This window comes from Squalius cephalus, assembly GCF_949319135.1.
Source record: "Squalius cephalus genome assembly, chromosome: 20".
Lineage (NCBI taxonomy): Eukaryota > Metazoa > Chordata > Actinopteri > Cypriniformes > Leuciscidae > Squalius > Squalius cephalus.
The window spans coordinates 30,211,587-30,283,675 of record NC_137141.1 but is presented as its reverse complement, the minus strand read 5'-3'; the positions used below and the strand labels follow the sequence as shown (position 1 = coordinate 30,283,675).

General features: G+C 38.3%; 2 protein-coding genes across 9 annotated transcripts in view; both read left to right on the top strand.

Annotated features, from left to right (window-relative positions):
* The window catches only part of ktn1 (kinectin 1), a 40,873-nt gene extending 33,047 nt beyond the window's left edge, over window positions 1-7,826 (top strand). For 4 of the 8 annotated variants that reach the window (XM_079853855.1, XM_079853851.1, XM_079853854.1 and 1 more), the window contains 7 exons: window positions 537-605; window positions 739-822; window positions 2,843-2,926; window positions 5,234-5,317; window positions 5,397-5,486; window positions 6,709-6,819; window positions 7,750-7,826. In XM_079853855.1, coding sequence (XP_079709981.1) covers window positions 537-605; window positions 739-822; window positions 2,843-2,926; window positions 5,234-5,317; window positions 5,397-5,486; window positions 6,709-6,819; window positions 7,750-7,791 — 564 coding nt within the window. In that variant the 3' untranslated portion in view covers window positions 7,792-7,826. The remainder of the gene's footprint in view (window positions 1-536; window positions 606-738; window positions 823-2,842; window positions 2,927-5,233; window positions 5,318-5,396; window positions 5,487-6,708; window positions 6,820-7,749) is intronic. The other 4 variants (XM_079853857.1, XM_079853853.1, XM_079853856.1 and 1 more) reach the window with 1 other exon arrangement.
* Window positions 7,827-41,249: 33,423 nt separating this feature from the next.
* peli2 (pellino E3 ubiquitin protein ligase family member 2) lies at window positions 41,250-67,721 on the top strand. Its single transcript, XM_079853435.1, has 6 exons — window positions 41,250-41,599; window positions 53,854-53,983; window positions 61,059-61,160; window positions 62,298-62,495; window positions 62,766-62,954; window positions 65,040-67,721. The coding sequence occupies exons 1-6, from the start codon at window positions 41,523-41,525 to the stop codon at window positions 65,628-65,630; spliced, it is 1,287 nt and encodes a 428-aa protein (XP_079709561.1). The 5' UTR covers window positions 41,250-41,522; the 3' UTR covers window positions 65,631-67,721.
* Window positions 67,722-72,089: the final 4,368 nt, after the last annotated feature.

The window sequence follows — 72,089 nt, the reverse complement described above, 5'->3', positions numbered from 1 at the left end:
TCTTCTTCTTCTTCTTCTTCTTCTTCTTCTTCTTCTTCTTCTTCTTATTATTATTATCATCATCAATGGGAAAAACAGTTGTGCATTTTTTTTTAATCTAAATCTTTTGTAACATTGTCTTTTCTGTCACTTTTGATCAATTTTTAATGCATACTTGCTGAATAAATGTATTAATTTCTTTCTTAATCTTACTGACCCCAAACTTTTGAATGGTAGCATATTATATTTACATTTTAAAATGTATTATGTATTATTGTTATTATATTAATATTTTAGTTTAGTAGTACAGTAAAAGAAAACCTCTGTATTATAAAGTAAATAAGCACTTAAAATATGATTTACCAAACAAAACAAACAATTATCCAAACACATAGTAGTCATGGTAATTAGGAGTGAAAATGTGCTTAATTATCATGAAAATAATAGTCAAAATACATATTTATTTGTGTGTGTGCTTCTGGAGCCTGTTACCTAGTGTTGTTGTGAGATTGACCTAGTTCGACTGCAAAACAAAAATGTTATTCTGTCGTGTTTAGATGACTCAGAGGGTAGTTGCACTGGAACAGGAAGTGGACAGACTGAGCTCAGATGGAGATGTGGAGAGTGTGAGTTTGCTTTCAGTTTGATCCTGCTCTTTATCAGCTCTGCAATACAGTTTACACACAAATTTGAGAAACAAAATAGGTCTGAACTGAAGAATATGCATTTGAATACTGCTTTGCTATGTACATATCGTAGCTAAAGAGAGCCAAACAGCAGCTCGAGGCTGAAGTGGAGAGAGCGGCACGTGAGAGCGCCACCTACGTGTCAGAGGTCAGAGAGGTAAGACCAATCCAAAGCTTTATGGATGCTTATACTTCTGTCTCTCATTCTTTTTCTGTTGTAGTTTGTTGCTTGTGGTTGTCGTTAAATGTCTAACATGTTGGGTTTTGGCAGCTTAACTAAAAATCTGTTTATAGCTTTCAAGGTTGGCGTCTACTTATCTATCCTCTGTTCAAACTGTAGCAGCTATCAGCGATAAATGAATTTATGACGTACTTCACATGATCTTCCCAGTACTCTTTGTAGAAAGCTTTTATTGTTTGGACTGAGGATAGAACTGTCTTAGAGGAATGTTCTGGGTTCAATAGAAATGAAGCTTTATGCATTTATGGCACGTTGCTGATTACCAGAGAAGGACATTTCGACTTGTTCCTTCTTTTGAAGTAGAGGGTTTTAACATTGCCACATTTACTTCCATTGTAAGGGATTTCAAATTCTTTTCTCTGGTAATCAATTCATAGTTTTCAGTCACATGACTGCCGTGGAGCCCTGGAGGGTAAAACATCCATTGAACTGCAGCACAGACCTGTCAATTTTCCATCCGTTTCAAGCTAGAAATATTTATTTGTAAATAAAAGTTTAAAAGTATAAAAGTTTTTAGCATTAGCGATCCATATTCAGCACCCGATTAATTTATTTTTAATAGATCAAATTCAATATACGCCTTACTCATGATGCACACCATATACAAGCTAGCAAAACGAACTCTGGTGTGATTGCTCTGTTAATTTAAAGGGACAGTCCACCCAAAAATAAACATTCTGTCATCATTTACTCGCCCTCATGTGGTTCCACAACTGTTGAACACAAAAGAAGATATTTTGAAGAATGTTGGTAATCAAACAGCTGATGGCAGCCATTGACTTCCATAGTTTTTTTTTCTTTTCCTACTATGGAAGTCAATGGCTGCCGTCAGCTGTTTGATTACCAACATTCTTCAAAATATCTTCTTTTGTGTTCAATAGAAGAATGAAAAAGAATGAAGTTTTGGAACAACTTGCTGGTGAGTAAGTGATGACAATTTAAATTTTTGGGTGAACGATCCCTTTAAGTGTGAACATGCCATCCGAAACCTTGGTGTGCACCAAACAAGCTGACCAAGACCCCTGAAATGTTGGGTCTCGGTCCGCTTCCATGTGAAGGACGTGATGTCACAAGATTCAATTATAAAAAGGACGGAACGCTTAAGCATACCTGGTTCTTACATGTTGGCCATTACAGTTCGGTATAGGGGTCCGAACCGCGTCTTCTTGCAGCAGATCTTCGTTTGTGCTCAACGAAGGAATTTCTGCTGCTGTTTTTACTCCTTTACAAATTTAATACTCTTTGTGAGCCAAATATACGTCATAAAATCTGTTTTTTTTGTTTGGTATCTCTACGTTCGGTGAACTTAAGTGAACTTAGGACTAAATGTTTAGTTTTATTTATTTGGTCAGGACCAAAACAACCAAGAGAACTGAACTACAAGTGTGAACGCTCTAAGACAGGGTTGTCCAATCCTGCTCCTGGAGGGCCACTGTCCTGCCGAGTTCAGCTCCAACCCCAATTACACACACCTGAACTAGCTGATCAAGCTCTTACTAGGGATACCAGACACTTCCAGACAGGTGTGTTGAGGCAAGCTGGAGCGAAACTCTGCAGGACGGTGGCCCTCCAGGAGCCGGTTTGGACACCCCGTCCCTAATGAGTAATACTGAGTTTGGTCTTTAAATATCACTGTCTTGTACATTGCTAGTAAAATAACTGACAGGCAAAGGAGGAAAACCTGGTATGGCCCTCCAGGTGTGACGTCTCGTTAAACTCACCTGGATGTTTCTCCAGGAACATGTCCTACATGTGTCGATCTCGTAAATCCGTAGGATCTGGTTCACCAAACCCAGCTTTTCAATTGTTCAGTAGAACGTTAGATGTTGGAAATGGCATAGAAAGTCCTACATTTCTTGTATCAAATCCAAATCCGAATCCCCCTCCCAGCTTTTCAGCCCCGCTCATTCCTCAAATATCTCAAACTTCATTGCAGCTCAAAGATCTCTTGACCGAGTTGCAAAGCAAATTCGACGGCTCGTACACAGAGGCCGTCAGGCAGAATGAGGAGTTGAATTTGGTAAGCTGTCCTCATGGTTAAACTGAAGTAGCTTTCCCTTTCTGCTCTTGAGCTCACATGGGTGGGGGCACTTGATTCAAGAGACTGGAGTTTTACGGCAAGGGGTTGCTATCTGTTATCTCTAATTTCTCAATTTCTTCTGCTGTAAATTAGAACTCTTAAAGGATCCCAACAATGACTCTGTCATGCTTCAGTAATGAAAAAATGGCTTCATAAATTATTTAACAATGAATGCCATTCTTGAAAAAAAGATATCATATGAAAAGTTAGAGATGACGGATACACCTTGCCAAGATTATGATGTGTTAATCTGTCATCTAAAACCTTACTCTTCTGTCAGTTTGACTTACTGCCACCTTTGCTTAAAACTTGGTCCTGCAGGCACAAACACACATTCCTAACGGCTCAGCTCTTGTCTGTTACGTACACTACTGTTCAAAAGTTTGGGGTCAGCAAGATTATTTTAATACTTTTATTCAGCAATGATATGCATTAAATTGATCAAAAGTGACAGTAAAGACAATTACATTTACAGAATTATATTTTTAACATAAGCGCTGTTCTTTTGAACTTTCTCTTCAAAGAAACCTGATAAAATGTATCACAGTTTCCACAAAATATTAATCAGCACAACTGTCTTCAACATTTATCATAAGAAATGTTTCTTGAGCAGTAAATCAGCATGTTGAAATGATTTCTGAAAAATCATGTGACAGACACTGAAGACTGCAGTAATGAAGACTGCTGAAAATTCAATTTTAGAATATATTAAAATAGAGTAGACATTTTAAATATAGCAATGTTTCACAATATTATTGTTTTACTGTATTTTTAATCAAATAAATGCAGCTTTGGTGATGTGTAAAAATCATATCGACCGTAAACTTTGGAACGGTAGTTTGGTGTTTTTTTTTTTTGTGTGTGTAGTGTATAATGTTTGTCCATTGTCTGTTCTTATTTTAACCTTCTATTCTCTGAGCTAGTGTCAAATCCTCAGTGTTTGTGTGTTTTGACATTTTGACATCACCTGTTTCACCCATTTGTAAAGGAAACTTACATTTACACAATTTAAATGTCCATTTCTTTGTCAGCCGACACTTGAATAAGCTTTTAGAGAGTTGTAATCAAAACTTAAATACAAACATTCATGTGTTAGAGAAAAATTAGTTTCCTCACGCTTTCTACACAGTTGACAGTATTTCTTAAATGGATAGTTCTCTTCAAATTCTGTCACCATTTACCCATGTCATTCCAGACCTGTATAATTGTCCTCCTTCTGTGGAACACCAAAGGAGAGGTTTAGCAGAATGTCTGAGCTGCTCTCTTCCATACAGTGAAAGGGAATGAGGACTTTCAAGTGGATGTTTGGTCTTTTGGGCTTTCCAGCTCAAAAAGGCCTCGTAAAGCATCATAAAGTATCATTAAAATAGTCTGTTATATTCATGCACTATATGTCTTCTGAAGCCGTACGATAACTTTGTATTAGGAACAAACTGAAGTTTTAGACGTTATTCTCTGAAAATCTTCCCTGACCGCTGTGCTCTACTTTTATTTTATGGAAAAGAGCAGCTTGGACATTCTGCTCTAAGGCCGTGTGTCCACCAAAGCGCTTTTTCACGCGGCTGGCGTATTTTTTCCAATTGTTTTCAATGGGAGTGCCACGTTTTTAAAACGGCATGAGCGTAGTAACAAGGCACTGAGTGGTTTTTTTTTTTTTTTTTACGCTGAAGCGCTCTGCATTTTTTACAGGTCGCCGAGTGTTGAAGAATGTTCAACTTTGGGTAAAATGCAGCGCTCATCACTGTCCCTTTTTACCCAACCGTCCAATCACAGTGGAGGAGGGGCGGGACTAATACCACACCAACCAACCGCCATATTCTGCTTGTACGACGTCAACAGAGGACAACAACAAGCATAATAACGTAACGAAATCATTTAAAACAAAAGCCAGAGAAAATACGTTACATTGTATCGACATTTTAATATAGAATCAACACAGCAACAAAATATGTGTCAAATGAGATGCTAGTAACACTTTCTCGGATATTCCATATCCTAACAAGCAAAGCGTCTCAACTCGCTGTGCCAAAATGCATCAAGCGCACATAGCTAGGCGTTTTCAGTTAGCTATAAATGCTTTGGTGGACACGCGGCCTGAAGATCTCTTTTTGTGTTCCACAGAAAAAGTAATTTATACAGGTTTTAAAAGAGTTGGTGAATAATTGATTTTTAGGTGAACTATCCCTTTACGAGCTCCATCTTTGACTTGTGTCAGTAAGGTGATTCTTGACTTGGGTTTTTATTCAGCTTAAGACTCAGCTGACCGAGACGTTGTGTAGGCTCGAGAAGGAGGAGGCTGAGCGTCAGAAAGTGGCTGGAGACCTTTATAAGGTAAAGCTTGATGCTGGAGGATCTTTCTGTTAATTAAATGGTTAAGAAGCTTGTTTGCCACCAAGTTATTTCCTTTCAGGCCCAGCTGTCTCTGGAACGGATTCAGGCAGAGATTGTTAAAGAAGCAGACCAAGCTGACCTGATAGAGACCAGCAGCCTCACGCAAACGGTAAGAACTGTGTTAGGTTTTAAATGATAAAACAGTGATTACAAAACCATATACTGTTTAAAGCAGGGTTCACCAATCTCGGTCCTGGAGGGCCGCTGTCCTGCAGAGTTTAGCTCCAACCAGCTCCAACACACCTGTTTGAAAGTTTCTAGTATGCCTAGTGAGACCTTGATTAGCTGGTTCAGGTGTGTTTAATTGGGGTTGGAGCTAAACTCTGCAGGACAGCGGCCCTCCAGGACCAAGATTGGTGAACCCTGGTTTAAAGGCACACTATGCAGTTTCAGTTTTTCTCAAACAGCGACCCCTAGAGTCTCTGTGGAGTACTTGTATTTAACGTTACTGTCGTAAATACCACTCGCGCAGAGCCGTCTCTGCACTCTTCCGACCGCGCTTTCTTCGTCGACTCATGTCATGATTCACGTCTGAAATGCGTGCTAGTGTCTTCCATAGAGGCTGCTTCATATGTTGTTGATGTATGTGACGTCGTGCCGTAAAGCAAGTCGTGATTCTCGCGAGATTTGTCGGGGCGCCAACTCTCAAACTTGCATTGCTGTTTTTGCCAGCGGCGTCCCCCCCCCCCCCCCCCTGCTTTGCTATCGGGATGATTCGCCCTACTACGAGTTTGTTTACCATCAAAACTATTTCGAAGCTGTTACATTAAGGTACAAATTTTGCATAGTGTGCCTTTAACATAAAGAGCACAGATATCTGGACACTTTCTGGTTGTCTGATGTTAGTGGATTAGGGAAAGGGTTACCCTCACTATGTCAGTGTGGTTACTCTACCAGGACACCTGTGTGAAGAGTTGAGGAGAACAGACGTCATAGAGTTCATTTTAAGAATAATAATATAATAGCTGAATAAAATTAAAAAGTATTTGTATAAAAAATAAATTGTAAAGTTTATTTAAACCTGGGAAACGACAGGTATTTAAACCTGAAATTCAGTTAAATTGAGAGAAATGTATTATATATATATATATATATATATATATATATATATATATATATATATATATATATATATATATATAGCAAATTACTGTTGCCTCCTTTGAGTATCAGTGAACACAGCAGAACTGTACATTGGTTAGTTTATTGCAAAATGGCTGAGAAAAGTGAAGTTAGATCTGAAAAAAAACCCAGATTTGATCTTCTGTATTTTGAAAGCGTGGGCATTGTGAAATTTAAAAAATGTCTGCCTTTTTTTGACATGTTCTTAGGAGGAGCTTGACCGTAAGGAGAAGATGACTGCAGGGTTGAATCAGACAGTACAGGAACTACAGGAACTACTTCAGTCTGTCAACAGACAGCTTACCAAGGGACATGAAAGGGTAGGGTTTTTTTTTTTTTAAATTATTATTATTACATATGTAAATGACTGACCATAAACCGGTGGTTTTCATTAATGAGCACTCAAAAAAACATAAACGCTCACTGGACTTAAAGGTACACTGTGACTTTTGGCCCTCTAGCTGTTAAACAAAACTGCATGCATTTTTCAGAAGAACATTGCTTTGGTTGTGCTTCGGCTCTGCGTGACTTTGCAGATGAAAAAGGTTCTTTCTCATAACTAAAAAAAGAGAGAGATTATCTCTACTGCTCATAAAACATTCACTGCTAGGCTTAAGAGATATAACCAGTTTAGATGGAGAGGATCTCAAGCTGACTAGCTGAAGACATTACTGTAGCTTTACCCATTTATAAACACTTGAAAATAAATTCCAGCACAGCGCTACAACCATAATGAAATGACCCTTCACAATAGATAATGATTTACAATGATCTCTTTATCTGTTCAATAAAACACCTCACTCATCTGTTGAGTAATAAAAACACCATCATCTCTGCGTCGCTTTTATGACATTTCAAATCCCTCAGTTCTCACCATCTCTGAAAAGCCAAGTTAATGTTGATTCTTGTTTTATTACGAGCTCTGTCACGTTCTCTTTTTCCACATAGTTAAATTAAACCATTCAAAATAATAATAATAATAATCATAATAATTTGAACTGTATTCTAGTCTTGTGCCTCTTCACTGTAGTAAAATAACATAAAAATTACAACATTCCAATATTACACATTTTAAAACATTTTACACTTGGCTTTTTCTGGGTTATTACATGCTATATAAATACTTTCTTTTATTTTGTGGCATACAACATTAAATAAACATTTACAGAAATGAATTTATCATCTGACTACTGTAAATTCTGTTTCTCACAATTATAGTAAACAAGTGTCTTATTCTCTTTTTCTTTCAGGATGATCAGGTGGATAAATTATACTCTAATTATAAACTGTAATGAAATGGAGGAAGGCTTCAGCGTGCTCTCATAAAGCCACATGACATCAAACCAGAGTAACCCACCGTCAGATTCCAGCCCTGTTTACTACACCTGATCTACTGCGCCATCTCCAGTTAAAGCAACCCACGATCCTTACACACTCCAAGCTGGGGTCCCGTTCTCCCAGAAGGGGCTGACGGACCCTGACGACGTGCACTCAGTGAACCGGATCCTTTCTCATGCTGTGTCGACTCCTCCACCATGGCATTCCTCATATTCAGTAGACTTAAAGAGTAAAAGCATCCGATAGACGAGACTGTTAGACTCGTTGATGTTTCATTTGACCCTTTTCCAGTCCGAATACTTTGAATACTACTTTTTGTTAGCTCTCTTTGACCAGAGAGGTTTTTTTTATCCTCTCGTATAAAGAACATTGAGGATGTTTGTGTTGTTTTAAATATAAAAAAAATAACTGTTAGGATCTACTGACTTTCACTATGTGTTTTCAGCTCTTGTTTTGAAACCCTAAACTCAGAGGCACATGCAAGAGATCCGTTTAAGCCAATAAATGCTTTTCCTGACTAATTGTGCTGAATTTAGTATTTGTTTTCCTGGCGGGCTGTTGTGATGAGGGGCATATAATGGTATCATTGGTAAAAGACGGGTTAATTCAGTTGCAAGCAATTCTTTACGTGCTGCTCAGACAGAAGCATCCTCCTCATCTGTTTTCATCACACTCTATATTGTTGCTAATTTCATTAACACTGATATTTCCTTTTTTGTAAAACAGGTGACCAGTAATAAAAGGGATGCTTGTTTTAAAAATGCAGTGTGTGTTTTTATTGTGATGACAGAGTCTTATCTTGGAAAGCAACAAAGAAACTAAAATGTTTATTTTAAACCAGACTAACATCACTTACACATTTGGGTGCATTTTAATATAGATAGTTTGGATGTATTTTTGCTCCTATGGTATATAGTTTTAAAACAAAATATTATTAAACACTAGTGTTCAAAAGTTTGGGATTGAAGTCTCTTCTGCCCACTAAGGCTGCGTTTATTTGATCAAAAATACATAATATTGTGAATATCTTTTTCTATTTTAATATGATTTAATATAATTTTAAAGCTGAATTTTCAGCATCATTACTCCAGTCTTCAGTGTCACATGATCCTTCAGAAATAATTTTAATATGCTGATTTGAAACATTTATTATAAATGTTGAAAACAGTTCAAATTCACCAGAAAAGCATTTATTTAAATTATAATTTTCTAACCATGCAAAAGTCTTTATTGTCACTTTTGATCAATTTAATGCATTCTTGTGGATTTTTATTTATTTAAAAAAAAACATCTTGCTGACAAACCTTTGAACACTAGTGTATATATTTAAAATATAGTTTTGAAGATGTTTAGTTTTGAGAAAATGAACATGTAATGACTCGTACACTACAGAAGGGGGCGGTAATCTTTTAATAAATGCCTTACTAGTAATCTATCATTTGGACGGGATATTGTACAAGAACACACGATTTCATAATAGGTCTGATTGCAAGAGTGTTTATCATGATGAACATTTGCTCATTCTCTGTGAAATACGAAAACAGAGCTATAGTGATTAAATCAGACTATTGCAACAAAGGAATGCAGTTATTTTAATTAGCAATTATTTATATGCAATTATTGCAATTATTCAGTCACCCTCATAACACACACCAATAGATTTATGATTGTTCTTCCTTCCAGGAAAGAAACTGGCGACCGATAGAATCACGAGAGGGCGATTAGATGTATTTTTTTAGTTTTTTTTTTAGGGGTACTGTCCCTTTAAATGAATCACGTGTGCTTAATGTTCACACAACTCTTCCGATTCAAAGTACATCACACATTTTCACTTTCCATAGTTTTTCTTCGATCCCACATGGATATAATGATTTAGACTTTACTGTAGAGTAAATAACAAGTTAAAGGATAACAACAAGACTTTTGTGTGGCACTGATGTAGTCTCAGCACATTCCAGCCATTCCCCCCGGTATCACACTGCTATCAGCTGATCCCAGACCTGCATCTGTCCGTGACATTATACTTTTCTTCCCTATTGTGACATACAAAAACAAAAAATGTAGGGCGGGGCTTGATTTTGTCTATTGGGAATTGATCGGATGGTTGTGGTTCGCTATTGCTGTGATGTGAGTGACAGGTTGTCCAACACTCCTCAGAGAAGAGAAGGGGTGTTTCTGCGGGGGGGGGGGGGGGGGAAGTTATTCTGATTAAAGGTGCAGTAAGCGATTTTTGAAAAACGCTATTGAAAAGTGGATCAGACCAAGCGCCAAAACACACTTGTGGCCAATCAGCAAGGGCCGTACAGACTCATGATGGGGGAGGAGAGAGAGCAACTATATAGAAAGAGAGAGATATGGCAGAGAAAATGCCAGGGGAATATAACTTTAAAAATAAGGGTTACGACGATCAGGCAAGACCTGCGTTAATACTGGAGAAGCTTTCCAGCGCTGGGACCGAAAACGGACGCAGAGGTAGGTTGCTTCATTGCTTCTCGATACACGAGTAACGTTGGTTTTGCTGTTTTACAAAACTAAGATATGCTGTATTTCGCTTGAATATACTTGCGTGTCATCTTCGCTTGTTTGTTCATTTGCATTATTATTATTATTATTATTATAAGCCTGGAACGTTTAAACCACCCCCACCGCCCGTTTCAAGCACCGGCTCCCAAAGTGTGTCCGAAAAGTGACACAACATACTCCTAATATATGGTTTTTCTTTTGGTTCCCGTTTTAGTGATCACAACATAACCCCTTAATCTGGTCACATTTGTATATATAACAAGTTTGTTGGCATAACTTGTATTGACATATTTCTGACATGATACACCACAAGAAGTGTTTCCTGGCACTCCTAGCTCTGCACATAAAAACAAATATCCTGTATATGAAGGAAGTGAATAGTGAATCACCATCATATCAAGTTTGTCCATTAGCGTTTATTTATTTTAATTTTACTGTTAATTTTTGTTATTTAGTTTTGATCATTACTGTAATTAGGGCCCGAGCACCGATGGTGAGAGGACCCTATTGTTTTTGCTCCGTTTATTATTAGGGCCCGAGCACCGATGGTGAGAGGACCCTATTGTTTTTGCTCCGTTTATTATTATTCTTCTTCTCCAAAGTGAATCGCTTTTTAGAGGGCCTAAACATGCTCGAAAACTCATGAAACTTTGCACACGCTTCAGAAGTGGTGAAAATTTACGTGTGATATGGTTTTCAGAATTGGGGGGGGCAAATTCGTAAATTATTGCCCCCACATTTTGCCCCGGCTCCTGGTTTCACGTACAGGTATGAAATTTGGTACATACATGTAATGACCCAATACCTACAGAAAAGTCTCTTGGAGCATAGCCCTAAACACAACAGGAAGTGAGCTATTTTGAACTTCCTCCTGGATTTTGGGCATTTTTCGTAATTTCCTGATGTTGTACTTTAACGAACTCCTCCTACAGATTTGATCCGATACTCTTCAAATTTGGTGAGTGTAATCTTAAGGCCTTTGTGACGTTAAATTGCGAAGATCTAGAGTTTTCGTCGAAGGGTGTGCCCTCGGCGGCCTGACAAACATCTATCTATAAATTACAGGAACGTCTGTCTGTCTGTCTGTCTGTGTGTGTGTGTGTCTGTTCCTCGCATATCTCTCGAACCGTTAGTCCGATTGATTTCAAACTCGACAGGTGTCTCGCCACGGGCACGAGTAAGTGCAGTGCCAAGTTTGACATTGTTTGGATGAGAAATGCAAAAGATATCGTTAAATATATCATTTTTAGAAGGTTGTGGTTTAAAAATAAACATTCTGACATTAGAGAGTTGTATCGGTCAAAGAAGCCCCAAGAAGGCTGTGGTTTAAAAATAAACATTCTGACATAAACACTCAGTCAGCTACACTGTTTACTTCTGAATATTATAGTTTGGTTCCCGAACGTGATAAATCCATCTATCTATAAATTACAGAAACGTCCGTCTGTCTGTCTGTGTGTTATTCGCATATCTCTCGAATGTGAGATAACCACTAAATGTGTGAAAACCACTATTTTCTGTTTCAAACTTTCACATAGAATCTTTAGGTTATAACAACATTGAAAATCAAAATCTGGATTTGAATTTTTTAAGATTTATTATAAAAACGGATTATTTTTTCCCAAAAATGCAATAAATTCATGACTTTTTTTTTTTTTTTCAAAATGCTATTAATCCATTGAATCAATATAAAGTTATTTTTGATCATATTGCCATCGCAAGAAATATCTCCTGAACTTTTTTGACGGCGATCAGCTCACAAAAACTGATTTTGCACGGGCACTTTGCACTGCTCCCTGAATCGAGGTGCTTATTCATTTGTGGATGTAAACTGAATCTGTATGTCAGCTATGCTGTTAGTGTTTACTTCTGAATATTATATTTCATTCTGGTGCGCTTAACGTTGTCGCTACTGTGTAATAATAGCCTATGCTATTCACCAACTAAACATATCCTATTCAATGCGTTCACAGTCTCTTTCACGGGCATCATTTGTAGTTGCCTATTCACAAACTGTTTGCTCAAGCATAGCGTTTTCTCGGAGTTCACTGTGTGCTTTTTACCATGCACAAATAAAAATGTCACTGAACTTTTGCTGTGTAATTGTAACAATGAGCACACACCAAACCAACAATTACTAAAAACACACACAAAAACTGATTTTGCACGGGCATTTTTTGCACTAGTTCACCCAATTTCGGCCTTTTGGTGATATATGCATGATCAGATAAGTTCAATATTAATGTTGCTTGCAGTTCTGATGTTGCTAGGCAACCACAGACAGCCTGCAGTAACTCAGGCATACAATTTTCAATCTGCCACAAACTTCACATGTTTGATAAGACTCCTGTCCTGAACACATGCCAATGCTCATTATGATTATAGCAATAGCACCACCTGCTGGTAGCAGGAAGTGTGGCAAATACAAAACGTGCTCGAAAAATCATGAAACTTTGCACACGCTTCAGAAGTGGTGACAATTTACGTGTGATGTGGTTTTAAAAATTGGGTGGGGCAAAATGGCTTACTTATTGCCCCTACATTTTGCCCCGGCTCGACGTTTCACGTACAGGTATGAAATTTGGTACACACATGTAAAGACCCAATACCTACAAAAAAGTCTCTTGGAGCATAGCCCTAAACACAACAGGAAGTCAGTTATTTTGAACTTCCTGTCAGATTTTGGGCAGTTTTTGCCATTTCCTGATGTTGTACTTTAACAAACTCCTCCTACAGTTTTGATCTGATCCTCTTCAAATTTGGTGAGTGTAATCTTAAGGCCTTTCCTAAAGGTGCCGGGTGGCGGTGGCAGGGGTGCGATAATAATAATAATAATAATTAGGGCCCGAGCACCGATGGTGAGAGGACCCTATTGTTTTTGCTCCGTTTATTATTAGGGCCCGAGCACCGATGGTGTGAGGACCCTCTTGGAATTGCTCTGTTTATTATTAGGGCCCGAGCACCGATGGTGAGAGGACCCTATTGTTTTTGCTCCGTTTATTATTATTCTTCTTCTCCAAAGTGAATCGCTTTTTAGAGGGCCTAAACATGCTCGAAAACTCATGAAACTTTGCACACGCTTCAGAAGTGGTGAAAATTTACGTGTGATATGGTTTTCAGAATTGGGGGGGGCAAATTCGGTAAATTATTGCCCCCACATTTTGCCCCGGCTCCTGGTTTCACGTACAGGTATGAAATTTGGTACATACATGTAATGACCCAATACCTACAGAAAAGTCTCTTGGAGCATAGCCCTAAACACAACAGGAAGTGAGCTATTTTGAACTTCCTCCTGGATTTTGGGCATTTTTCGTAATTTCCTGATGTTGTACTTTAACGAACTCCTCCTACAGATTTGATCTGATACTCTTCAAATTTGGTGAGTGTAATCTTAAGGCCTTTGTGACGTTAAATTGCGAAGATCTAGAGTTTTCGTCGAAGGGTGTGCCCTCGGCGGCCTGACAAACATCTATCTATAAATTACAGGAACGTCTGTCTGTCTGTCTGTCTGTGTGTGTGTGTGTCTGTTCCTCGCATATCTCTCGAACCGTTAGTCCGATTGATTTCAAACTCGACAGGTGTCTTGCCACGGGCACGAGTAAGTGCAGTGCCAAGTTTGACATTGTTTGGATGAGAAATGCAAAAGATATCGTTAAATATATCATTTTTAGAAGGTTGTGGTTTAAAAATAAACATTCTGACATTAGAGAGTTGTATCGGTCAAAGAAGCCCCAAGAAGGCTGTGGTTTAAAAATAAACATTCTGACATAAACACTCAGTCAGCTACACTGTTTACTTCTGAATATTATAGTTTGGTTCCCGAACGTGATAAATCCATCTATCTATAAATTACAGAAACGTCCGTCTGTCTGTCTGTGTGTTATTCGCATATCTCTCGAATGTGAGATAACCACTAAATGTGTGAAAACCACTATTTTCTGTTTCAAACTTTCACATAGCATCTTTAGGTTATAACAACATTGAAAATCAAAATCTGGATTTGAATTTTTTAAGATTTATTATAAAAACGGATTATTTTTTCACAAAAATGCAATAAATTCATGACTTTTTTTTTTTTTTTTTAAATGCTATTAATCCATTGAATCAATATAAAGTTATTTTTGATCATATTGCCATCGCAAGAAATATCTCCTGAACTTTTTTGACGGCGATCAGCTCACAAAAACTGATTTTGCACGGGCACTTTGCACTGCTCCCTGAATCGAGGTGCTTATTCATTTGTGGATGTAAACTGAATCTGTAAGTCAGCTATGCTGTTAGTGTTTACTTCTGAATATTATATTTCATTCTGGTGCGCTTAACGTTGTCGCTACTGTGTAATAGTAGCCTATGCTATTCACCAACTAAACATATCCTATTCAATGCGTTCACAGTCTCTTTCACGGGCATCATTTGTAGTTGCCTATTCACAAACTGTTTGCTCAAGCATAGCGTTTTCTCGGAGTTCACTGTGTGCTTTTTACCATGCACAAATAAAAATGTCACTGAACTTTTGCTGTGTAATTGTAACAATGAGCACACACCAAACCAACAATTACTAAAAACACACACAAAAACTGATTTTGCACGGGCATTTTTTGCACTAGTTCACCCAATTTCGGCCTTTTGGTGATATATGCATGATCAGATAAGTTCAATATTAATGTTGCTTGCAGTTCTGATGTTGCTAGGCAACCACAGACAGCCTGCAGTAACTCAGGCATACAATTTTCAATCTGCCACAAACTTCACATGTTTGATAAGAGTCCTGTCCTGAACACATGCCAATGCTCATTATGATTATAGCAATAGCACCACCTGCTGGTAGCAGGAAGTGTGGCAAATACAAAACGTGCTCGAAAAATCATGAAACTTTGCACACGCTTCAGAAGTGGTGACAATTTACGTGTGATGTGGTTTTAAAAATTGGGTGGGGCAAAATGGCTTACTTATTGCCCCTACATTTTGCCCCGGCTCGACGTTTCACGTACAGGTATGAAATTTGGTACACACATGTAAAGACCCAATACCTACAAAAAAGTCTCTTGGAGCATAGCCCTAAACACAACAGGAAGTCAGTTATTTTGAACTTCCTGTCAGATTTTGGGCAGTTTTTGCCATTTCCTGATGTTGTACTTTAACAAACTCCTACAGTTTTGATCTGATCCTCTTCAAATTTGGTGAGTGTAATCTTAAGGCCTTTCCTAAAGGTGCCGGGTGGCGGTGGCAGGGGTGCGAGGGCCCTTTTCATCGCTGCTTGCAGCTTTAATTATTAGGGCCCAAGCCCTGAAAGGGCGAAGGCCCTATTGTTTTCGGTAGGATTATTTATTATTATTATTATTATTATTATTTTTCTGTCAACCTTTCGGGCACTTTTGAGACCCTTAACGTGCTCGAAAACTCTTGAAACTTTGCACACGGGTCAGAACCCGTGGCCATCAGGGCTGGGCTGAAGCTGGTACCCGGGCGTGGCAGGGTGGCTCGACAGCGCCCCCTTGAACGGGGTCCGAAAACTTGGTCCATAAATCAGACACGCTTGCATGTAATAATATGAAACTCGGTACACATATAGATCTCATCGGGCCGAACAACTTTCGTACTTTTACTTTTTACGCCAGCCCAACAGGAAGTCGGCTATTATGGGTTGTTTTGAAACGCATGCTGTGGAATTTAATGTACTCCTCCTAGAGAATTCATCCAATCGCCTCCAAACTCGGTCAGCATGAAGTCAAGACATTGAGGATGCTAAATTGCGGACGGATTTTTGATATCTCGAACGGTTTGGCCGTGGCAAGGAAACGAATTTATGGCGAATAAGGGACACAGGAAGTGTGTTATAACTTCAGCATACATTATCTGATCTTGATGAAACTTCAGCAGTGTGTTCGTTTTCAGAGGCCGAACACAAGGATGTGATTATTGTGAGTCAAAGTTATAGCGCCACCAACTGGCAGCAGGAAGTGTGTCACTTTCAAAATGCTTTGAAATCACTCTCTTATTTTTACCTGATTTGCTTCAAACTTTATGTGTATGATGTAGACACACGGCAGATGTAGACCTGTGAAAGGATTATTGATATCTTAGATACTGTTGCCATGGCAACGCATCAAACTTTAATATTCTTTTTTGATGCTTTTGAGACTCTTAACATACTTGAAATTGCATGAAACTCGACAGACACATCACACTTATTATCCAGTAGACATGGGCAAAGTTTCAGAAACGGGCGTGGTGAGGGGCTCAGTAGCGCCACCTTTAGTCAAAAATGGGGGCTTAGTTTTACCTAGAATCACAAAACTTGGTATGTATATTGTTCTTATCGAGCCGGACAACTTTCTAATTTACACTTATTAGCTCAAAGCAACAGAAAGTCAGATATTTTGGTTTGAATGTGATTTTTTGGAGAAATTTCTCTCTCTCTCTGTCTCTGAGTGTGTGAGGGGTGGGGGTGATTTGTCAGTTGAGTGAGATTTACTTTTTCATTTGTTTTTCAAGGTTTCTGGGGCTTTTGGGTCACTAAACGTGCTCGAAAACTCTTGAAACTTTGCACACAGGTCAGAACCCGCGGCCATCAGGGCGGGGCTGAATCTGGTAGCCGGGCGTGGCAGGGGGGCTCAACAGCGCCCCCTTGAACGGGGTTCTAAAACTTGGTCCATATATCAAACACGCTTGCATGAATTAATTTGAAACTCGGTACACATATAGATCTCATCGGGCCGAACAACTTTCGTGCTCTAAGTTTTACGCCAGCCCAACAGGAAGTCGGCTATTTAGGGTTGTTTGGAAACGCTTGCTGTGGAATTTAATGTACTCCTCCTAGGAAATACATCGATTCGCCTCCAAACTCGGTCAGCGTGAAGTCAAGACATTGATGATGCTAAATTGCGGACGGATTTTTGATATCTCGAACGGTTTGGCTGTGGCGAGGAAACGAATTAATGGCGAGAAAAGAGAAAAACGAAGTGTTATAACTAATGCATACATTAACTGATCTTGATGAAACTTCAGCAGTTTGTTCATGGTAAGAGGCCGATCAGATGGATGTAACTATTGTGTGTCAAAGTTATAGCGCCACCAACTGGCAGCAGGAAATGTGTCACTTTCAAAATGCTTTTGACAAAAGTTGGGGGGGTTGTTTTACCTACAGTAGCACAACTCAGTACGTATGTTGATCTCATCGACCCGGACAACTTTCTAATTTAAAGTCATTAGCTCCGACCATCAGGAAGTCAGATATTTTGGTTTGAATGTGGATTTTTTGCAAAATCAGCCTCCAAAAGGCACTAAAAGCCTCAAATCTTCTAAAAATGTAATTTTATACCATTTATTTCTATATAAAAGTATACAAATATCACAACTAAACCCATTTTATTCTGTTTTTTAAAATAATTTTATTCTAATTTTATTCTAAATTTTAAAACAGTAAAGTAAAAAAAAAATTCAAGTCATACATAGGGCTATACTGCCCTCTTGTGTCCAAAAGGACATCAAAATAATATATAAAACTATTTACCAGCTAGGCCAATAATGTATTTAAATATACATTTATTAGGTATGTGTCTGAGGATATTTTCCCACCGGTTAATCGACGTGTGTGACACGAGCGGGTGCTTTTGTATCGCTAATATAAAAGTGAAAGAAAAATACGGACGTCCGCACGGACATTTATAATGGTGCACACACAAATCACACACACGTTGGAAAGAATTATGCTTTTAAACAACACTAAACCGCCATTAGATGTCGCCAAGTGACCGTCTTAATGAGCGAGTCATTGATTCATTCGTTCAAATGATTCGTAATCCATAACATACAGATCCATAAACATGGATCCATAAACATCCAATCCATAAACATAAACAGATGTTTATGGATTGATCATTCAATCTTTGAGTCAACCAATTCGTTCAAAATGCTGAATCATTCAGTTATGAGAAAACACGTTCCTGTGAGATGCGTTCTTCTGTGATCTTTGTTTAACTATTTCCGCTGCTGAAACAGAACAAAAACAGTCAATATTGCATCTAAAATGTAAATGACTTCATTTTAACTGTTAATAACCTGTTGTATGAAATCAATGTCACAGTTTCAATAGTGATTGTATTCAGGAAAAGTTAGGTACGGAGAGCGAGCGATTTCAACGAAATCAGAACTAAACCCATTTTATTCTTTTATTATTATTATTATTCAATTTAAGAATTATATTTGAGTTTAAAAAAAGCCAGAATGTTTTAGTCCAAAAAATAAATAAATCATGCCATGGATTGCTTGAAATTAATTTTTTTTTTATTATATTTATTTTTTCGTTTTGGCTTTGTTTATAGTTTATTTTTAATTTTTTATTCTTGTTCCGTTCTGAATATCATTACATTTAAAGGATTTGTTGTGGAATATTTTGAGTGTATCATAAAATCAGAATAATTCTCTCGATTTAGTGATCCCCTACTTATTATTTTATTTTATTTTTTTCTTTGTTCTAATTAGGTCAGGCAAGTAATATTATCTGTGTCTTGTCCCTTAAATTTATATATATATATATATATATATTAGTGGTGGGCCGTTATCGGCGTTAACGCGCTGCGTTAACGCGAGACTCTTATCGCGCGATAAAAAAAATATCGCCGTTAATCTATTCTCCAAGTTGGGTTGGGAGCTGGCTCAAGCTACACAAGCTATGATGACGCAATCTACCCGCGGCCGCGAGGAACACCCGGCTGCAACGCATCATATTCGTCGTCATCTTAAGTAAACACGGCTGAAAGTGAAAGCTGGTGTAAAAGATCCGTGCAACATCCATTATGTGGACTTGGTTTGTATTTAAGCCGTCCGACGTAGACTGTGTGGTGTAACAGTTCGGTAAGTAAACACACGACTAATCCGTTCTACCACCTCAAATTCAAAACGAAACATATCACTGAATACCAGCGCGCGCGTATTATTCCCAACATATCTTAGTGAGTGGTGTAGCACATAATCTCTTTTTATTAAAAGCGCCCGATTTTAAGAATCGTTGTTGTGTTTCTTTTTAACTGAAAAGACATCAGTTAGACAATATTCTCATTTTAAATTTGGGGTTTCATAAGCTCCAAGCCATAATAAACATTAGACCTACTTAAGTCTCTGCAGCTAGTGTACTTAAATTTTATTTATCTGCAAAATTATGTTGTATACTTACAGTTTTGCACAATATATGTTCTCAAAACTACATACACCCTTTCAAAAAAAATAAAAAAAAATAAAAATAAAAAAAATAATAAAACATTTAGCAGTTGTTTAGCAGGGTCTGTGTAACCTGTTCTGAAATGGTTTTATAATATCGTTATCGCAAGAGGCTGCAATGTATATCACAATATGGATTTTAGGCCATATCGCCCATCCCTAATTGATAGCCTATAGTACTAGTTGATAATAACATAGGCCTACCTAATGTTGCCTACGTACGGTAACAGTACAGTAGTAACCTTTTACAGTCTATGAGTAGAACAGCTTTCTCAAGCAGTTTGTGATGCACTTTGGAAACAGGAGATGAGCCCCTGGTCTAATGCGCCACCTGTCTTGAGAAACCCGTTCTCAAAGACTTACTTTTATAGTCATTATTTGGGTAGCACACATATTCTGAATGCCTTCGGCAGAATTCAAATGAGCCATTTTAATCTAGATTAATCTAGATTAATTTCAAAATTAATCTAGATTAATCTAGATTAAAAAAATTAATCTATGCCCACCTCTAATATATATATATATATATATATGTATGTATGTGTGTGTGTGTGTGTATATATATATATATATATATATATATATATATATATAAATATAAATATAGCTGCGAGCAGCGATGGAGGGCCAAAGCCGCCGGCACCGCCACCCTGGCACCAGGATTGCGGTGCCACCGGCTTGGGCCCGTAATCGCTGCTCGCAGCTATATTTATTATTATTCTTCTCCGCATTGAATTGCATTTTTGAGGGCCTAAACATGCGCGAAAACTCACGAAACTTTGCACACGCGTCAGAACTGGCGAAAATTTACATCTGATATAGGTTTCAGAATTGGACGGGGCAAAATGGCTCGATAGCGCCACCTATAAAAGTTCAACGGAGTGCGCCTCCTGCAACGTTCCACGTACGTGCACGAAATTCGGTACATACGTGTAATGACCTAATACCTACAAAAAAGTCTCTTGGAGCATAGCCCTAAACACAACAGGAAGTCAGCCATTTTGAACTTCCTCTCAGATTTTTGTGCAGTTTTTGCCATTTTCAGGCCTCGTACTTTAACGAACTCCTCCTACAGTTTTAATCTGATCATCTTCAAATTTGGTGAGTGTAATCTTAAGGCCTTTGCGACGTTAAATTGCGAAGATCTTGAGTTTTCGTCGAAGGGCGGGTCCTCGGCGGCCTTACAAATTTCGATGTTTCGCCATGAAACAGGAAGTTGCTGTAACTCAGGCATGGAATGTCCAATCTCCCCCAAACTTCACACGTTTGATAAAAGTTCTGTCCTGAACACATGGCCATGCTCATATTCAGTTATAGTCATAGCGCCACCTGCTGGCAACAGGAAGTGACATGTTTAACACTGTTATGGACTCCTAATAACATATAAAAAAGTGCCAGCAAGTGCGAAACATGCTAACAACATACTAGAAGCATGCTAAAACATGCTAGCAAACTCTTAGCTAAGTGCTAAAGCATGCTATTATTGCAATTAAATAGGAATTTGCTGTAACTCAGGCATGGAATGTCCAATCTGCCCCAAACTTCACACTTTTGATAAGCGTTCTGTCCTGAACACATCTACATGATAATATTCAGTTATAGTAATAGCGCCACCTACTGGCAACAGGAAGTGTCATGTTTAACACGTTGATGCCATTCTAGCAACATGTTAAAAATGCCATTGAGGTCTAAACATGCTAGAAACATGTTAAAACATGCTAGCAATACTTAGCTAAGTGCTAAAGCATGCTAATTCAATGAAACAGGATGTTGTTGTTACTCAAGAAGGCAATGTCCAATATGCGCCAAACTTCACACTTTTAATAAACGTTCTGTCCTGAACACATGACCATGCTCATATTCAGTTACAGTCATAGTGCCACCTGCTGGCAACAGGAAGTGACATGTTAAACACTGTTGTGGACATATAAAAACATATAAAAAAAGTGCCAGCAAGTGCTAAACATGCTAACAACATACTAGAAACATGCTAAAACATGCTAGCAAACACTTAGCTAAGTGCTAAAGCATGCTATTGCTGCAATTAAATAGGAATTTGCTGTAACACAGGCATGGAATGTCCAATCTGCCCCAAACTTCACACGTTTGATAAGAGTCATGGCCTGAACACATCTACATGAGAATATTCAGTTATAGTAATAGCGCCACCTGCTGTCAACAGGAAGTGACATGTTTAACACTGTTGTGGTCTCCTAATAACATATATAAAAGAGCCAGCAAGTGCTAAACAGGTTAGCAACATACTAGAAACATGCTAGCAAACACTTAGCTAAGTGATAAAGCATGCTATTACTGCAATTAAATAGGAATTTGCTGTAACTCAGGCATGGAACGTCCAATCTGCCCCAAACTTCACATGTTTGATAAGAATCATGGCCTGAACGCATGCCTATGCTCAAATTCAGTTATAGTAATAGCGCCACCTACTGGCAACAGGAAGTGACATGTTTAACACGTTGATGCCGTTCTAGCAACATGTTAAAAATGCCATTGAGTTCTAAACATGCTAGAAACATATTAAAACATGCTAGCAATACTTAGCTAAGTGCTAAAGCATGCTAATTCAATGAAACAGGACTTTGTTGTTACTCAAGAAGGCAATGTACAATCTACCCCAAACGTCACACGTTTGATAAGAGTTATCTCTTGAACACATGTCCATGCTCATATTTAGTTATAGTCATAGCGCCACCTGCTGGCAACAGGAAGTGACGTTTAACACTGTTCTTGACTCCTAATAACATATAAAAAAATGCCAGTAGGTGCTAAACATCCTACCAACATACTAGAGACATGCTAAAACATAATAGCAAACACTTAGCTAAGTGCTAAAGAATGATATTACTGCAATTAAATATGAATTTGCTGTAACTCAGGCATGGAATGTCCAATCTGCCCCAAACTTCACACTTTTGATAAGCGTTCTGTCCTGAACACATGACCATGCTTATATTCAGTTACAGTCATAGCGCCACCTGCTGGCAACAGGAAGTGACATGTTTAACACTGTTGTGGACTCCTAATAACATATAAAAAAGTGCCAGCAAGTGTTAAACATGCTAACAACATACTAGAAACATGCTAAAACATGCTAGCAAACTCTTAGCCAAGTGCTAAAGCATGCTATTATTGCAATTAAATAGGAATTTGCTGTAACTCAGGCATGGAATGTCCAATCTGCCCCAAACTTCACACTTTTGATAAGAGTCATGGCCTGAACACATCTACATGAGAATGTTCAGTTATAGTAATAGCGCCACCAACTGGTAACAGGAAGTGACATGTTTAACACGTTGATGCCGTTCTAGCAACATGTTAAAACATGCTAACAATGCTTAGCTAAGTTCTAAAGAATGCTAATTCAATGAAACATGACTTTGTTGTTACTCAAGAAGGCAATGTCCAATTTGCACCAAACTTCACATGTTTGATAAGAGTTCTGTCCTGAACACACATCCATGCTCATATTCAGTTATAGTCATAACGCCACCTACTGGCAACAGAAACTGACATGGTTAACACAGTAATGCAGTACTAACCACATAATTATTGTGTACTAAGCATGCTAGAAACAGACTGAACATGAAAGCAACACTTAGCTGAGTCATGAAGCATGCTATTATCACCATTATACAAAACATTTTGTAACTGACTTTGACATACTCTTACTATATATACCTCCTTAAATGTACATTTCCCAACCATGCTCTGCCTTCCTAAAGCCACCGAGTGTTGATGGCACGGGTGCGAGGGCCCTTTCATCGCTGCTTGCAGCTTTAATTAGGGCCCGAGCACCGATGGTGAGAGGACCCTATTGTTTTTGCTCCGTTTATTATTATTCTTCTTCTCCAAAGTGAATCGCTTTTTAGAGGGCCTAAACATGCTCGAAAACTCATGAAACTTTGCACACGCTTCAGAAGTGGTGAAAATTTACGTGTGATATGGTTTTCAGAATTGTGGGGGGCAAATTCGGTAAATTATTGCCCCCACATTTTGCCCCGGCTCCTGGTTTCACGTACAGGTATGAAATTTGGTACATACATGTAATGACCCAATACCTACAGAAAAGTCTCTTGGAGCATAGCCCTAAACACAACAGGAAGTGAGCTATTTTGAACTTCCTCCTGGATTTTGGGCATTTTTCGTAATTTCCTGATGTTGTACTTTAACGAACTCCTCCTACAGATTTGATCTGATACTCTTCAAATTTGGTGAGTGTAATCTTAAGGCCTTTGTGACGTTAAATTGCGAAGATCTAGAGTTTTCGTCGAAGGGTGTGCCCTCGGCGGCCTGACAAACATCTATCTATAAATTACAGGAACGTCTGTCTGTCTGTCTGTCTGTGTGTGTGTGTGTCTGTTCCTCGCATATCTCTCGAACCGTTAGTCCGATTGATTTCAAACTCGACAGGTGTCTCGCCACGGGCACGAGTAAGTGCAGTGCCAAGTTTGACATTGTTTGGATGAGAAATGCAAAAGATATCGTTAAATATATCATTTTTAGAAGGTTGTGGTTTAAAAATAAACATTCTGACATTAGAGAGTTGTATCGGTCAAAGAAGCCCCAAGAAGGCTGTGGTTTAAAAATAAACATTCTGACATAAACACTCAGTCAGCTACACTGTTTACTTCTGAATATTATAGTTTGGTTCCCGAACGTGATAAATCCATCTATCTATAAATTACAGAAACGTCCGTCTGTCTGTCTGTGTGTTATTCGCATATCTCTCGAATGTGAGATAACCACTAAATGTGTGAAAACCACTATTTTCTGTTTCAAACTTTCACATAGAATCTTTAGGTTATAACAACATTGAAAATCAAAATCTGGATTTGAATTTTTTAAGATTTATTATAAAAACGGATTATTTTTTCCCAAAAATGCAATAAATTCATGACTTTTTTTTTTTTTTTCAAAATGCTATTAATCCATTGAATCAATATAAAGTTATTTTTGATCATATTGCCATCGCAAGAAATATCTCCTGAACTTTTTTGACGGCGATCAGCTCACAAAAACTGATTTTGCACGGGCACTTTGCACTGCTCCCTGAATCGAGGTGCTTATTCATTTGTGGATGTAAACTGAATCTGTATGTCAGCTATGCTGTTAGTGTTTACTTCTGAATATTATATTTCATTCTGGTGCGCTTAACGTTGTCGCTACTGTGTAATAATAGCCTATGCTATTCACCAACTAAACATATCCTATTCAATGCGTTCACAGTCTCTTTCACGGGCATCATTTGTAGTTGCCTATTCACAAACTGTTTGCTCAAGCATAGCGTTTTCTCGGAGTTCACTGTGTGCTTTTTACCATGCACAAATAAAAATGTCACTGAACTTTTGCTGTGTAATTGTAACAATGAGCACACACCAAACCAACAATTACTAAAAACACACACAAAAACTGATTTTGCACGGGCATTTTTTGCACTAGTTCACCCAATTTCGGCCTTTTGGTGATATATGCATGATCAGATAAGTTCAATATTAATGTTGCTTGCAGTTCTGATGTTGCTAGGCAACCACAGACAGCCTGCAGTAACTCAGGCATACAATTTTCAATCTGCCACAAACTTCACATGTTTGATAAGACTCCTGTCCTGAACACATGCCAATGCTCATTATGATTATAGCAATAGCACCACCTGCTGGTAGCAGGAAGTGTGGCAAATACAAAACGTGCTCGAAAAATCATGAAACTTTGCACACGCTTCAGAAGTGGTGACAATTTACGTGTGATGTGGTTTTAAAAATTGGGTGGGGCAAAATGGCTTACTTATTGCCCCTACATTTTGCCCCGGCTCGACGTTTCACGTACAGGTATGAAATTTGGTACACACATGTAAAGACCCAATACCTACAAAAAAGTCTCTTGGAGCATAGCCCTAAACACAACAGGAAGTCAGTTATTTTGAACTTCCTGTCAGATTTTGGGCAGTTTTTGCCATTTCCTGATGTTGTACTTTAACAAACTCCTCCTACAGTTTTGATCTGATCCTCTTCAAATTTGGTGAGTGTAATCTTAAGGCCTTTCCTAAAGGTGCCGGGTGGCGGTGGCAGGGGTGCGAGGGCCCTTTTCATCGCTGCTTGCAGCTTTAATTAGGGCCCGAGCACCGATGGTGAGAGGACCCTATTGTTTTTGCTCCGTTTATTATTATTCTTCTTCTCCAAAGTGAATCGCTTTTTAGAGGGCCTAAACATGCTCGAAAACTCATGAAACTTTGCACACGCTTCAGAAGTGGTGAAAATTTACGTGTGATATGGTTTTCAGAATTGGGGGGGGCAAATTCGGTAAATTATTGCCCCCACATTTTGCCCCGGCTCCTGGTTTCACGTACAGGTATGAAATTTGGTACATACATGTAATGACCCAATACCTACAGAAAAGTCTCTTGGAGCATAGCCCTAAACACAACAGGAAGTGAGCTATTTTGAACTTCCTCCTGGATTTTGGGCATTTTTCGTAATTTCCTGATGTTGTACTTTAACGAACTCCTCCTACAGATTTGATCTGATACTCTTCAAATTTGGTGAGTGTAATCTTAAGGCCTTTGTGACGTTAAATTGCGAAGATCTAGAGTTTTCGTCGAAGGGTGTGCCCTCGGCGGCCTGACAAACATCTATCTATAAATTACAGGAACGTCTGTCTGTCTGTCTGTCTGTGTGTGTGTGTGTCTGTTCCTCGCATATCTCTCGAACCGTTAGTCCGATTGATTTCAAACTCGACAGGTGTCTCGCCACGGGCACGAGTAAGTGCAGTGCCAAGTTTGACATTGTTTGGATGAGAAATGCAAAAGATATCGTTAAATATATCATTTTTAGAAGGTTGTGGTTTAAAAATAAACATTCTGACATTAGAGAGTTGTATCGGTCAAAGAAGCCCCAAGAAGGCTGTGGTTTAAAAATAAACATTCTGACATAAACACTCAGTCAGCTACACTGTTTACTTCTGAATATTATAGTTTGGTTCCCGAACGTGATAAATCCATCTATCTATAAATTACAGAAACGTCCGTCTGTCTGTCTGTGTGTTATTCGCATATCTCTCGAATGTGAGATAACCACTAAATGTGTGAAAACCACTATTTTCTGTTTCAAACTTTCACATAGAATCTTTAGGTTATAACAACATTGAAAATCAAAATCTGGATTTGAATTTTTTAAGATTTATTATAAAAACGGATTATTTTTTCCCAAAAATGCAATAAATTCATGACTTTTTTTTTTTTTTTCAAAATGCTATTAATCCATTGAATCAATATAAAGTTATTTTTGATCATATTGCCATCGCAAGAAATATCTCCTGAACTTTTTTGACGGCGATCAGCTCACAAAAACTGATTTTGCACGGGCACTTTGCACTGCTCCCTGAATCGAGGTGCTTATTCATTTGTGGATGTAAACTGAATCTGTATGTCAGCTATGCTGTTAGTGTTTACTTCTGAATATTATATTTCATTCTGGTGCGCTTAACGTTGTCGCTACTGTGTAATAATAGCCTATGCTATTCACCAACTAAACATATCCTATTCAATGCGTTCACAGTCTCTTTCACGGGCATCATTTGTAGTTGCCTATTCACAAACTGTTTGCTCAAGCATAGCGTTTTCTCGGAGTTCACTGTGTGCTTTTTACCATGCACAAATAAAAATGTCACTGAACTTTTGCTGTGTAATTGTAACAATGAGCACACACCAAACCAACAATTACTAAAAACACACACAAAAACTGATTTTGCACGGGCATTTTTTGCACTAGTTCACCCAATTTCGGCCTTTTGGTGATATATGCATGATCAGATAAGTTCAATATTAATGTTGCTTGCAGTTCTGATGTTGCTAGGCAACCACAGACAGCCTGCAGTAACTCAGGCATACAATTTTCAATCTGCCACAAACTTCACATGTTTGATAAGACTCCTGTCCTGAACACATGCCAATGCTCATTATGATTATAGCAATAGCACCACCTGCTGGTAGCAGGAAGTGTGGCAAATACAAAACGTGCTCGAAAAATCATGAAACTTTGCACACGCTTCAGAAGTGGTGACAATTTACGTGTGATGTGGTTTTAAAAATTGGGTGGGGCAAAATGGCTTACTTATTGCCCCTACATTTTGCCCCGGCTCGACGTTTCACGTACAGGTATGAAATTTGGTACACACATGTAAAGACCCAATACCTACAAAAAAGTCTCTTGGAGCATAGCCCTAAACACAACAGGAAGTCAGTTATTTTGAACTTCCTGTCAGATTTTGGGCAGTTTTTGCCATTTCCTGATGTTGTACTTTAACAAACTCCTCCTACAGTTTTGATCTGATCCTCTTCAAATTTGGTGAGTGTAATCTTAAGGCCTTTCCTAAAGGTGCCGGGTGGCGGTGGCAGGGGTGCGAGGGCCCTTTTCATCGCTGCTTGCAGCTTTAATTAGGGCCCGAGCACCGATGGTGAGAGGACCCTATTGTTTTTGCTCCGTTTATTATTATTCTTCTTCTCCAAAGTGAATCGCTTTTTAGAGGGCCTAAACATGCTCGAAAACTCATGAAACTTTGCACACGCTTCAGAAGTGGTGAAAATTTACGTGTGATATGGTTTTCAGAATTGGGGGGGGCAAATTCGGTAAATTATTGCCCCCACATTTTGCCCCGGCTCCTGGTTTCACGTACAGGTATGAAATTTGGTACATACATGTAATGACCCAATACCTACAGAAAAGTCTCTTGGAGCATAGCCCTAAACACAACAGGAAGTGAGCTATTTTGAACTTCCTCCTGGATTTTGGGCATTTTTCGTAATTTCCTGATGTTGTACTTTAACGAACTCCTCCTACAGATTTGATCTGATACTCTTCAAATTTGGTGAGTGTAATCTTAAGGCCTTTGTGACGTTAAATTGCGAAGATCTAGAGTTTTCGTCGAAGGGTGTGCCCTCGGCGGCCTGACAAACATCTATCTATAAATTACAGGAACGTCTGTCTGTCTGTCTGTCTGTGTGTGTGTGTGTCTGTTCCTCGCATATCTCTCGAACCGTTAGTCCGATTGATTTCAAACTCGACAGGTGTCTTGCCACGGGCACGAGTAAGTGCAGTGCCAAGTTTGACATTGTTTGGATGAGAAATGCAAAAGATATCGTTAAATATATCATTTTTAGAAGGTTGTGGTTTAAAAATAAACATTCTGACATTAGAGAGTTGTATCGGTCAAAGAAGCCCCAAGAAGGTTGTGGTTTAAAAATAAACATTCTGACATAAACACTCAGTCAGCTACACTGTTTACTTCTGAATATTATAGTTTGGTTCCCGAACGTGATAAATCCATCTATCTATAAATTACAGAAACGTCCGTCTGTCTGTCTGTGTGTTATTCGCATATCTCTCGAATGTGAGATAACCACTAAATGTGTGAAAACCACTATTTTCTGTTTCAAACTTTCACATAGCATCTTTAGGTTATAACAACATTGAAAATCAAAATCTGGATTTGAATTTTTTAAGATTTATTATAAAAACGGATTATTTTTTCCCAAAAATGCAATAAATTCATGACTTTTTTTTTTTTTTTTTTAAATGCTATTAATCCATTGAATCAATATAAAGTTATTTTTGATCATGTTGCCATCGCAAGAAATATCTCCTGAACTTTTTTGACGGCGATCAGCTCACAAAAACTGATTTTGCACGGGCACTTTGCACTGCTCCCTGAATCGAGGTGCTTATTCATTTGTGGATGTAAACTGAATCTGTAAGTCAGCTATGCTGTTAGTGTTTACTTCTGAATATTATATTTCATTCTGGTGCGCTTAACGTTGTCGCTACTGTGTAATAGTAGCCTATGCTATTCACCAACTAAACATATCCTATTCAATGCGTTCACAGTCTCTTTCACGGGCATCATTTGTAGTTGCCTATTCACAAACTGTTTGCTCAAGCATAGCGTTTTCTCGGAGTTCACTGTGTGCTTTTTACCATGCACAAATAAAAATGTCACTGAACTTTTGCTGTGTAATTGTAACAATGAGCACACACCAAACCAACAATTACTAAAAACACACACAAAAACTGATTTTGCACGGGCATTTTTTGCACTAGTTCACCCAATTTCGGCCTTTTGGTGATATATGCATGATCAGATAAGTTCAATATTAATGTTGCTTGCAGTTCTGATGTTGCTAGGCAACCACAGACAGCCTGCAGTAACTCAGGCATACAATTTTCAATCTGCCACAAACTTCACATGTTTGATAAGAGTCCTGTCCTGAACACATGACCATGCTCATTATGATTATAGCAATAGCACCACCTGCTGGTAGCAGGAAGTGTGGCAAATACAAAACGTGCTCGAAAAATCATGAAACTTTGCACACGCTTCAGAAGTGGTGACAATTTACGTGTGATGTGGTTTTAAAAATTGGGTGGGGCAAAATGGCTTACTTATTGCCCCTACATTTTGCCCCGGCTCGACGTTTCACGTACAGGTATGAAATTTGGTACACACATGTAAAGACCCAATACCTACAAAAAAGTCTCTTGGAGCATAGCCCTAAACACAACAGGAAGTCAGTTATTTTGAACTTCCTGTCAGATTTTGGGCAGTTTTTGCCATTTCCTGATGTTGTACTTTAACAAACTCCTACAGTTTTGATCTGATCCTCTTCAAATTTGGTGAGTGTAATCTTAAGGCCTTTCCTAAAGGTGCCGGGTGGCGGTGGCAGGGGTGCGAGGGCCCTTTTCATCGCTGCTTGCAGCTTTAATTAGGGCCCGAGCACCGATGGTGAGAGGACCCTATTGTTTTTGCTCCGTTTATTATTAGGGCCCGAGCACCGATGGTGAGAGGACCCTATTGTTTTTGCTCCGTTTATTATTATTCTTCTTCTCCAAAGTGAATCGCTTTTTAGAGGGCCTAAACATGCTCGAAAACTCATGAAACTTTGCACACGCTTCAGAAGTGGTGAAAATTTACGTGTGATATGGTTTTCAGAATTGTGGGGGGCAAATTCGGTAAATTATTGCCCCCACATTTTGCCCCGGCTCCTGGTTTCACGTACAGGTATGAAATTTGGTACATACATGTAATGACCCAATACCTACAGAAAAGTCTCTTGGAGCATAGCCCTAAACACAACAGGAAGTGAGCTATTTTGAACTTCCTCCTGGATTTTGGGCATTTTTCGTAATTTCCTGATGTTGTACTTTAACGAACTCCTCCTACAGATTTGATCTGATACTCTTCAAATTTGGTGAGTGTAATCTTAAGGCCTTTGTGACGTTAAATTGCGAAGATCTAGAGTTTTCGTCGAAGGGTGTGCCCTCGGCGGCCTGACAAACATCTATCTATAAATTACAGGAACGTCTGTCTGTCTGTCTGTCTGTGTGTGTGTGTGTCTGTTCCTCGCATATCTCTCGAACCGTTAGTCCGATTGATTTCAAACTCGACAGGTGTCTTGCCACGGGCACGAGTAAGTGCAGTGCCAAGTTTGACATTGTTTGGATGAGAAATGCAAAAGATATCGTTAAATATATCATTTTTAGAAGGTTGTGGTTTAAAAATAAACATTCTGACATTAGAGAGTTGTATCGGTCAAAGAAGCCCCAAGAAGGCTGTGGTTTAAAAATAAACATTCTGACATAAACACTCAGTCAGCTACACTGTTTACTTCTGAATATTATAGTTTGGTTCCCGAACGTGATAAATCCATCTATCTATAAATTACAGAAACGTCCGTCTGTCTGTCTGTGTGTTATTCGCATATCTCTCGAATGTGAGATAACCACTAAATGTGTGAAAACCACTATTTTCTGTTTCAAACTTTCACATAGCATCTTTAGGTTATAACAACATTGAAAATCAAAATCTGGATTTGAATTTTTTAAGATTTATTATAAAAACGGATTATTTTTTCACAAAAATGCAATAAATTCATGACTTTTTTTTTTTTTTTTTAAATGCTATTAATCCATTGAATCAATATAAAGTTATTTTTGATCATATTGCCATCGCAAGAAATATCTCCTGAACTTTTTTGACGGCGATCAGCTCACAAAAACTGATTTTGCACGGGCACTTTGCACTGCTCCCTGAATCGAGGTGCTTATTCATTTGTGGATGTAAACTGAATCTGTAAGTCAGCTATGCTGTTAGTGTTTACTTCTGAATATTATATTTCATTCTGGTGCGCTTAACGTTGTCGCTACTGTGTAATAGTAGCCTATGCTATTCACCAACTAAACATATCCTATTCAATGCGTTCACAGTCTCTTTCACGGGCATCATTTGTAGTTGCCTATTCACAAACTGTTTGCTCAAGCATAGCGTTTTCTCGGAGTTCACTGTGTGCTTTTTACCATGCACAAATAAAAATGTCACTGAACTTTTGCTGTGTAATTGTAACAATGAGCACACACCAAACCAACAATTACTAAAAACACACACAAAAACTGATTTTGCACGGGCATTTTTTGCACTAGTTCACCCAATTTCGGCCTTTTGGTGATATATGCATGATCAGATAAGTTCAATATTAATGTTGCTTGCAGTTCTGATGTTGCTAGGCAACCACAGACAGCCTGCAGTAACTCAGGCATACAATTTTCAATCTGCCACAAACTTCACATGTTTGATAAGAGTCCTGTCCTGAACACATGCCAATGCTCATTATGATTATAGCAATAGCACCACCTGCTGGTAGCAGGAAGTGTGGCAAATACAAAACGTGCTCGAAAAATCATGAAACTTTGCACACGCTTCAGAAGTGGTGACAATTTACGTGTGATGTGGTTTTAAAAATTGGGTGGGGCAAAATGGCTTACTTATTGCCCCTACATTTTGCCCCGGCTCGACGTTTCACGTACAGGTATGAAATTTGGTACACACATGTAAAGACCCAATACCTACAAAAAAGTCTCTTGGAGCATAGCCCTAAACACAACAGGAAGTCAGTTATTTTGAACTTCCTGTCAGATTTTGGGCAGTTTTTGCCATTTCCTGATGTTGTACTTTAACAAACTCCTACAGTTTTGATCTGATCCTCTTCAAATTTGGTGAGTGTAATCTTAAGGCCTTTCCTAAAGGTGCCGGGTGGCGGTGGCAGGGGTGCGAGGGCCCTTTTCATCGCTGCTTGCAGCTTTAATTATTCTTCTTCTCCAAAGTGAATCGCTTTTTAGAGGGCCTAAACATGCTCGAAAACTCATGAAACTTTGCACACGCTTCAGAAGTGGTGAAAATTTACGTGTGATATGGTTTTCAGAATTGTGGGGGGCAAATTCGGTAAATTATTGCCCCCACATTTTGCCCCGGCTCCTGGTTTCACGTACAGGTATGAAATTTGGTACATACATGTAATGACCCAATACCTACAGAAAAGTCTCTTGGAGCATAGCCCTAAACACAACAGGAAGTGAGCTATTTTGAACTTCCTCCTGGATTTTGGGCATTTTTCGTAATTTCCTGATGTTGTACTTTAACGAACTCCTCCTACAGATTTGATCTGATACTCTTCAAATTTGGTGAGTGTAATCTTAAGGCCTTTGTGACGTTAAATTGCGAAGATCTAGAGTTTTCGTCGAAGGGTGTGCCCTCGGCGGCCTGACAAACATCTATCTATAAATTACAGGAACGTCTGTCTGTCTGTCTGTCTGTGTGTGTGTGTGTCTGTTCCTCGCATATCTCTCGAACCGTTAGTCCGATTGATTTCAAACTCGACAGGTGTCTTGCCACGGGCACGAGTAAGTGCAGTGCCAAGTTTGACATTGTTTGGATGAGAAATGCAAAAGATATCGTTAAATATATCATTTTTAGAAGGTTGTGGTTTAAAAATAAACATTCTGACATTAGAGAGTTGTATCGGTCAAAGAAGCCCCAAGAAGGTTGTGGTTTAAAAATAAACATTCTGACATAAACACTCAGTCAGCTACACTGTTTACTTCTGAATATTATAGTTTGGTTCCCGAACGTGATAAATCCATCTATCTATAAATTACAGAAACGTCCGTCTGTCTGTCTGTGTGTTATTCGCATATCTCTCGAATGTGAGATAACCACTAAATGTGTGAAAACCACTATTTTCTGTTTCAAACTTTCACATAGCATCTTTAGGTTATAACAACATTGAAAATCAAAATCTGGATTTGAATTTTTTAAGATTTATTATAAAAACGGATTATTTTTTCCCAAAAATGCAATAAATTCATGACTTTTTTTTTTTTTTTTTAAATGCTATTAATCCATTGAATCAATATAAAGTTATTTTTGATCATATTGCCATCGCAAGAAATATCTCCTGAACTTTTTTGACGGCGATCAGCTCACAAAAACTGATTTTGCACGGGCACTTTGCACTGCTCCCTGAATCGAGGTGCTTATTCATTTGTGGATGTAAACTGAATCTGTAAGTCAGCTATGCTGTTAGTGTTTACTTCTGAATATTATATTTCATTCTGGTGCGCTTAACGTTGTCGCTACTGTGTAATAGTAGCCTATGCTATTCACCAACTAAACATATCCTATTCAATGCGTTCACAGTCTCTTTCACGGGCATCATTTGTAGTTGCCTATTCACAAACTGTTTGCTCAAGCATAGCGTTTTCTCGGAGTTCACTGTGTGCTTTTTACCATGCACAAATAAAAATGTCACTGAACTTTTGCTGTGTAATTGTAACAATGAGCACACACCAAACCAACAATTACTAAAAACACACACAAAAACTGATTTTGCACGGGCATTTTTTGCACTAGTTCACCCAATTTCGGCCTTTTGGTGATATATGCATGATCAGATAAGTTCAATATTAATGTTGCTTGCAGTTCTGATGTTGCTAGGCAACCACAGACAGCCTGCAGTAACTCAGGCATACAATTTTCAATCTGCCACAAACTTCACATGTTTGATAAGAGTCCTGTCCTGAACACATGCCAATGCTCATTATGATTATAGCAATAGCACCACCTGCTGGTAGCAGGAAGTGTGGCAAATACAAAACGTGCTCGAAAAATCATGAAACTTTGCACACGCTTCAGAAGTGGTGACAATTTACGTGTGATGTGGTTTTAAAAATTGGGTGGGGCAAAATGGCTTACTTATTGCCCCTACATTTTGCCCCGGCTCGACGTTTCACGTACAGGTATGAAATTTGGTACACACATGTAAAGACCCAATACCTACAAAAAAGTCTCTTGGAGCATAGCCCTAAACACAACAGGAAGTCAGTTATTTTGAACTTCCTGTCAGATTTTGGGCAGTTTTTGCCATTTCCTGATGTTGTACTTTAACAAACTCCTACAGTTTTGATCTGATCCTCTTCAAATTTGGTGAGTGTAATCTTAAGGCCTTTCCTAAAGGTGCCGGGTGGCGGTGGCAGGGGTGCGAGGGCCCTTTTCATCGCTGCTTGCAGCTTTAATTATTATTATTATTCTTCTCCAAAGTGAATCGCTTTTTAGAGGGCCTAAACATGCTCGAAAACTCATGAAACTTTGCACACGCTTCAGAAGTGGTGAAAATTTACGTGTGATATGGTTTTCAAAATTGGGTGGGGTAAATTCGGTAAATTATTGCCCCCACATTTTGCCCCGGCTCCTGGTTTCACTTACAGGTATGAAATTTGGTACATACATGTAATGACCCAATACCTACAAAAAAGTCTCTTGGAGCATAGCCCTAAACACAACAGGAAGTGAGCTATTTTGAACTTCCTCCTAGATTTTGGGCATTTTTCGTAATTTCCTGATGTTGTACTTTAACGAACTCCTCCTACAGTTTTGATCTGATCCTCTTCAAATTTGGTGAGTGTAATCTGAAGGCCTTTGCGACGTTAAATTGCGAAGATCTTGAGTTTTCGTCGAAGGGTGTGCCCTCGGCGGCCTGACAAACGTTCACCCAATTCCGGCCTTTTGGTGATATATGCATGATCAGATAAGTTCAATAATAATGTTGCTTGCAGTTCCGATGTTGCTAGGCAACCACAGACAGCCTGCAGTAACTCAGCCATACATTTTTCAATCTGTCCCAAACTTCACATGTTTGATAAGAGTCCTGTCCTGAACACATGACCAAGCTCATATTAGGTTATAGCAATAGCGCCACCTGCTGGTAGCAGGAAGTGTGGCAAATACAAAACATGCTCGAAAAATCATGAAACTTTGCACACGCCTCAGAAGTGGTGAAAATTTACGTGTGATATGGTTTTCAGAATTGGGGGGGCAAATTCGGTAAATTATTGCCCCCACATTTTACCCTGGCTCCTGGTTTCACGTACAGGTATGAAATTTGGTACATGCATGTATTGACCCAATACCTACAGAAAAGTCTCTTGGAGCATAGCCCTAAACACAACAGGAAGTGATCTATTTTGAACTTCTTCCTAGATTTTGGACATTTTTCGTAATTTCCTGATGTTGTACTTTAACATACTCCTCCTACAGTTTTGATCTGATTCTCTTCAAATTTGGTGAGTGTAATCTTAAGGCATTTCCTAAAGGCGCCGGGTGGCGGTGGCAGGGGTGCGAGGGCCCTTTCATCGCTGCTTGCAGCTTTAATGTGTTTTATTTCTGTATGTATTTTCTTTGTGTATTTTTGATTTTATTCTTATTTTATTTATTTATTATTATTGTAAATCTTTTTATGTAAATCTTTTTCTTTCTTCTCCCTATTGTTGATTGTTATTCTGTTATAATCGAATGAAAATTAAACATTGCAATCTGTAGTTGGTTTTACAGGCCAGAAAGCAACATAGTGTCGGCCTGGATCCGGTCCACATCCGCATGATCTGGGCTGACATTATGTTGCTGTCAGGGAAATGACTCTTAAGAGTCGGTTCTTTTAAAGAATCGTTAAAAAGATTCACAAACTCTGGAGCTACAAACTGTGGACACCGAGTATACGTCTGAGGGGTTGCCGCTTTTGTTGTATATTATTTCCATAAAAGGCCAAAGGTCACTTTTAAATAGTATGCTAAAGTGTACTTCTTTTTCACAAGGGTTTATCGCCTGCAGATAGGATAGTATGGAAATATATTCCATAGCCATTATTATTGTACAGAGGCTGCTAAACAGGGTTTTCCTACTTTAGGCGTCCATTTTGGAAGGGGTGTAACATATCACATGTACGGAGAGCGTGACATTACTCCTGTGACCTGAAGCAATAACTTACATCAGTCAACGTCCTCAAAGATCTTTATGAAGCGCTCACAGTCTCATAGACATTCACAGGTTGAGTAATAAAACATAATTAACTTACTCTGCTGTTGTAGAAACAGTCATTGTGAGTCATACAAATTATTTTAAACTAAATGTAACTGGTAACAATGTGATAGGGATCTTAGTCTTAGGGCACTAAAAACACAGCATAACAACACCCTGACAACCACCCACAAAATAACCTTCCGATCATCCTGAGTTATATTTATGTTTCCTGCGTTCATATGAATTGAAATTATGATTCGGGCCAGATCTAAGTTGCGCAATCATTCTCTCTCTGGTCATGCGTCATGCCTACTAATTTCTCCTTTGTTGGTTACATGCAGTTATATTGTCATAGTACAAAAATCTAAACCAGACATGGCGTTGAGGAGCAGCAGCTCTTTGCATCTGCTATCCATCAAGATGGAATGAGCGACCAAGCCTTTGATCCTTCATCCCGGCACGTGTGTGGAGGGGTGTACGGGTTGACAGTAGGCTGACTCATAAAAAACCTGCCTATACACACATGTGGTCATAGGACGCTGTCAGCAACTGGGAGCAATTGAGAAATATTGAAGTCATTGACATGGCATTGTTATTCATCAACATCAAGCAGAAAGTTTCTTGTTTCTTGTTTACTCAGAAGTGGCGTTAATGTAAGAACTTTAGAAGCACATTTTTGGGCACGACTGTCATGCAACTAACAGATTAAAAGCAGAGTAGTGTTGCAGTAATTAATTATAAGAACTGGAATGTTCTAAATAGATGTTTAATTAAAATTCTCTCAAAATGAATCTGATGTAAATAGCAGGGAGTATTGATATCTGGTTTATAAGTTTGTTTATTAGTGGGAGGTAATTTGGAAAAGTTCTTTAGACAATTGAGAACATTTTAAAATATACACTACTGGTCAACTCATGCTGTTTCTTTCTTTTCATCATTCTCTTTATTGCTTTTTGAGGAGAGAGAAAGAACTGAATTCAAAGCGCTTGTATACAACATTGCAAAAACTTCTTCTCGCTTCACCTTAAATTGTTTAAGAATATCGTAAACTGCCAATTTCCCTCAAAAAACATAACAGGGTGTCATAAGAGCCTTTGTTTCTGATTGACGAAATATTGGATGTAAACAATGCTATACCACTTTTAAAATAATCAATGAAATATCTCCAAGTGTCATAGAACTTATAAAATGTATCCTTCATTGCAAATGCAAACCTATTTTTTTCCCAACTGGAGATATTGCATAACATCTTAACATGCATAACATCTGGAGATATTGCATAACACCAAACAAAATGAGTCAGTGCTTCTTTTTGTTTCCAATTAAGAATGATCAGTCTTCATGCAAGAAGCATAACAAATACAATCACAGAAGGTTGCCTCTTTAATATCGTTAAACTCCAAAGAGAGCCAGGATTGGATCTAAAGGTCTTCCCATAATGCTTGATAATGTTTTACATTTTTTAGTTAAGTATTTATTTTAGGACATTTTTCTTAAACATATGTGCCAATGAGGCTCCTGGTTGTCCACTATCACAGGTTAAGTCCACAGATGAAAACATCTTTGAAACTGATCCTTTACTCATACTGTTTCTAATGGTGCTAAATAAACATTTGACCTGGGGCCTGTACCATGAAGCCGGTTTAGGTGGCTAACCAGGCGTGTTTCAGTTTAGTTTGTGCCAACCCTGGGTTTTAGGCACCATGAAAGTTGTTCATCTCCGTGGCAGGTTATGTTTCAGGTAAGAGATCTCAAACTGAAATTCAGCCAATCAGCTGTGGGCAACGTGTAACATGTCTGACGCAATAAAGTCACTCCCCCTGAATATGAAGTATATGAATTCATTTACGCAGCAAAAAGATAATATCTTGCTATATCAATTAGTTTATGCAGTTTCTCGGTTTCAAGGCATATGATTGGCTTTTTGCTACTGATGTCACACTTACACGTGCACACAGTCCATGACCTCAGGGTCAAAGTCTGAGTTCATGGTACCAACAAAGCCTGATCGGATCGGACTCAAAACTAATCCAGTAACCCTGAGTTTGTTCAACTACTATCATGGTACGGGCCCTAAAAAAACAAACAAATAAATAAAAACATACATACATGCATTCATAAACTATATATTGCAAAATGAAGGCAATTTTTAACCTTCAGTACGTTTTGCTTTGTGACATTATTTTCAAGACATTTAAGCACTTTGCCCCCATTCCCATTATTACTGTAATCATTAATGCAGTTTGACAAATACTGTCATACTGTGTATCTGTTTATATATTACAGTATAAGTAGGCTTCATTCTTTTCCTTTTTTAGTTTTTGTGAAATTCTCCAATATAATGATTTTTTTCTTCTTTTTTTTAAGGACGAGGGAGGTGAAACCCTTGCTAAAAACCCAATTGCTCAGGACAGATTGTGGTGACACTAAGTGTGGGCAGATTACAATACTTTACACACGTGTGGAGGTAACACATTCAGCAGGAACGTGTGAAAGACTGACGAGCCGTCAAAGTACGTGGAGGAGCGCTGATCGGGAGGACTGGCCAAAAGTACTCAAGTGGAGCCTCGCTGTGATCAATAAGAAACTCTTTCAGCCTTCAATTATCCAGAGAAAGTGAACTGACAATATTCACAGTGGAATTTGTCAGTGGAAAAATAGACTTTTATGTAATAAACTTTTAATAAACTTTCTTCCAGTGGGCCTAAATGAAATTAAAGTCACCATGAAATCACAATGGACGATTGATTCTTGTTTTTTATGAAATATTGTAGTATTTATTATAAATGATTTATCCATGCACATCATTATTTTTTGAATTCATGTGCCTTTAATCTGTAATCAAAATAACTTCCTCTTCCTCTTGCAGCAACATCTCTTCTCTTCTCTTCTCTGATGATGTGTTCACTGGCGTGAGGGCAGGATCAACCTGTCAATCACATGAGATCCACCAAACCACAACCATCCAATCAATTCTCGATAGGCAAAATCAAGTCCCGCCCTACATTTTTTCTTATTCAAAAAGTCGTTTCACTAAGATATATGTCTTAATAGGGAAGAAAACCACAACTTCCGTTTCATGCCGACTCCACAAATTATTATTCTGTCATCTTTACTCAACCTCACATCTCATTTGTTGTTCCATGCAAGAAAGTAAGTCATACAAGTTTGCAAAGGACATGAGAGTGAGGAAATGATACCAGAATTTTCCTTTTTGGGTGAACAAATCCTTTAAGCGGAAAAATAAATCAACAATCCTAATTATCAAACTTAAACAGAATCTGAGTGCTGCTGTGGAGGCATGTATAAGAAAAGCAAACTCCTAGCAAATGGCCCATTCATGTGGACTGAGCTGTTAGAACAGCATGATGTCTGTGAGGGAATTGATGGCATTTAACACGCTCATGGTTTACAGCAGAGTAAAAGTCAACAGTTTATATTCTCAGGCCTAGTTTACATAGTTATCGCTGCTAATCATTTGTTCGTTTAAAATTCCATCCAGCATATCTAAAAGAATATAAAAATATTCTTAAAGATCACTGCAAATTGTGTGTAAATGTAAATTAAAGTGTTTTAAAGATAGTCAGATTTTTGTCCCCAAACAATTAAAGTCAAAGGGGTCAAAAGTTGTTAGGACCACAATGTTCTTCAAAATATTTTCTTTTGTGTTCTGAAAGAAAAAAGAAAGTCATACAACTTTAAAGTGACACAAAGGTTTTTAGGTGAACTGTCCCTTTATGATTCACTTCATTCACTGTAAAAAAAAAAGATCAATAAGTTTTGACAACATATGTTTTTACATTGCTTTAACTCATCAAAATAATTTAAGCAATTATTAATTGTTTTCCTAAGTTATACAAGATTCAACTCATTTTTCAAGTCGAATTTAAGTTGAAATAACTTAAACATCCAAGTAGATTTTACTTAAAAATTTAAGGCAGCAACTTTTTTTTTTAAAGTGTTGTGGAGGTTTGTTTTAAATCAGAGCATGGAAACACATTTATTTGATTACTGATATGCAGGTTACTGTTATTAGGAGTGAAATGTAAATTATTTTTTTCAAATTTATATAATTTTTATGGAAAATACACTATTATAATTGTTGTTTTTATTATTATTTACGTAGTGCATAAAACTGGATAAGGTTAAAACGAAAAACTGCTCATAATTTACTATACCACTTTAAATATGTCTAACTTTCAGTCTTTGTTTACATAATTGAAGGTGCCGCCTCAGACCGCCGTTGTGTTGGATTATGCCGTTAGAGGGGGCGCATTTTTTTAGATTGAAAGGTGAAATATCTCAGGATCAAACTTTCCATAACAGTTTATGCAAACGAAATACAGCCCTCAAAAGTATGTAAGCATACACTGATCGACGATGACTCTGTTAGAATATTCGCTTTAATCATTGGAAAGTTTCTTCCCACTCTCACCCGCGTAAAGTCGTTATAAGTGAATGGTACGGTCCACCCCCTACGAGTACTGTTTTTCTTTCAGCGGATGGAAGCATTAAGTTATTCGCTGTTCCCATGATGAAATGTCTCCGAGACTCAAGGCTTTAATTTTAAAATTTCTGTCGGATGTACGATTTCATTGATTATTTTTCCTCAGAAAAGTACAACGCAAGATTGGGAGCAGGTAAATGGGTAATATGGCAGTTAGGACCGTCCTTTGAAGTCTTTTCCCGTTTCGTCGCTGGATTGATCGTGTAATTTAGTGAGGGGCGCTGTGTTGTTTGAAAAAGCCTCATGTTTTCAACGGGTCAAGAGGAGCACTGTGCGCCCACCAAAGAGCCAGTGAAGTACGGCGAACTGGTGGTTTTGGGGTGAGTCCATACGCGCAGCTTTTTTTCCCCTCATAATGTGTCCAATATTGACGAGTTCACCCGACTTTAGCTGTATTATTTGCTGTTTCCAAGTTCCTTACTTTCACTTGCCGTAGATACTCTCACAACAGGGCTCTTCAGAAACTCTCTGGCATATTTTTGAGCCGCTATTTAGTGGATAACCGCGTTTTTAGAGAGTACGGAAATAGTTTGTTTACACACTTGATATTGGTGTGCAGTGCGCGAGACCTCCCAGCTCTTAAAATTCACGCGCTCACGTTACTGCACAAATGAAACACGTGCGGTCCTGTAAGCTTACGGGAGCCAGATAAATAAATACATTTAGGCTATTATTATTTGTATGCACGAAAGCCGCCATCTAAAGTGATCTTGTCGATGATGTAGAAACACAATTATTGACTATGATATGCATTTTACTCCATCGTGGATGGTTTTGGCTGGGAGTTGGTTTGATCCCAGACTCTTATTGGAGCCCCAGTGTTCGGGTCTTGATGGGACTTTCTCATGGTGCTCGTTCATCATCTGTACGGGAAGTCATAACGAGATGAAGGGCGGTGGAGGAATTCGGAAGCAGCCCACTAAAGTTATTGGTCCCCCCCTTCTTGTCAAAGAGCCTGTCTCTGTTTTACAATACCCCCTCCTAGCTCTGCTGGGTTGTAAATCACAAATGTTCAGTGATCTAAAGCTTGGGGTTTCAAACCATTCCTGGAGAACTGCATATGATGGATGTCTGCATCATTAGCTCATTAGAAGATGCTCTGTGTGTTGATCTGGATGTGTCACATATTAAAAGACGTTTAACTTCAAGGATCTCAGATGTACAATAAAATATTTTGTGGTTAGTGTGACTGAAAAAGGATTTTAAACCAATACCTAAAGCCTACTGTATCATTTAATATGCACATTTCTAATTCCTCAATTATCAGCATGATCTCAACTTTGCTGAAAAACCTGTTGTACACAATGGTTGATACTTTTTAGGAAGTAAAACATCTTTTACTATTATTTTAAAACGACCCCCTTTAGGTTGTGGTTCACCTTTTGATTTGAAATCTTTTTTATAAACTAAATGTAAGAATAACTTGTAATATTTCAAGATATGAACACTTACTGGACCGAAGCAACTTAGATTTACTTGATTTATCCAGACTTCACTTTTTTTTTAAACAAATATTTTAAATTTGGATTATTAAATGACATGAAATTTGTGTACATCTCTCAGTCATCATTGCATTGCGTTATATGTTTTCCCCTTCACAATAAAAACAGCAGAGTTTTGATCATAAAACTAAGCATTTAAATTATATTATTGAGAGGTTTAGGCCGTTTCTCAATATAAGCAATCTTGCATCCTTGTTTTCTTGTACTACGTCATCAACTGTTCACTTCCAATACTCAAGAACACAAGTACAGAGGACGCATGAAAGTACCCGGATGTGTTCTTGATATCGAGAATGCATCTAATGCAGACTTGAGAGAATCGAACCGTTAGAAATCCCAGAAGACACTGCGGTTGGAGGCCTGTAAGCTTGCTTACTTAAAGGGTTAGTTCACCCAAAAATAAAATTGTCATCAATTACACACCCTCATGTCATTCCACACCCATAAGACTTTTTCATCTTTCATCAAATGAAGATCTTTTTGATGAAATCTGAGAGCTTTCTGTCTCTCCATTGACAGCTACACAACTACCACTTTGACGCTTCAAAAAGTTCATCAAGAGATCGTAAAACTAATCCATATGAATTGAGCGGTTTAGTCCAAAATCTTCTAGAGACACGATAATTTTTATATGATGAACAGATTGAATTTAGGCTTTTATTCATGGTTTATTCACACAACATGGCTCAAGCATGTTCGCTTGGCATGTGAGAACCAATGAGGTTCATTCTTGTGTTACGCAGCACGTTTGAGCTTCTGTTTATGTGGATTAATGCCTAAATTAAATATGTTCATCATATAAAGCGATCGAGTCTCTTCAGAAAATTTGGACTAAATCGCTCTAGTTTAATGATCTCTTTATGAACTTTTTGAAGCGTCAAAGTGGTAGTTGCGCAATGGAGGGACATAAATCACTCATTTTCAGATCTCCTTCATTTGTGTCTCGAAGATGAACGAAAGTCTTACAGGTTTTGAACGACATGAGGGTGAATAATTTAATGACAGTATTTTCATTCTTTAAGAGATTGTAGCTGCAAGCTAGCAAATACTAGCCTGGGAAAACCCAGACAACTTTCGGCAAATTTAGATTTGGTCTGCAAGTAGTCTGGCAAAGAGCTTATTCAAGCCCATTTCCATGGCCTCGAAATCGCGGCACCAATTAGAAACGTTGAGGCGGGCTTTACAAGATGACGATCGCTCTGATTGGTTTTAGGTCTATCCAATTGCGCCCAGAGGCATTTGAGCGACCGTTGGTGAAGCGCGCCAACTTTTAAATGCATTATTATATTCAAATTGCAAACACATGAGGACAGTCTCCATGAAAGACCCACTGGCAGATGAACGTGCTACTACATTTCTCTCCGAAATGGTAGGAAATTAAATTAGATTTAATAGAGGATTTTAACTGTGACAAGATGATTGACAGGGCAGTTTATGTGACAGGATGCACGCGACAGATCCGTCCGATAAAGATGACGAAGTAGTATGTCCCAAAGCTTGCCTACTTTTTTGCTACACATTCAGGCCATCCTTAAAAATATTCTTGTTTGCCGTAACCCGACCGACCCAGTCAATTTAGGTCCGACCCAATTATTTATTTTTTTTCCCTTTTAGTCCGACCGACTTGCTGATTGTAAACTTGCGTTAAGACCGACCGATTTTTTTTTACTCTTCAAACAACTAATACAAATGCAATAAAATGATATTAATTATATTTTATTGTGAATAAATAGGCCTACATATAGGCTACAAACGTAGGCTACGCTCTTTCTTTTAAATAAAAACCCGTGGCGTCATCTATGATTATAAGGGCTGTGTAGGCTGTAGGTCTATGCGAAATGAAAGCGAAATCGCGACACTCAGATCCACGAAAAATGTTTTAGTAGGCTAATTCTATGAATTACACTGCGCAAACCAAAAGTAGGCTATTATACCCACCGGATGAAGAGGGATTGGCTCTCCACAGAACATAATTTATAGCCTATTCATTTTATTTTATTTTTCATGTTCGCATTTATGAGGAAGAAACAATATTACGGACGTGACCGCTCTGAAAGCGGCAATTAAAACTTCACAGAGATCTCAAACAGGCATTTAAAACACCAAATATTAAGAATGGGCATATCAAGCAAAATAAAATTCGATGATTGATCGAAAATTGTATCTCTCCCCCCACATGCTCACCGGCAACGCTCCGACAGTAAATTTCTCTGTAGGCTACTGTCTAATAGGCCTGTGTTGTAGCCCACAGTCATTAAAAAACGATTTAGTTTCATATTCATGTTTAAATAAAATAATATTTATTTTTTTAATTTCATGTTGATTATATGAAAAGTGAATAGCATGAATAAGATAAGATGATCCCGAAAATATCGGAAGACAAATGGAGTAGGCAGACATGATTTTAACCACTTCATTAAGTTTGTTTTTGTAGAAAGTCTGTCTTTAAAGTGAATTTCGTTTTGTATTAATTGTATCTTAATTTTGATCAATGTTTCATCAACCAATTTCATGTATTTAATAAATAAGAGGTAGGCTAAATAAGGCAATATAATCAGGACACGGAGTCGCCGGCGCGTGAACTGGAGCTGGTCTCTTAAATGAACCGAAACTCAGCGTATAAGCTACTTGCCTCACAGACCTGAGACATATATATAGGCCTATATATAAAAAAGCATGAAATGTACACTTTTAAACAAAACAATTCAAAACGAAAGAAAACAGACTGCTCTCTGCTTATGTAATGAAATGTGCATTTCTCTCTGGCGCGTTCACTAGGCTACTGCGAAGATCGCGTCAGCATCGTCAACTTCATCTTTGACACAGAAAACACTTGTTTATTAATAAACAATTGAAATGTCTCCTTGATATATTTGACATACTAATAATCATCACTTTTCCCAATTCTGACAGCTTAGGTGCGTTATTGGCAGCGCTCCCGTTACATGAATAGGCCTATAATATTACCGCTATAATATTATTCTTTGGTGTTCAGTTTATACAGGTTTTCTAATTATTTAATATATATATATATATATATATATATATATATATATATATATATATATATATATATATATATATATATATATATATATATATATATATATATATATATAGCACGAAGTTCTGGAAAACTGTCAGTGAAGTCCCGATATGCAAATTTGACCAAAATTGTACATTTTTTTTTTTTACATCGAATCTCGGAAAAAAAAAAATAGACCGACCAACCGACCTTTTTTTTTTTTTTTTTTGCTGTTACGGCAAACCAAGATATTTTTAAGGATGGCCTCAGAAGTAAATACCTTTTCTTCACAAAAAGAGTACATACTTTTATGGCGTAGTGTAACTTTGGGACACCGCATATGGCTTTACACGATGACGATCGCTCTGATTGGTTTTAGGAGTTTTAGGTCTATCCAATTGCGCCCAGAGGCATTTGAGTGACGTCCGTTGGTGACGCCCCTTTGGAAATGAGTTATTAAAGGAGCGTTGCCAGACCATAACTCAGTTACTACTGAGAATGGTCTGGTTTTAACCAGGCTAAGCAAATATGTGACTGCTTGTGAAAGTAAACATTTATCTGTTTGTTTTGCTTTTAATAAAGTGACCTGAAGAAAGCCTGCACTATTTATATTGGCATATTTAAAATAATCTTAACATTGACATAAGCATAACATTAAACACATACTGATTTTTACAATTACACAAAGCAAAATAAAATGATATAAAACAAGATATGAAATGCCTGTTATAATGTGAAATAAATGTTTCAATACATTTGTGATTGTGCATTGGATGTTACTCATAATGTGCTGGGAAGGTCAGTTGAGTAACAAGATCACAGCACATCTCAACTCTCACAAAGCTGCGTTCTGTGTCCTCTTGTGCTTCAGAGTTCGTTCTTTCAAGATTACCTGACAAGTTCTCCACGAGAACGCAAGTCCGTCCTTGGAACTGTGAAACAGCCATAAAGTGACAACTTGATATTTAGACCATATGCATTTTATGCAAGAAGTTTGCTATCCTGTTATAATGATCTCCTTGGTTTACATTACAAGCTATCAGATTTTCATCTTCCTTTTTGGCCATAACAGCAACTACTCAAATTGCATATTTTTACTCCGTTTGGGCCTCAAATTGGGTCCATATTCTCACTTTATTATTCTATATGAGCCCTAAAAGCCTGATGTATCAAATGATATTCAACAAAAAAACAAATTATTTTAGAGGTTTCAAAAATGTTGTCTTAAGGTTTAAAATACTGTTCCATTAAAAACATTTTTTTTTACTTATTTTCAGACTTTTACAGGAATAATATAGCAATGAGAGTTGATACGCTAGGGAGCCGTGTGTTCTTGAATCTTGAGGTCCACATGTTTTTGGTGGAGCAGCTTGTTTAAAAGCACCGAAACCTTTCAGTCTCCAATTTGTAGGCCAACCTGTCTGCAGGCATCCTGGGTTCCCTCAGGAATCTCCTGTGTTTTTTTTTTTAGAATAGTGGTTTTTGATTTGAGTAAATTAAGAAGGTCTGTGGTTATTAAGATTACTTGAAGCGAGTTTCATGTTTTGTTTTATAACATGGTTTCACATCCTTATGGTTGTCGGAGCCTTAATTCAGCAACTTTCATTTTTAAAAACACAGCAGCTTTAAAATTCACATTATGCGACTTTTGTAGAACAAAATAAAAAGGGTCTTTTCAAGCATTACATGTTATGAGAGAGCCTAATTCTCAGAGTGCAACTACAGTTTTTATTTCTTTATGAAGAATTTACTTTCATAGTCAAATATGACCCTGACATGACCGCTTTTATGAGAATAATATGCCCTTCAAGTGTAGTCGGAAATATAACTGCGAGTTCTGAGTATGTGAATGACCAGCTGAATAAACTGAATTCTACATGAAACACAAGTTTCCAACATCAGAAGTGGCATGTTGATTTTAAAGATTATATAATATATCAATAGTCTAGGTTATATAGAGATCAGTAAGTGGATAGCTGTAGTAAATAATAATTTTGGAAGTTAATCACTTACAGTTTGCTTTTTAACATTTTACTTTTTAAATCATTTGAAATTATATAAATGAATAATTTTCTTAATGCAATCTGATGTTGTTTTTCGTTCACTGTATAATTTGTTTGTCTTAAGGCTGCTTCCATTTTATGTTTCCAACTTGAATGCATGACATATTGTAATAGCAAATGCCCAACTCAAGGCAGCATAATTTCAGTATCTTATAAAAGGTAACACATCTTATGACTTAAATCGCATATAACTGTTAAGGTTAATCAGTAGACTTTTGTGGTTGAGTGTGTTTTTGTCTTTTATATGTAAAGTGAACAGTTTTATGTTACACAAATGAATCACATGGTATGGTGAAATATTTGCTGTTCTTGGAGTGTTTGATTCATAGAATTTGAAGCCTTCTGTGTATGAACCAAACAGACCTATTGTGACCCTGGATCACAAAACCAGTCACAAGTCGCACGGGTAAATTTGTGGCGATAGCCAACAATACATTGTATGGGTCAAAATTATAGATTTTTCTTTTTTGCCAAAAATCATTAGGATATTAAGTAAAGATCATGTTCCATGAAGATATTTAGTACATTTCGTACTGTAAATATATAAAACATTTATTTTTGTGAGTGAATGCAGCACAGTCGTGAACATAAATGGACAACTTTAAAGGCCATTTTCTCAATGTTTAGATTTTTTTGCACCCTCAGATTCCAGATTTTCAAATAGTTGTATCTCGGCCAAATATTGCCCTATCCTAACAAAGCTTATTTATTCAGCTTGTATAAATCTCAATTTTGAAAAATTGACCCATGTGACTGATTTTGTGGTCCAGGGTCACATATTCCTTAAAAAAAAAAAAAGAGAAAGAGATCAACCTACCAACTTTCTGCTGGCCTGATTCATTGGGGTTGCCTGGCATTGGCTGCTGGCACACACACAGTAGAGGCTGAAAGAGGGCATTATTGATCTGGGCACAGGCAGATCTGAGCCTCCAGTCCTCCTCTCTCTGTTCATTGTTCTCATTAGACTGACTGAGCTTTTTGAGAAGGCTTTGTGGGACACGACAAACCTCGAAAATGCACCTTTTGTAATGTTGTCTTTCCTCTGTGACTGATAGCTGTGGGGAGATGGATCTCGCTGACTCTAAAGTTTCTGCCAACTCACTGAGAGAGCCTTACAATCACTATCATTCAAACTCTCTGAAAGGAAGACGTGATCAACCTAAAGGATTTCAGATGTATTGTAAAGGTCTCCCTGATTTATGTAATTAAAATCAAAGTGATTTAACATGGTGATGACAAATGATAGGCTACACTTAGTGTGCATGTAAAGATTCATGTGTTTTATGGGGTAGCTTGTCTAACAGCACAGAAAGCGTAGTTTGTAGACATATAAGTTGAGACTAGATGTCAGAATAGATCTGTGCATTAAGGGTACGTTTACACAACAAGAATGATAAAAGCATATTTTTTTTCCCTTTTGCGTTTTCCTACGGATCCATAGCCTGGAGAAACCCTGACGAACTTCCGGTAAATTTGAGATTTGCTCTGCAAGTCCGTCTGGCCAAGAGCCCATTCAAGTTCATTTCCAATTTTTCCAAATCGAGGCACCCATCACAAACGTTGAGGCAGGCTTTACACGATGATGGTCACGATGGTGGTTGCTCTGATTGGTTTTAGGTCTATCCAATTGCGCCCAGAGGTATTTGAGCGACGTCCATTGGTGACGCCTCTTTGGAAATGGGCTGTGAATTAACCTTCCCCAGACCCACTCTCAGTTACAACTGAGAAGTGTCTGGTGTCGACCAGGCTAACAGATCCCCGTAAACGTTTAAAAACGCTGTTCTGCTGCCAGGCCAGTAGTTGGCAGTCACTTTTTGGAAAGGAAAAACTCTGAACGCATAATACACATGTGCATGTCACACTGTTTTCACAAATTCACATTTTTGTAGTTTACATGGAGATTATAACATTTCAAAAACTTGCACTGTAAATGTTTACGTTTTCAGGCCCCCAAAACGCTGTGAAAATGAACGTCTAAAATGTATGACAACGGTGTCGTGGTAAGGGCTGTTCACACAGAACAGGTTTTTTCCATTCCACCGTGCAGCTTTTTCTTTGTAAACATGCGCTTAGATGAACACGTTTGACTTCTGCACTCGCTTCTTGCGCATAACAAGCATTCTAAAAATTTGAGGCTTAAAGGGCTGGTATAATGCCCTTTTCACAGGATGTAAAATGAGTCTGTGATGTCCCCAGAGTGTGTATGTGAAGTTTGAGCTCAAAATACCCCACAGATATTTTTATATAGCATGTTAAAGTTGTCACTTTTTGAGGGTGAGCAAAAACGCACCGTTTTGTGTCTGTTTCTTTAAATGCAAATGAGCTGCTGCTCCCAGCACAGGGGGCGGAGCTACAACAGCTTGTACTCACACAGACATGCACTGAAAATTTAAAACACTTTTAGCCTTTTTATGTTCAGACTGGATTTCTGTAGCTTATGTGTAGTTATCTTCTAGTCATTGATTAGCATATTCTGTCTTGATAATCTATAAATCATGTTCCGGGGGCGGGGTTTATGTAAATTTTAGGGTTAGTGATGTCACTAACCCCTTTTGCAGTGTCTTGTGCGTAACAACCCATTCTAAAATTAGTTAAAAGAAGTTCAACTTTAAATTTTTTTTTGTTTTTTTGCAACTTGCGACATTGTAATTTTTCATGTTACGAGTTTGACAGTATATTGTATGATTCTTTGGCTAGCAGTTGTGGAAAAGACATAACGAGAAAGACTACATGTCGCCTATGTGACGTCACCCCATAACACATTTTCCCTCCACTTGTCAAATCACGGTGCTAATGCTGCGATAATCTATGGAGACAGATCGAGATGCCTGTGTGTTTTGTACCCAAATGTCAACATTCAAACCAAATGGGCTGTTCTTTCTTCAGATTCGCGTCGAAAGCAGCGACGAGTTGTAGTCCACAACGTGCTCTCACGCAAAGTCTAACCGTATCAAACTTCTACCCGCTAAATTGTCCCATTTCACACAAAAAATTATATTAAAAATTCACAGACAACATATGTTCACATTCATGGCAAAATTCAAACGGGACCAGAAAAATAATTATTTTCTCTCATTCACTTGCATTGATGATTTTTCAACCTAGAGGTCCAGTGGGGTTTTACGGATGGGCGGGACTTACCAGCTCTATAGCGGCACCTTCTAAGAAAACTGGTTACAGACAGACTCCCATGGCACCATCATGTCTAATGATCTAGAACAAATTCAAATGAGCTTTAGTCACAAGCAAGCAAGTATTTAATGGCTATTTCTTGCTAAAAATGAAGTCATACTTTGTCTAGTTTTAACTGAGATACCATTCTTTCCACGAGCTGCTCGCACATAATCGTGGGATAAAGGCAGAGAAGAATGCATCTTCAAAATCTGTCCGGATAAAGACATCTCAGTAGACAGGATGTTACATATTTATTTGACTCAGACATGCCTTGATACTTTCTCAAATTGTGTAACATGTCTAGTGATAAGCATCAACAGTACAGGATGTTGAGGCCGCTTGTAAGTGCGTGCTGACATCATGCACACTCTAGACAGCCGATTGTAGATTAGCATTTTACTCTGAATCCTTGTTCTCATAAATGCTGTATGAAAAGGTCCAGGATGCTACCAGGAAAATCTTATGGAGCAGAACAAAAACCTGACTGGATAACATTAGGAGCTGGACTCAATGAGAAGAAGCCTTTTTATTGACAGCAATTAGACTAAGGTGTTCTGAACACCACAGTGTGTTTATCTATGAGTAACTTGTAACTTTTATTCCTTATTAAATGTAGTGAGTTAAAAAAACAAAACAAGTTATAAGTATAAAAGGAGTGTATTTTTTTATGACACACATTTCTCATCTCTATGAATAAGTGACAATTACATGTTACTACCCAAGGGAAGTAACTTCATGAGAACTACACCTGCTGTTAGACAGGAACATTTATATAATTTAAATTAGGACTGTCATGATTCCTCGATTAAAATCAAGGGCTCTATTTGACTAAAACTTGAATAGTGGCTGAATGTAAGGCTGATGTAACAAAATGGCATTTATTTATTTTATTTATCTATTTAAAAGGGAAAATGCATATTAATGAACATCTTAGCTTTTCAGCAATTTAAATATGCCAGAGTTAGCCCCAAGGCTATAACATCACTATGAAACAGCAGCTCTATGAATGGCGTGTGATGCCTTTTCTCTGTCCTGTTATTTTCTCTGTCTGTCCATTATTCAGTAAAAACAACTTTAATAGCGCTGTAATGGTGTTCACACATCTCAGACCTCATTTGATCTTAAAGTGTATAAAAGAGTGAGAAAGAACTGTTCTCTTTGCGTTCACATTGTACCTGGACCATGCATGCAGTGTTCCAGTCAGAACTTTTTTTAATTTATGTTTTGTTGGAGAACTGATGGAAGATATTTGAGCCTGTGTTAAAGTTTCTCATTTTAAATGTGGTGAAATGCTGCACTCTTCACATTTTCTTGTGAATGGGTGTCATTTTATTAGATTTGTATCATAACTAGTGGGCAAAAACCCTTTCAATTGTTGCAAATTTTAAGATAAAGTGCATTTAATGCTCGTTTTAAGCCGTGCTTGGAGATGGAGTTTGGGTGGGCGAACCTCTGAGTCTGCAGGAATCACTGTATCACGAGCTCCTCGTGTGCTGATTGTATAACGCCATCACTACTCTTTAAAGGGGACCTATTATGCCCCTTTTCACAAGATGTAAAATAGCCTAAGTCTCTGATGTCCCCAGAGTGTGTATGTGAAGTTTTAGCTCAAAATACCCGACAGACTATTTTTTACATCACTTTTTGGGGCTCAGAAAAACATGCCGCTTTAGTGTGTGCCCTTTAAATGCAAATGAGCTGCTGCTGCATGGCATAGGGGGCGGAGCCTCACGAGCTCGCGTCAGAACAATCTCATCTCACGGAATGATGATAATATCAAAACAGAAACTCTCAGTAACGGTGTTCATTTCGACCCAGAGTCGGACAATAACGCCTACAGAGTCAGAGAATATATGCTGTATGGAGATAGAACAGGTATAGTTTATATTATATACTTGTCATTGCTTGTATCCACTATTAAGCCTGCTGTAGAGGACCCCGTCCGAATGATGGCCAAAAATATACTGATGAGTTTAATTAAAGTTTATTGTACATCACACAAAAGATGAAGCGTCAGTTTTACTCCAGAAAATCTAGAGTTACTGTGAGTAAACACAGTATAAGAAGTGCGCAAGTACAAAAACGAATTTCCGTAGAGCTGAGGGAGCATTTTCTTCGAAAACAAAATGAATCCACCTCGTCTTCAGCTGCTGGCTCAGATTTCGGGAGTAAATAGAGAGAGTTATGTGGATACATCCAGCCACACAACACCTACGTTCTCGTCAGTGCAGCAATGGCGGATGTGTACAACTCGCTGTGAACTCGATCAGGGCGGGTGTATGTTAAAACCGCAGTGTCTGTCAACATTCGTGGGCGGGGCCTGTGGCTGTTGTGACGTCACACCAGCCCCGTGGCTGAAAACAGGTTGTTGGGGATTTTATGGGGATTAAAAAACGAGTGAGTGGATTTTTATCACTATAGGGTGGTTGTGTACACACACTGCCAACACAAATTTATGTCCAAACACCGTGCAAAAGTGAATTTTGCATAATGGGTCCCCTTTAAAGCACATGGTGCATACTGTCTAATATACATTAATTTAATTGCGGTTGGATAATCGTTCAGGGGCATGGTTAATTATGCTGCATGTTTTGAATGACTGGCATTCCAGTTCATATGAAATCAGTGTGGTTTTCCGGATTCTGTTGGTCTGCTCATGTGGCAGGGATCTGTAGAGCCGTGAAGTACCATTTTCTTGCTCTAGAAAATGATATTCTGTGTTTGACTCCTTTTTTAAAGTGGTATTTCCCTAGTCACTCATACGGTGTTGTCTAATTTTTTTCTTTTTTTTTTTTTCTTTCCTTAAACAGGTACAATGGTACACTTCCCAATGGAGACAGAGGGCGAAGGAAAAGCCGGTTTGCCCTTTACAAGAGAGCCAAAGCCAACGGTGTCAAACCCAGCACTGTACACATCCTTAACACACCACAAGCCAGCAAGGTAATCGCATATCATCCATAACTGTGAAACCTAGGCTACCTTCTTTTTCTTTGCATAGTAAAATAAAACGTGTAGCTATACTGCCTTTTTTTTGCCAAATAATTTTGTCAGATAAATACCTTAACCAAGTTTAGTGTGTTGATCTTCCCTCATATTTAACATTTTAAAAATATATATCTTCCTCATATTTTGATGGTTTAAGTGAACTTGTTGGATCATTTAAAAACAAATATCCCCTCCGGACATCACTTTTGACTACTACTACATCTGGTTTAAGAAATGCTTTTTTGGGGGGCATTAAATAATGGTGTTATTAGTAAATCACCTTGCATGATTCATTTAAATACTTTCCTCTTATAATTTGGTCTGAAAGGGAATCTCCTACAAATGCATATGCAATAAGGTCAGTCGCAAAAATCACCCTGTCCACGTCTTTTCAGTGCTAATTTTTAACTGCATGTCTTCAGTAAATCCTGACAGTATTTTAATGCCAAAAGAGGGTTTGCGCTGGTGCAAGCTGTTAGTAAATTTGGCCCTTAGAATTGACACACTTAAGACTAAAATTTTACTCAGAGCGGCTTTATACATATGGACCCAGAAATGGATTCCTACTGAGAGTGAACTTGAATGAGCCTGAGATCATTGTGGGGATGGAGAACATCTGGATGCCTGAGTTTTGGGGTCCTACCTTCATTCTCCATCCCGATTACCAGCAAACAAAAAGTACTTTAAGTACCTGAACTTTATTGAGCATCTAGAAAGGAAAACGCTGAAATACCTTTTCTCACTTTGCATATTCTGTGCAATTAAGCCGTAGATTTTCTTTGCTTCATTCATGAAACCAAATGCAATTTTATATGCTTGTTTGATGGTTTTGTTTGTGTGTATATGGCACACAAATATGCCATTATGCATTCTGAAGTATTTAGAATCATCGAAAATTGGGATGCATCAGAGATTTGTTTTCCCTCTCTCCCACCCCTATAATATACTATTATAAATAATCTGACATTAATGGCACAACCAAATGCTTTGCCCTTTTGAAGGTGTTGCCTTTCAGTTTATATTTTACAGCAAGGGTGTGTCAACTCATTTTAGATTGTGGGCCATGGAGAAAGGTTAGCTTAGGGGCTGATTTGTGTTTGTTAAACCGTGCTGTACCCATGCAAGCGCATGACCAACACTTGATTCTGGACTTGACAAGCTCCAGAAGAGTGTCTTTGAGATAGCAATACATGGAATTTGAAATTAATTCTTTCACAAGACTTTCCAACTTTCCAACACATAGCAGAGAGAAGTTGTAAAACATGTTGGATTATTGCCAAGTTGTGAAGCTGCGCAATGCAGTGTTTAGTTAAGTATTGGAACTTTTAGTTTCTCCAACATGGCTACGATAGCATATTTAACCCCACCTTTAAATGGTTGCTACTGGGACATTCTTCAGAGATTTACAGGGAACATTTACTAAACATGGGTGGGGTTGAGTTGTTCACTCTCATTCAGAGCAGCCTCTACCAATAAACAAATCTGTGCTGATACTTGGCCATCTCCAGATGTTATTGTGAAATGCATGGAGCTGGATCAGAGATTATCATTCCCTCTGACACTTAAAGTTTTTTTTTATTTTGTATTTTTTATGACATGATATCGTTTTGAATGCTTTGAGCAGCCAGACCACAACTTTTAAAGTCCAGCCCACATTGTATTAACTCCAATGGTAGTATTACAGTGGTAGTATTTTGATCGGTTGGGGACTCCTCCTCTGTGATTTGCCTTTTTTGCCGCTGTTCCAGTCTACTGAAGGAAAACTGCCAACAGTCGGCATTGTCTCAGGAGATCTTTCTCGATGAGAGCCGCTTCATTACAGCATGCAACTATTGTTCTGTTCCAAACCCTAGTGAGCTGTCCTACTAGACCACATGTCAAGGCATCAAAATACTACCACTGTAATACTACCATTGGTGTTAATACAACGTGGGCTGGACTTTAAAAGTTGTGGTCTGGCTGCTCAAAGCATTCAAAACGATATTATGTCAACACAACGATTAGGGATGTTCTGGTCAGGATTTTTTGCAGCTGATACCGACTAGTACCAACAAACATTCCTAGAGCTTCTGAACAAATGGGTTTTTTTTGGGGTGCGGACTGATGGGGCTGAACCCGAGGTTACCCCGTGAGTCAGTCCTAGAGCTCCTCCTGTCCGATTTTATGGAAAAATCGGGTCCATCGGAGACGTCGAATGGAATGCTTGAAATGGAATAAACACCACAGACACAGTGTGAGAGTAAAACTATATGTAACATTGTTTAAAATAACAATGCAATGTAAACGTTCCCAGTTAGTAACCTTTTCAAACACGTTTACAGAGGACAACCAACTTGAAGGAGGTCATCTACAAGTGGCCAATTGTTCATTGTGCTTGTTTGGTCCGTGATCTACAGAGCAGCTACGTTATGTCACATGCTGAGAATAGAATAGCCATGGCATTGTGCCACCTTACATCCATTATCCTTCTTAACTCCTCAATCTTTACCTGCCTGATTCTAGCAGGGCTCTCTGCTTCTCTCTCAAGTTTTCTGAAGTTTAGTCCTCAGTAGAATTGCTACGATATCATAATTATCTCACCAGAATCAGTGTTCAAATGGATATTAGTGTTGGTTAAATGCATTTTTTAAAATGCAGTCTTGCATTTATTTTTAGTTTAAATTTAAATTAAGTTAAACCCATAAACTGGTATAAAAATATAACCCCCGGTATTGCCCCCTCACATTGCGAATAACTAGCCTAGAAATCTAGATGCACCCTAGCGGCAGTAAATTTTATTTTGCAGCCAGTGTCGTCTAGCAACTCTCCGTTGGCTTGCGAGCTGGAAAAACCAAACTCTAGTCAGGCCAATCACATCGTGTATAGAGTCGGTGGGCGGGCTTAACATAATGACGGCATAGTTGTGACGGTTCTGCGTGAATTCCCTGCTACTTGAAAACAAAGAATGGCTGCTGCTGCTGGCAAACAGCAGTCTTTCGAATCGGCTTTGGCCGTGAAAAGGCTCTGGTTGGTTGTAGAGATATCCTATTGAGTGCAGAGGGAATTTTAAAGACAACCGTTTATCCCGCCCCTCGGATTGAGCCCTGCCAATGGTGTGTTCCCAGACCCAACATCTTAATGTGGGTCTGGCTTGTCAGGCTAGCGAATAACCAGTATTACCATATAAGCACATGAGCCACAACTCTTCATTGCTTTCTCAGTTATATAAAGGTGTGGAAAAAAAACAGCCAATCGTAGTGTGAAACATTAAAAACCCCGATATACTCACGGCAAAGTTCTTTTTCGTTCTTTCCTTAGGGGTAAAACGAAGTTCGAAACACATGAGCAGCGATTATACTGTTATCGAACATCTGACACCGCCCACACTGTTGAAAGTGAGGGTTAGATGAATATTTAAATATGTGCTGCACGCTTTCCTCTCTACAAAATTAATGCACAACAAAATTGAGAGCAACGTGGATATGTTTGAACGAGCTCTGCAATTCGGCACTGTAGTAAAGTCGCATGTTTATTTATATAGCACTTTATACTATAGATTGCTACACATCAAGCAGATTTACCGTATTAAACATGAAAAACCATGTCAGTGTCTCATTTCATCAGAAGCATAACTTCATTTTCTACTATAAAGCAACTCTCTAGTGTGTTCATGTTTTTACTCCCGGATGTCTGTCCTCGACAGTCTGTACCGGATAAATGAACCGGAAAAGATTTCCACATGAAAGTTCTTTAGACGGTCACACACACACTTGTGCACCTAAATATTTTTTCATTCGCACACTTTAATTTTGCAAATGTCATTGTAGAGCCCTGTTTAGTTGCTTTTAAATGGTCTTTTTTCAGTGTCATTTAAAAAAGAAAAAAGAAGAATGTGATATATTTGTGATTGTTTGTTTTATACACAGACCCAGGCTCCGTTATTAAAGTCCCATGAACGCAAGGAATGTTTTCTTCTCGCCATGAAACTCGCTGGCATGCTGTATTTCTGGGGATGTTTTGTTACTGTTGGCTGCTTATTATCCGTCCACAGTGCCTCGTCAGAGCTGAAAATATCCCAGCGCAGAGTCATCTGTGAATCACGCTGTTCTTTGGGGTCACAGCGATCTGAGGTGGAAGGCCTTCCATGTCTTCAGGCGTCGTTCTGAAAGGGTTAACTAAAAAAAACGGCCAGTTCTCCGGCAGTGACACAAGTGCAGCTGCATCATTGTAATGTTAAAGTTGAACAAAGAACAGGCTCTGTGATTACTCACAGTGCACCAGCGAACTCCTTTCAGATAATGGGTCACAAAATGTCACTAAACTATTCCAGGAACAATATGTGATTGTTCACGGATGTCTTGGAGGTTTGTTTCAGAGGTTAGAGTTGTTGCCACTTGCATTGTGGGCTGTCCAGTGCTGATGGAGGGTACAGTTGAATTGGATCCTGTGGCTTGAGGTTGGTGGCCACAGCATCTCATCTCATCATGTGTTTACGACAAACGCGAGGCTCAAGCTGCTCCGGCGTCTCCCAGATGGAGCTGCTTCAAATACCCTGTTGCCCAACGGGTGCGGCTCCACTAGCTCTATTGTTTGGGGTGTTTTTTGTAGCTTTTGTGGCCCACTGTAAAACACCAGTGGGGGATGGATAGCTGGATGGACCCCCTGTTGTGACCTGGCAGTGAGCATGGAGAGCTGCCTAATGTTTCACCCTCAAGCCTCTTTGTTCCACTTTACTATGGGCACGAATGTGCTACCAACAACAATAACGGCCCAAATTTGAAACTGGAAGCCGGTCATACACGCCAAACTATGAGTCCCGTCACAACATAATTGATAGAGCTTTGGACTGAGGCTGGGTGGGTTAGATAAAAATAAACAATATTCTGACATTTTCCCTTTTGCCAATGCTCAGTATATCTGTACTCGTGTGTTTGTTCTGAAATGGCTAAAAAGGCAAGTTGTCTTAGAATCAATAATTGTGTTCAGACGACTAACTACCACAGCCAGTTAGATTAAACTATTAATGCAAATAATACTAATGATATTCAATTTTGTGTTTATGCATCAGCATTATACATTAGTAAGCAGCTAGAAAATGGCTTACCAGAACTTGCCAGCCAATCAGATTTCTTCCTGGCCAATATTATATTATATTATATTATATTATATTATATTATATTATATTATATTATATTATATTATATTATATTATATTATATTATATTATATTATATTATATTATATTATATTATATAGGTGCTTTTTATATTCTTTACAAGTTTCTGTTAAACTTGCTTGTAGTGTTACATTTTAATTATTTATGAAATATTTAAATAATCCTTTATATTTACTGAAAAAAATCGAATTTCTGTTGTGTACTACATGCGATCTGAGGCTGCTTACAAATTTGATCAAAAATGCATAATTTGTCAAGTAATTGCACACCTTTCTCTGTTGGGCTCCATCTGGTTGAGCAACACTCGCTTTGTGCACTCTCTGAAGTTTATTTTATCAAACTTGCTTGCTGTTAAGAATAACAGTTTAGAAATTTTAAATATGTGCAGCCCTTTCAATTCATAACATTTACAGAATATAACTGTAAAATGTAAGTTATGCTCTGGCTAAAGTATCTCTACGTGCAAAGCGTTTTATATGCTTAAACGCATTTCGGATCCTGTCTACATTGATTTAAACTATTCATTAAAGAACTGAATTTGCTGACGGGAATAAAACTCTAAAATATCTGCCGTAACTCTTATACTTGTGAGTTGTGAGACACGAGTGAAAGAGTGAGCACAAACTTTTATTACAGTTGCATAAAGCGCATTTACATGACTTCGATTTTAATGTTTAACTCGCTGAACAAAATCAATTTGAATTGAGCATTTTTTTTTTTGGGATTAGAAAATATACAGACTCAGCCAGCATCCATATTTAGTCTGGGATATTACTGGGCATATGTGGGGCGTGAAATTTTGGCTTTTAGTATGCATATGTGAACTGCTTGTGACCTCCAGTGTTATTGAGAACAGTGTTATGCACAGTGCACACTCACACAATCCTGTGCTTGGCATATGAGCGGACAGTGAGTTTTAAAAACAGTAATGCATTAAATAGTGTTGTACAGAAACAAACCACCTTCCTCTCTCGGCTGTGTTTTTCCATTGTTGCACAGTGTAGTAACATGACCCAGTTTCCACTCCCTTTTGAGCACACGTGATAGAGATGTGGGTAATTTGGAAATCACAGATTAGAGGAGAGAAAGGGTGAATCAGGAAGCGAGAGAAAATCACACTGGGAAATTGGCTGTTTAAACACTGTGGTTTGTCTCAGGCCACCAGAATAATGTTCACACACACTCTGCTTTGAAGTGAACTCAATTCAGATCATGCATGCATATCTGCGATGGCTAATTTTCTTACTTCAAGTAGAAATGATAAAGAGTAGATCTCAAACCATACTTTTTCGTGTTGTTAGTCATGTGATGCTTGCCTCTTCTTACACTCTTGACTTGAATAATGTATGATTTATTTATAACAAGCCGCATATGACAGCTGTCTCAGTAATGAATGTTTGATGGGGTGTGTTTCACATACACACAATAAAACACTCAAATTCTACATGCTGGTTACAGTGGTATTTTGGACCAACTTTAAGCATTTTTAAAAAGGCCAAAGTTATTAGTAGTGCTGCTTGCTAACCTTTTCACATTTCCGTTTTAGAGGGTAAAGGGCATATAGAGGGATCATGTGAGGCCATAGCAAATATTATTGCAGACTTCCCTTTTGCTCCACATGCATCAAAAAGATCCATAGCAAGTTTTCATAAAATTCTAAATGGAAAAAGACATTGGTTATGCCGTTTTTCCTCGTTGTCCTTTGTCACTTTCTCAGTACCTATATTCGAAGCTGTAAAGGTTTTAAAGTTAAAGGTTTGAACAATGCAGTGATATACAAACTACATTTTCAGAAAGTGAAAAATGTGTGCCACTGTATTAGATGAGCAGGAAACCCTCCCTGACAGATGCTTTTGTTGTGTTGTGTTGTGACAGGCAGTGAACTGTAAGGGCCAGCACAGCATCTCCTACACGCTGTCCAGAAACCAGACGGTGGTGGTGGAGTACAGCCATGACAAAGACACAGACATGTTCCAGGTACTGTTCTGCAAAAACAAAAAACACCCTGAAATATCTCCTCCACTGTTCAGTGTCTGCCTGTTGACTGGGAGTTGGCAAATCTATTTCTCCAACTTTAATATGTCTGACCTCCACCAAACCTAATCAAGATCTGTATATGGGACATGGTTATATCAGCTCCCCCAGACACGTGCTCAGATACAGGGTTGCGCATGTGTGGTGGTTTTTTTGGTGTCTGGTCTGCGCACGAGGGATCGAGTCATATAGATTGACTATAGAAGAAAAGCGAAAACAGGAACTAGCAACAGGGACAAAACAGAAACTCTCTATAAAAAGGAAATAAAGTGGAGACCGTCGCATCTTTATTTCAGTACAAGTATTTATAAACAGGATTTAGTGCAATAAGCACCTCTCTATTTTTGGGAATTTCCATCCCAGTTTTAAAACTAAAATAAGCTCTTCAAACAAGCCCTGACACATGTTAACCATCCTGTTTACTGTTGAGACAAAATAGTGTTGGGACAATTGTCACTCAGCTCAAAAACCATACAAAACTAATTCTGAAACACACACCTGGAGATTTACAGAATCTTCAGCTGAAATGTGGTTATTTTTAGTTCAAAAGGGACCATTTTTGTAACCATGTATAAGTCTCGACTATTTTAAATAGATGCTGTACTTTTGAACTTTCTATTCATCTCATAATCCTGAAAGTAAAATGTCAGTTTCCACAAAAATATTAAGCAGCATGACTATTTTTAGCTGTGTTAAGAAATGTTTCTTACGCACCAAATCAGCATGTTAGAATGATTTTTAAACAATCATGTGACACACATTGTTCCTGTCTTCATTCACCTTTGCCATCACAGGGATAAGTTACACTTAAAATAGAAAACTGCTATTTTTTTCACTGTATTTTTGATCAAATAAATGCAGCGTTGGTAGCATAAGAGATTATCAAAAACATAACTGCTCAAAAGTTTGGTGTTTATGGGATTTAGTGTTTATTATAATTATTAATAATATAATAAAAATGGTTTTCCCTAATATTGTTCTTTCTCTCATGACCTAGAATATAATTAATCGGACAATTGTTTGTAATGAGAACATAATATTTTAAGTTGTAGAAACTTGAATTCTTCTTTTCTATCTTAGATCGGACGATCGACGGAGGGCCCTATTGACTTTGTGGTGACTGACACTGTGTCAGGTGGAGGGGAGGGTGAGGAAACACCCATCACTCAAAGCACCATCTCCCGCTTCGCCTGCCGGGTGGTGTGTGAACGTAACCCGCCATACACGGCGCGCATCTACGCTGCAGGCTTTGATTCTTCCAAGAATATATTTCTCGGAGTAAGTGTGTTTTCTTGCCTGGTCTTGAAATGGAATTGTCTGTGGGATACATTTCTCATCGGAGATACAAGAAGCTTAATTAAGCTCTTATTTATAAATGCTTGTGTATGTGCTGTCTGGGTAAGTATCCACTTCTGCTGATCCAGTGGAACTGATCTAAACTTACCTGGTAAATATAGGTGTGTCAGGCTAACTGGAATGACTCACCCATGTGTAAACTGAGCGCACACATTTTTTGTTCATGTATAGTAATTAAGTCTCTCTCTGTAGGAGAAAGCAGCCAAATGGAAGAATCCAGATGGTCACATGGACGGTCTGACAACCAATGGTGTGTTAGTCATGCACCCACGGGGCGGGTTCACAGAGGAGTCCAAGCCTGGTGTGTGGAGGGAGATATCAGTGTGTGGAGATGTTTACACACTGAGAGAAACACGGTCTGCTCAAACGCGAGGCAAACTGGTTAGTGCGTCAGCTGCTCAATTTAGTGTACAATGTAGCCATTCTCCTTCAATCGTCAGTTCACTCACCTTTGTTTTTACACTTGTGATATAAATTCAAACTCAAATTTAAAGGAATGCCCCACTTAAAAATTTAAATGATCTTATTTACTCGCCCTCATGCCTTTCCAGATGTTTATGACTTTCTTCAGATGAGATTTTAGAAAAATCCAAACTCAAATTTAAAGGAATACCCCACTTTAAAAATGTAAATTCTCTTTTACTAACCCTCTCATGCCTTCCCAGATGTTTATGGACTCAGATGGATTATAGCTCATTAAATGATGAGAATATCCTTAAGCAATCATCTAGACGTGATTATCTAAACTGCAGATCAAGATCAGTCAGGAAGTTAATTGACTCTCGTTGAGGTTCCAGACTATAAAGTTGGTGCGCTACTAGTGTAGCAGTGAGGACTCTAGGAATGTGAGGTATACTGGTTCAATCATGTTACGGATGACCACTAGGTATTCAAGAGGTCATCATCATCACCATGCCCTGACTAGGACACTCTAGCTCATTCTCATTCAGACCATGTTTGTTTGGCTGTGTTCAGCGTTTAGAAATTCATAGTTAATTATGTGCTATGTTTGAATTTTGGGGGTTAAAAACGTTTTTTTAATGGAGTGTAAAAATGTTTGTTGATTTTTAGTTATTAAGAGCCATGCTATAAAAGCCCCAAAGTATGTTTTGAGTATTTGAACCTCTAGCTCCTCCTAGAGCACAAATGTGGTTCTGCACTCTTTCAATGTTACCGTATCACCAATTTCAACTCCACAACAAACTGTTTTGCTAATGAACACACTGCTAAAGGTAATTGACACACACCTGTGAGGTTTGATTTATTATTGACTGTTCACTTTTGTTTACTTGAGAAATAAAGAAAACTGAAACAAATTACAAGCACTAGAGAAAACAAACACAAATACACAATTTAAATAAAACTGTACATTACTTTATACTCTTAGTAGAAGCCTGATTATTTATTAGGCATATACTAAGAGTATCTGATCCAGAAATTGAAAAACAATATCTATTCATCCATCAAACCGCTTGCCTTCAGTCGGGTCGTGAGGATGCTGCTGTGAAGACCTATACAAAATTTTGTGTCTCCAATTGACCAATGCTGCATGTCTTTGAGTTGTGGGGAAAACCGGAGCACCAAGAGGACACTGGGAGAACATGCAAACTCCACACGGATGCCACTTTTCCACTGACATGTTTCGGGTGTGGGTTCCCGGGTCTGTCCCAATTCTCGAACCGTTTCGTGTTTCCGTTGCATGAAAAAGGGGTTCTGAGCCAGAAGATCGATTCAGCTAAAAACTAAAACTTGCTGGTCTTGAACTGAGCTGGGGGTTTGAGAAATGCAGTGTTGAACTTGCACTAAATTGCTCCTTATGTCTAAATATATAAAACGGTGCGCGAGTGACTAAATCAGAATCACGTAACCATTCGGTTCTCAAGTCTGTGGAAACGGGCTCCAGTTTGCCTGACCAAAAATTGTCTGTCGCAAACCAGCTGCTTAAGAACGGGCTCTGGCGCACATGAATTTATCATCTACACTTACTAGAGTTATGGTTGTAAAGCCTAACGGTGTAATTCATTACTGATTAGGTATTCAAACACTACTGGCTGCGTGCTGCTAATGATTAAGACCATTACAAACCGTAGGCTAAACTATAACCTGTATCCAAATTTGCTGACCAGCTCAATTGGAAAAACAATTCTGAAAATGTCTTTTTGCCCTTCAGGTATTCTTTTTGTAAGCGAAGCCGGGTTCAGAGGTCAAGACAGACATGAGTACAAGCCTCAGACCTGCGATAGGAGCAGTTAACTAGTTAGACTTCTATAATCTGAACATCTATAATCCTTGATTTGACTCCCAGCTGAGACAGGAGGACTTTGCATGTTTTCCCAATGTTGGCACGAGTTTCCTTCGGGTGCTCTGGTCTCCTCGCAACTCTACATAGGACAAGCGTTTTTGGAAAATGGATGGAATGCTTGTAATGAGTGCATTGCTCAGATGTTTGCTTTATGTGCCGCTCAGGTGGAGAGTGAGAGTAACGTACTGCAGGATGGCTCTCTGGTTGACCTCTGCGGAGCCACGCTGCTCTGGCGCACAGCCGATGGCCTTTTCCACACCCCCACTCAGAAGCACCTGGAGGCCTTACGGCAGGAGCTGAACGCAGCCCGGCCTCAGTGCCCCGTGGGCCTCAACACCCTGGCCTTTCCCAGCATGCAACGCTGCAGCCGTGCCCTGTCCAGCGGACCCACCCAGGAGGACAAACAGCCCTGGGTCTACCTTGCCTGTGGCCACGTTCACGGCTACCACGACTGGGGCCACCGTTCCGATCGAGACGCCAACGCTCAAAGAGAGTGTCCCATGTGCAGAACCGTGGGCCCCTACGTACCGCTCTGGCTTGGATGCGAACCGGCCTTTTACGTAGATACTGGAGCACCGACGTATGCCTTTGTACCTTGCGGTCACGTGTGCTCTGAAAAGTCAGCCCGATATTGGGCGGAGATCCCTTTACCGCACGGCACCCATGCTTTCCATGCGGCCTGCCCCTTTTGTGCCACCCAACTCAATCTGATGCAAAAGTGGGCCAAGCTGATCTTTCAGGGGCCTGTAGACTGACAACATAAGAGGAGGTTATAATGAACTGCTGGACAGTGGATTATGTAATTGAAGTGGAATCAGGTATGCTGAAGGACAGGTGGTATAAGGACTGATTCATACCGCAAGCTGTGAAGCTGCCCTTGAAATGCTAATGCAGGAGAGCATGCGTTTGCTCCGATGACATGGTGAATGACAGGAGGTGTTCGTCATGATTTCCTGACTGTTATTTTGTCTACCGGCCCACAAGATGTCAATTCACACCCAGCATTACCACATCACTCAGGATATTTAATACATTTCTATATAGGACACTTGGCTTTAGACTCGAGGTGCTTCGTTTGGTTCTTGGTGATCCTGTGGAGTTTTGTTGCTTTAATGATCTTTCCAGTGATGTCCAAAGAACTTGATTTTCTGGTTCTAGTGTGTCGCGTTGGAACTAAACTGTGCAGGATGGTCCGGAACCCCATGAGCAGGATCCATTATTTTAAGTACTTCAATGTGTGGGAACTCCCAGAGGTCAGAATCCCATATCCCAAATTCCACTGAGGGCTTCTACCAGGATGTACTTTGTTGGAGCAGTGTTTTGGGAACTGCAATGCTAAAATGGCGGTTTCCAAAGATTACAAAAAGGGTGATTCTGTTTAGTTTGTTTTATTTTATCCTTTACATGAAGAGCTACCAAAATAACACTCCTAAAGGATTCTGCAGGAATACCGATCAGTGGAAGCTTCATTTTCAGATGTAATTAGCCTAGTCCTCCATGTTCACCTACTTCAGTGAGCTCAAGTATTTGGAAACTAACACATTTTTTCTTTCTTTTTTTTTGTCTCAGTGGTCGAAGATTTTAAGCTTTGATGTTAAAGGTATTTTTATTCATACCGGGCTAACCGGTAACAAAATTAACAAAGGATATTGCCAAATATTTTTAACAGATTTGTAACTAAAAGAATAGTTCCTTCAAAAGCGTGTTCCAAATATATATATATTTTGGTGCTGTTCATTGCTTGCCACTTGTTCATTTTCCACATGTTGATGTACAATCAAAGCAGATGTGAAAACTGTGGACTATTCTGCAATCAGCTTATAGTCTTTTCTCAAACGTGGAAAATGATTAGATTGAGATTGAAAACAATGATGGTCGAGGTATATGACGTACAGGAGCCACATAAGACTTGCTAACCATTTCTCATTGGTCAAAATTCATCCCATTTCAACTGTTTTATAAGCTTGTTATGAGATTAAAATGACTTATTCTACTATTTTCCTAAAATTTATACAGAGATGGTTTCTTATGCCTAAAGACATTTTTACAGGGGTGTTGAGAAGCTTTTTTTAAGGCACACTGAAGGGGTATTTTTTTAAACTCTTGCATTTAAAGAGCCTTTTTACTCACTGAAAAGTATTTTACTACACACACAAGCCCATGTACAGTTTGTTTGTTTTAAAACAGATACTAATATATTTATTCAGGTATGTACTTTTACTGTGTGGTAGGTGTCTGTGTGAATGTATCCGCTTGATCAACATTCATTGAAGTGTGTGTGTTGCGTCCACGCTCAGCCTGTGAACAGTCATTAGTCAGATATTCTTTAATTAATGCTCAAACCTTCTGGCCTTGCTTGTTTTAGCTAAATAACCCATGATTCCTACCACACTCATTGTTACTTTCAGACCCAATATGAACACTGTAAAATCACCGTAGATTTTATTTGTAAATGAATTATTGAAATGTTCTGTTGTCTCTATATATTTGTCTGGATATACAGGCAGTTGTTGTGGTGTGATATACATGCATTTAGAGGGATGTTCTGTAGAGCGGATGTTTTGCTTTCTTGAAACATATCATTGTGAAATCACAAGCAGAATGAACTGGGAATGGGGAGTGTATTTACTTAAGCAAAGCTACTGTTAATTAACAAAGACGCTGATATGAGGCTCTTCCATGTAGAATTAACGAAAATAAAGCCAAACATGTTTTTCGGTTTAAAACGTCAAAAAGGATTTTGTGAAACTTTTTTTTTTTTTGTCTCTTCAAATTCCAAGGACAATTCATGTGTAAACATTTTGTAAATTTCAGCAAAATTAGGCACAATAAACCATTACACAACAGAGCTTTAGTGTTTTCATTTCTGCGTTTGAACACTAATAGTGTAAAAAAACAACTGTTCAGTCCACTTGAACATTCATACACTGAGGCTATTAGCTATGGCCGTTCTTAATGATTTTAGTTTTTAATTGGGTTTCGAGTCTTGGAAACAGGGTTGTAATTTAAAAAGTAGTTCATCGTGTAATAATGTTTGTCTTTGCATAATCACTCTAATCAATGGTATGCTTGAAAAAGCATGTTTAAATAAAGGACATTTGTCTATCAAACAACAGATTTAGTTTTTAGTTTTTTCACGACACCGTTTTTAACTAAAGGCGAACAACTTTTCATGCATTTTAGCTCTTCATTTACACGACAACAGTGTTTTGGGGACCTGGAAATGCAAACTTTTGAAAATGATACCGTCATCGTCTCCAGACATACCTGTCTTCTAGACATGTATGTATTGGGATAAGCTTCTGTTACTTTCACTATGTCTGAGTTATGTTCATTCAAAGCAGGGAATCATTTTTGAGCAAACTAGCTGTGGTCAGAGCATGTTAAGATATAGGCATTGTGTGATGACCATTGTCTGCACATCAAAGTGTCGAGTACTTGCACACTGATTTCAGACCTATAAAGAGCATCTTTGTGCTTCCTCCTACTCATCTCATTCTTCAGTTGCTCTTGCATTACATCATCAATCCCATTATAAAGTTAAAAGTTTCGAATTTAGTTCAAATCAAAATGATGAACTTTTTGAAGATAACGCTCTGAAGATCGGCTGCTGAAAACAAAAATCATCACTAGAGAGATGATATTATGAGATATGAAAATGTTAAGATTAAAGAAATGCTAACAGCATTGAAGTTAACAGTTATTTGAAGTTACTGTAATTATAACTCACAGCCGCCAGAGGGAGCTGTTATCATATCAACTAAACTGGAAAGAAATCACACTAACCACCTTTTTTGTGAGCTAGGCCTAGAAACATGAATGCATTTAACAATATATAACATAAATGTGAATTACATTTCTTTTTAGTGCAATGTTTATTTATTACTTTTTAAGGTAAATAGCAATTTTTAACAAGTTAAATGCAACTATTTTGTTCATGAAAATACATCTCATTTGTGAAGTGAACCGTGTCAAACCATTTTGATTATAATAATCTTTAATTGTGCAAAACAAGAGAAGAATAAAAAGCACCATTTTAAAACGCATAGGTCCAGTTTCACAAACAAGGCTTAGATTAAGCCAGGATTAGGCCTTAGTTCAATTAAGACATTTAAGTTGATCTTATAAACGTGCCTTAGAAAAATGGTACTGATGTATTTTAAGATATATCAGTGCAAGTTTCTTTCAGTTAAAACAGCTCAAACATGCATTTTAGGCTGAGACTAGACTATAAACTGAACGAAACTTTTACTGACATTTAATAATAATAATAAAAACAACCTTTAACATGATGGTTCATCTGGAGCCGTGCACGTTTCCTGTTTAAAACTCACTATACGCATTTGAAAAAACGCACTAAAATCCCAGTGTGAAAGGGCTTCGAATAATGGCAAGCGCATTATCCATCAAACAGTGATGACATATTCGTCCCTTTCATACGCGCTCTCTCTGCAAAATAAGGGCATATAAAAGGATTTCGATTTTCAGCATGCCATTTAGCTGCTTTGAAAGAGAAGATCAGTGGGACGCCATGACTGCTAATTAACATTTCCTCCTGTAGATGCGGGAGAGATGGGATGCGTCTCGTCCCACTCGACACTGACAGTCATCGTATAGTAAAGGTGACGGAGAGCTCGTCGGGAAATCTCTGCTTGGCTTGCCCTCATTTAAGAGGGTTTATTAAAAATGACATAACGTCTGCATTCGTGATGAAGCTTACGGCTTGTCTTTTGTGCTTCCTGTGGAACGTTATTTTGTAACGTGCTAAATGCTCAAGTGTGATGTAATGTTATACGGCTGAAAAGGCCACCTCACTAAAGTCGTCCCGTCACCAACACTGTTAATGTGTGCACCTGTTCGGTCATTATTCCAAACCAATGCCATATTAATTACAGCTGAGATTTCACTATATGTCTCTTATGAGATCTGTGCATCCAATAAAAGTGCTGGAGATGTAGTATGGAAGGATATGGCATGAGAGAAAGAGAGAGAGAGAGTGGTGTCTGCTATAGCGCTCTCCTTCAGGACGCCTGCCAGCTCACACAGTCAACTGTTGAAGGATCAAAGCTGCAGAAAATCAGCAGTGTCAAGATACACACACATGTGACATCAAACCAGAGCATGGAGACCTTCAGAAAGGTGATCTTCACACAATATAGCTTTCTGCATCAAGCTTTCAGAACAAACAGCACGTACAAAGTGAACGCTGATGACTAGTTTGCAGAGATCATCTTAATTATGTGTCTAAGTAACATGTACACAGTCAAATCAGATTAATGCACCTTTATCGGTTTTAGTGATTTAAATGAGTTTTAATAGAGACATGATGTTTTTTGTTCTTTTATATGTTCAACAATATGCATTGCGAACACAGAATACCTTTCTGTCCTTATATAATGAAGAAAAAAAGCCTCATTAAAAGGAATTAAATCGATAATAATACAAATTTATGATATATTAGAACCTATAATCTCATATTATTATTGTTTTGAAAAAACTGCTGCACTGCTTATAATAAGACCAATAAAGTCATTAAAAACAACACAGGAAATGAAGACCCCTGCATGTTAAATCTGATCTTAGATGGATACATATTCGACAAATTCTTTTACGTTCCTAAAGGGAAATTTGACTAGGCATCTCTGATTGAGTTTATAAACTGGAAGGAAGCCTGGCTGTTAGAAGTACTGCATTCCCAATAAGACTAAAGCGTTCATTTTAAGATCTTACACAGAAAATATCCTGTGAATGATACGGTGGCGAAATGTATGGATGTTGACAGTTCTTGCTCATTTTGTGGGAATAAGGATGAAACACTCTGATCCATTTATTTTTACAACATGAAAAAACCTTTGGAATAGTTTATCTCTTCATATAGGGAAGCACTTTTTATTCATAAGAAATGTTATTTAACTCACAGCCTACGTATTCACATTTTTTAATTGAAATTGACGCATTTCTCAAATCTCTTAGGTTGATTAAAAACAAGAAAAGTGACAGTTTCTTGAAATATTATGATTTTTTTGGGGAATGGCACTGATGCATAATGTTTCCTCTGTATGTGTTTAAATGTTATCTTTCTTTCTCTTATTTTAGCCTATTTGTAAAGCTTTACATGAAGACTTGATGTAATTTCATTCCTGTAGAGGTTCTGTCTTTTATGTCTGTTTATTGTTCGATGCATTATAATAAATCAATAAAAAAGGCTCTTAGGGTAGTTCAGATCCTAAAATGTCATGGTGCGACTCTTCAGAAACAAAATTATATTAAAATTACAATCTACACTGAAAAAATACATTTAAAAACTTTTTTGTGAAATAATAATTGTTACACAACATGACATTTGGTCATTAATTGAACTCTTCATGAAAGCGACATAAAAGCTTTTTAAAGCCAAAACCAGCATGAACAAAAAGAGTTTATGTTTTGTGAAAATCTTTCCTTTTCTTTCTCATACTCATTGATCCTGTCCTTTTTGGGATAAACTACATGGCCAGTCCTGACCGCATGAGGTCTTTCATAAAGCAGCAAAATATCCCGAGGGAATGCTAATGGAATTTCTATCATAATTTGGAACCAAATCTTAAATGGGATAAAACAAGAATCCTCAAAGAATCAAATATGATCCTACAGGATAAATTGAAATTCCTAGTGTTCCATTTAATTTTTCAGAATGTCACTATGCAGAAGGAATGCGGTTTGATCCCATTAGCTTCCAAATGATGACAGACGTCAATAGCGTTCCTTCAGGGCTCTTGATAAGGGTTAGTGGTGTGTATCTCTGGAAGGAAGGTGTTGACTGCTAAACTCTGTTGCTCCTGCAGGGGGGAACAGGTCGAAGCACGATTTGTCTCCCCGTGTTTTCTGTCCACCGACCGGTGAGCTGGCAAGGCGATATATGCCACACAGGTGGCTGGAGGGAGGCTGGACGCCAAATGATCAATAGGACACCTACATTCGGACGGGTGGTGCTCTTGATATTCACCTCTTCCCCCCAGCGTGAGACCCCGAGAGATGATACGCAGATCATTGCCTGTAAATAAGAGATAGTAAAGCTTCAGACACGCGCACGCGCACACAACAAGACGCGCGTTCGTTTCCCCCGCGCTCTTAATTTAGTAAACTTGGCAGTCGTTTTTAATCTCCCGGCAAATTGAAGCGGTAGGGGATCGTGGCAAGTGTTGGATGCATGTTATTAATTCCTCGCTATTTCT

What these genes read in the sequence shown, in the direction of transcription:
- peli2 (XM_079853435.1), top strand. Translation starts at nt 41,523, where the DNA reads ATGTTTTCAACGGGTCAAGAGGAGCACTGTGCGCCCACCAAAGAGCCA. An exon ending in CCAAGAATATATTTCTCGGA is followed by an intron (nt 62,496 to 62,765) that starts GTAAGTGTGTTT and finishes CTCTCTCTGTAG; the next exon opens with GAGAAAGCAGCCAAATGGAA. An exon ending in CTCAAACGCGAGGCAAACTG is followed by an intron (nt 62,955 to 65,039) that starts GTTAGTGCGTCA and finishes TGTGCCGCTCAG; the next exon opens with GTGGAGAGTGAGAGTAACGT.